The sequence below is a fragment of the Parasteatoda tepidariorum genome, chromosome 1 (assembly GCF_982258835.1).
Source record: "Parasteatoda tepidariorum strain Cologne lab strain chromosome 1, Ptep-v5.0, whole genome shotgun sequence".
NCBI lineage: Eukaryota > Metazoa > Arthropoda > Arachnida > Araneae > Theridiidae > Parasteatoda > Parasteatoda tepidariorum.
The window spans coordinates 110,518,216-110,581,171 of record NC_141755.1 but is presented as its reverse complement, the minus strand read 5'-3'; the positions used below and the strand labels follow the sequence as shown (position 1 = coordinate 110,581,171).

Genomic DNA, 62,956 nt, shown 5'->3' with positions numbered 1-62,956 from the left:
TAAAACAAAGATGTACAGTTGTCAGATTAATTAAAGTTTTTAAGCGTTATTTTCGTTAAAGTCACCATTTCATCAGAATTTCTTACTATTAGAAATGCAAAAGCACCAATGTAATTGATTAATCTGGTTTTATCTCTAATGAAATTAATGTCGCTTTTGTTATTTTATTGTCAGATCACGAGCATGAACAATTTGTATTATATATTGATGAACTTAAACACCACCTGGCAAAGACTTGTAGAAGTTTTTGACTCAGATGACGAGAACAAAACAAGTCAATTAATTCAATCGTTTACCTGTGGTCGAAACATGTCTACGCTCTTTGATCGAGACAGCGGTGGACCAGCTCGTCATTTTGAAGAATTACGTCAGCAGATGAAGAGTGACAGAAACATTTCTGCAAAGAATGATGATTTTAAATATGTTTACGACGAGTAAGTATATAGTTTGTTAATATAATAATAATAGTTTGTTATGTATAGTTTGTTAATATAATAATACTAATGTACTATAATAATTGCATCATTGAATTATTAATATTTTGTTATGATGGTAATTTTATGTTCAGCTACCAAGTGGCATGTTTTGTAATGATTGCAAATTTATTTTTAGCTGCCAAGTGTCATATTTAGTAATGATTGCAGTTTTATTTTTCAGCTGCCAAATGCCTTATTTTGTAATGATTGCAATTATATTTTAACTGCCAAATGCCATATTTTGTAATTATTTATTGCAATTTTATTTTCAGCTGCCAAATGCAACAGCCTGTTTCGAACTTTAGAACAAAATAGACTAACTCGTATGCTATAGAGTCAAATGAAACCGTTTGTGAGAGGGTTACAAAATTATTGTTATTTTTAAATTATTTACAATTTGTTGAAACAAAGCTTGCAAAAAATTTCTTGGCATTTTTTTCCAACAACATTACCTATTAAATAAGTTTGACTCTGGCGAGTTTCATAATAAATAGCTTACGTCTGAACACATTATTAAACTGTATCAACAATCAGTATCAATCATTACTTAAACAATCATGATCACAAAATAAATAACTTACCTCTTAACACATTATTAAACTGTATCAACAATCCGTATCAATCTCTTCTTAAAATTAAATAATCATTCATGATTTAATTTAATCTCAAATGCATGCTCATAACAATTTTCAAATCTACTTCTTTTTCTATGAATTATTGCAGCCTGGTACCTTGCCATTTCAAGATTTGTTGGAGGAGCTGTTGTCTAATGTGACTGTTACAGGAAAAACAAATGAGACCTTGTTGATTGTGATAGAAACCATGAATGAAATAGCCAAAGAAATTCTCTCAAATTCAACTGCATGGTTAAATAAAATAAACAGTGTGATTGAGGAGGTCAGGGATTACTTAGGGGTAGGTCGAAATTGTTTTCACAAATCATTATTACTTTTAAAAGTAAAAGCAAGTTAATCAAATGTAAAAAAAATATTTATTCTAAATATTACTAAAAATAAGTTTATTAAAACCAATTTCGTAAGAAAATAAAGTTTGACCTACTCCAACAATTTCCATATAAGAAGGCTACTGAAATATAGTGTTATAAATATTTTTTACAAGACCTACTACATTTCATTATGAGTTAGTGAAAATGAAGTAATAACAAAACAGATAAATATATTTCCAATATAGTTCCAATTTATTAATAATATATCACTGAAATAAATTAGTTTAATTTTATTGTTATTGAAATGTTTGGCGATCGTTGGGGTGCACTTTGTCACCTCCTCGAAGGTATGTTAGAAATCAAGGTAGTTGTTTGTTTGTCTTGGACGGGAGAGGGTCTCCCTTGGTTATGTAAGAGCTGGAGGCTCTGAGTCAAATATAATGCCTAGTTTCTTTTGTTTTTGTATAAAGTTAAATTTATTGTTTTAAGATCTGGTGTAGTTATTTGTATGGAAGCCAGGCGTTGCAGTTATTTTTCTACAACTTTTAGGAAAGCAAAAAAATAGGACTCTGAATGAAAAATAAAATTTACATAGTTCTTAATTCCCATACTCAATTCCTAACATTGAGCTATAGTTCAGGTATGAGAAGAATTGGAGTACTTTAATTACAATTAATTTGTTGTTTCTACTGATCTTTATTTTCTCCCTTAGAAGGGGAAAAAAAGCATAAACTTATGGGTTATTTTGCAAGAAAGGCTGAGCAATCTATTTGAATTAGCATCTCTGTAGTATGTAATTTTTTCCTCCAACACTAACTGATTAAAAATATTCTTTTCCCTTTGCAGTGTTTTGAATTGAATCGTTTTGTTGCGCTGAATACAGAGAAGGACTGTAACGTATCATAAGCTATATCAAGAACTATTCAGTTTTTCTTTTAAATAAAAACTTTTATTAACAAACACAAACATTAAGAAATATGCAATACCCGTAACGGGATAGTGAAAACATCATAAACAACTAGAAAACCCGTAACGGGATATAAGGAAACTCAAATTCCACAATAAAACTAATCTAAAAAGAATCAACAACTCTGTCGTTCTAAATATTGACTTCTAATTTAATCGTCTGCTTTTATTTTAAGTTTATCTCTTTATGCGTTTACTTTATTTTAATTATGATTTTGCAAACCCATTATTTCTTTAATATTTTTAGACTTTACAATCGTCTGCTTTTATAAATTCTTTAATATTTTTAAACTTTACAGGACATTGTGATGACTGAATTGGATCTTATTAAAGATAACAAACTTTGGGCTGATGTTGTGTTCAACGATATAGAAAATCGAGATCAACTGCCTCATTTCATACAGTATAAAATAAGAATGGCGGCCAGTAAAGTGGACAGGTTTGTCAAGTGTTTGGTTATGATCTAATTCCATTTACTATTTTTATTTAAATATGGTTGCATTTATTTCACTAAATTCACTTTTTATTCAATTCCTACAATTAGTTCACACTCTCCCAATAACTCGTTCAAATTATTAATCGTTCATAAAATACTTTTTTATTCATCCACTCAAGTTCAAATACATTTTTTTATACTTGTAATCGATGTTAATACAGTTTTTTCAAATATTTAATTCATTCATTAATTAAGGAATGAGCGAAAAACGAAATGGAATTTTCTGATGGGTTAGTCATTGTTTAAAATTTTACTATAAGCAATTCAGTTTTTCACATATTTTAAAAATAACATCTGTAATAATTTCTAACTTATAGCTCTATTTGAACAAAAAGATAGTTTATTGTACACATTTAAATATTTAATTATTTTAAATTCGTTGTGTCAGATAAATTCAATAAAGAACATGACGTGTGGTCCACGTCACCAAATGTATACTTTTTATAGTCGTCTGATAACACGCGCCTTTTTTTTTAAATTCCTTCTATTAGTTCATACTCTCCCTATATATATTTATATATCGTGTTCAAATTTTCAATTGTTAATAAAATACTTTTTATTCAACCATTAAACATACTTTGACTCATTCATTAATTTTAAACTTGTAGTGATTAACGCATGATGGTAATACAATTTTTTCAAATATTAATTCACTCATTAAATTTAATTAGTAAATTTTAATTTCATACAGGGGAAATTTTTTTTTATTATTTAATAAAAAGTAACTAAAATAAAACTTTTCTTTGTTGACCTCTAAGTAGGAATTGACTTTAATTTTTTTAATTTTTTTTTATTGTGTAGTGAAAATTTAATGTAGAAGAACTTATTATGAAATAGTGATAGATTAAAAAAGTTGTAGTGGTATGTAAAACTAAAAAGTAATGGAATTATAATTCAAAAAAATTAAATAAATCTCATATGTATTTTCATTAATGAGTATTTTAATATTTTTTTCTGACTTTGGATTGTATTCAAAACTGTAAAAAGGGATTGGGTTAAATAAACCACATTTCTAAATAGTTCATTAAAGCATTAAGCACCCTCACTTCCATGTAGCTAATAAAATATTTTTGTGTGTTATGCTGTTATATGGTTGACACTTCAGACACTCATTGAGTATCTGGAAACAATTCTAATGAACAGCCTGATGTGTATAAAAAAATTCACCTTTTGTTTTAAGTATGGTTATTGCTACAATGCCTCATGCTCTTTATGTGCATAAAAACTGAATTTATTAAAAATGTTATAATTTTCATTCTTTTCATTATAAATTAAATGCATGTTTTTTTGATGCAGTACATTTGTAAACTCAATTTTTTAAGCAAAATTAAAAAAGCAAACAAATGTAAATAGCTATTTTTATTTATTACTTTTAAGACTGCATTGGTGGTATATAAAGGAATTCTTTTTTTTGCATTTTTAATAGGTTCAATAAATTTTCATGCTTGAATTACTCAATTTTCATATTTATGAGACTAAAACCAACATAATTTAAAGAATTAATCATGTCTGTTAAGACTGTTTGCAGTCAATCAAGAAATAAGTATAATTACTTGATATTTTTATGATTGATAAATGACTATTCTTTTTTTATTTGAAAAAAATTGCATGGTATTGTATTTTTTCTTTGTTTAGAAACCTGTATAAAATTTAATTACAAATATTTTTTGCCTGCAGTTTCTGATATAATTTTTATTGTGACACAGGTTTCATACGCCTGGACCAAGAAGAAGACCAGGGATTGACATGAAGTATATCACATTTGGATTTGCTTATCTGCAAGACATGATTGAGCATGCAATCATCAGAGAACAGACAGAAAGAACACAGGAAACTGGAATTTACTTGCAGCAATTTCCACATCCATGCTACATATTTGATCAGTAAGGCTCCATTAGAAATGCATTTTCCTGATTTTCTAATTTTGTAATTTAGATATTCTATGTACACAGTCGAACCGAACCTCGTTAATGTGAAATCGGTGGTACTATAATAATTATTTGTGTTTACCAGATTTCATCTTATTCGATACATTATGAAAATAATTTATTACGTACTATTAATACATATTATGTGCTACATTTATATACCAAACAGATTAAAATGAGCTCACAAATGTTAATAATTTCATTTAACATGGTGGGTAGTGTTTTTTAAAAGAGATTTTCTTTCCTTCACCATGGCGATTTTCATCACGTATTAGGCAAAAGCGTGCTTTTTACATTGTTCTATTCAATGGGAACAAATTCATTCACTTTCAATTTCAAAAATGTGGTGACTGGGTGTGCCCTTTTGGGCCTCCCAGTCCCAACCGTTGAATATCTATCTCAACTGAAAATTCATTCTAACCAAAATCTCAGTGTAAGAGAATGTTTTATCCTTTTAAGGGATTTCTTTTCTTTATTAATTTTGAATTATGGCCATTTTCATATTTAATAAATCAGATTTTCTTAAAAGATTTCATTCATTTCACTGAGACAATTACCATTTTATTACATCCAAATTACGATGTATATGTAACGGCCAAAAATCAATGATGATATTTCAGCTACCACTAAAATATTAGTAATGGCGATCAACACCGTCATGCAGATCAACACCTCTATTTAACAAAGTTGCTAAATCATGATAATAAGTTCGTTATATTTAAAATTTGTTAAATAGGAAATAACTTTTTGAAATACTTAAACAACACAAAACAGGTTTTAAATTCATCAACACTAGACATAATTAAAACAGCAATTGATACACCGTTATCTTGGAAACTAGTATCTACTATTTATTTTATTAATCTTAACCATAAAAGAAATCAACATGGAGAAGCAAGAATAGAGCAACACATTATCAAGTGTTACGCTATCATGCTACTTACATTTTCAGTTAAAAATAAGCTAAATTATGTATTAAATTATAGATGCATTTATTATAAAAGTAATTTTAAACATACATTACCACATTCGTTCATAAGTTTAATGACTATAGATATTATCCCTCAATTTTGTGTGAGTTTTTCATTTGAAATGCAAACAAAAAAAAGGAAAGGATTTTACTGCTTTCTCTAAAAGTTAAGTGGTTTTGAAAATCAATTCAAGGTCATTTCCCTCATAAAATATGTTAACAAGTTTGAAATGTTCCAAAATATTTTGGGAATAGTGGATCTCAAATAAAGATTCGTTAAATTGAAAATTCACTTCATTATTTGGAAGTTATTTTACGAAGAAATTTCCAAAATGTTCTTGGTTCCTCGAAAATAATCACAAAATGGAAGTTCGTTAAATAGAAGTCCAACTGTATAGTTATTGCAATTTCTTTGTAAGATGTACTTTAAGATATATATTTATGTTAAAAAATGATTCTTCTCGTGATGTTCATTTTATGTATGTTTGTTTAATGGATTTACATTTTTTAAAAGCCTTTAAAGGGGCTTTTTTTGTTCTGGGTTTGAGAAAGTACTGAATTTTCTGTCTTTTAAAAAAAGATTATTATTTCTTTTCTTTGCCTTGTCAATTGTCGTTCTAAGTGACAAAAAATACATGATTTCGCAAGTTTCTGCAGTATTTATCAGAAACTAGTTATTTTATCAGGATTATGTAAAAGTTTTTGAATTTTATTGATTTTATGTTTATAAATTAAGAACTTTAAGCGATAGAAAAAAATAATTTTTGTGGCAGGAAGAGTTCTTACCGTAGACAAACTATAGCAAAAATGTGTTTTTGACTTCAAACTTACTATAGTGTTTTATTTTTTGGTTTGGAAAAGTGATGGAGAACAGTGATCCTGGTGTGATATTTGTGATTCTTTTGTGCTAGTCTGTATCCACAATTATGTTATCATTTCTATTTAGTACACTGTTCTCCAGAGCTAACCTGGCTGCAGCAGCAGGTGGCATGCTCTTCTTTATCATATACATTCCATATCCCTTTCTAGTCATGTGGGAGGATCAGATGTCGCTCGGCAAAAAACTAGCCAATGTAAGAACTCACTTTTTATGCACTACGAATCCTAATTGTTTTCATTATTTTTATATATTGGAAGTGATCATTTCAATTTTGTGATTTTAGAGTCTGTCTTCCAATGTTGCTTTTGGGTTCGGTTGCAGTTACATCAGCCATTATGAAGAAGAGGGTGTCGGGGCTCAGTGATCCAATATCCACGAAAGTCCCATTCCTGGTGATGATTACAGTATGTTACAGGTCATGATAATGCTACTCTTTGATGGTTTTATTTATGGAGTCCTCACATGGTATATAGAAGCTGTGTGGCCTGGTAATTTGATCCTTTTTAAATTAATACTGATCTACTTTAATTATTGTATTTAGCAGCATCTATGTCTATAGAAACCCAAATTTTCTAAAAATCCTGCTTTGCAATATAAAATAGAGGTGGTTACGATTTGAGAATAGACTTTAGCATACTATCTAAAGCATAGGTTCTCAACCTTTTTAACGCTTAAGGAGCGAAAAAGAGTTTAAACGCCCCCTTTGTGAAAATTCAGTTATTTGGAGCACAATTTGAGCTGAATTATAAGAGGTAACATTTTTAAGCAATATTCTTACGCGTTAACTTTGTTTGGTTTTTTAAAAAAAATAGTGTGAACGTTAACTCGATACTTTTCTCCCGGCAGGTAATCGCAATCTTTTTGTTATAATCAAAATAAATACGGTAATGCGAAAACAAACAAAGAAATCTATGCTAAAAAGAGTTATTTAAACTTAATTAGATAATTAAAAAAACATCAAAAATAATTTTTTACACTAAAACGTGGTATCAACGAAGCAATCAAGTAACTATGTCAGTGGGAGGATTGTGCTTGATGGTTCAGAGCTAGTTTCTTAACATTCGGTTCAATATTTTTAGTGAGGTGAAGACGCAAGTCCCCTCGTTGCACGATTTCGAGTCGATTTCTCTTTTTTGTGACTAGATCCGTCACAGCACTGAATCCTCGCTCGACAAGGTAGGAGGTAGAGAAGGCAATTAAAAATTTTTTGACGATAGCCCACAGTCCAGGGTAGAGGCGACTTATGTTATCTTGAAGCCAAAATTCTGTGAGACGATCACCATTCTGGAAGCAAGCTTTCAAAGTTTCATTAGTTGAAAGTTCAACCAATTCCTCCTGAATATGAATCTCTGCTGTTTCAATATTCACGTAAGGGTTCATAACCCCCTGAGGGACTTCCAGGGTCAACACATTTTTAAAACGATTAGAAAAGTCCATGTGCAAAGACTCAAGATGTTGACAATATTCTTGTGTATCATCACAGGAAATTTCACCATTCTTTTTAAGATCCGATAAGATCGGAAATTGGCTAAACTCATTCCTATCAAAATTCTGCTTCCACAAAATGAGTTTTTTTAGAAAGGCAGAAATAACTGATTTTGAAGTGATCAAATTGAGTTCATCGCCCTGAAGTTGTAAATTAACACCATTAAATTTTGCAAATAAATCCGACATGTAGGCAACGTCTATCTTAAATTCTAGCAATCTGTCTCTCAGAGCTACATCTTTGTCTTCCAGGAACTCAAGCACAGAGTCGAAAAGATTCCCAAACCTATTGAGACAGGCGCCTTTGGAAAGTCAGCGAATTTCAGTGTGTAGTAGCAAACGATTGAATTCTTCATCGTTTATCTTGCATAGCTGTCTGAATAATCGATCGTTGAAAGCATCACAGTGAATTTTGTTCACAGCAGAGATAACGTATTGCAATGACTGATGCAAGCGGTCACTGAGATTTTTTTCAACTAAATGCTGTCTGTGAATTACGCAGTGAACAGCTAAAATATCTGGTACCTCCCTCTTCAAAAATGCGATAAACCCACGATGCCGACCCACCATTGCAGGAGCTCCATCAGTGGCAACAGACATAATATTTGTAAGAGGTATGTTTTTCTCTTTAAAATAATCTTTGACAGTGTTAAATGGATTCTCCTTTGGTATCTATAATCAAGCTTCGAGCAAAAAGCATCTCTTGAACAATTTTTCCTTCCTTAACAAACCGGACGTACGCCAACAATAAAGCCTCATTACTTGGCAAGGTTCATTCATCAACTTGCAGGGAAAATTCATTCGATATCAAAAGTTTGCATAAGGACTCCTCAACATCTTCCGCCATCTCATCAATTCGTCGCCGAACTGTATCGTTGCTTAATGGGATATTTTTTATTACATTAGATGCTGCTGGATGGTGTAAAACAGTTTCTAAGACTTCCTTAACAGACGGCAGTATCAACTTTTCGCCGATGGTATGAGCTTTCCCAGATTCGGCAATTAATTTTGATATGTTATAAGAGGCTATCAAACCATCGTCGCATTTTTGGGACGAGGTTGCTAGTAAGCCTGAGACCGAAGGTGCCTTCAGAAACTTGTCCTTGATGTTCTTGAAAAATGACAAGTCTTTATTCTGTTTGTCAGGGTGAATTTTTTGCAAATGCTCCTGCAAACGAGAAGGTTTCTTGGCCTCATTCGATAAAACTTTGTTACAAAGTAAACACATAGGTAGTTGAGAGTTCGATGGTGATTGAACAAATCCAAACTTCAAGTAAGTGGCATTGTATTGACGACCCTTCTTTTTGTTAAACGACATTGTTGGCGGAAACAAAATGCAAAAGATGAAAGAAAATCAACTATTTCTTAAAATTAATAAATAATATACTATAAAAACACGTACCTGGACAAAGAAACAATGAAATCGAATCGAAACCTGGGAAAAAACTGAAAGGAGTGAATGAAAACTATCATAAGAAATACTGATCAAATCAAATATTCATACTAAAAGAGTTCAATTTTCGCCAAATGGCTTGAATGAGTCACAGCTATTGGAGACAGTCTTAGAAAATCCGATAACAGTAACGGCTGCTCCCTGCCAAAATCTTTATTGTGATTTAATAGCCCCCCTAATACTTTTGAGGATCCCTGAAAAGGAAAAATTGAATACACTCGAATTTTAAAAAAATAATAATAATTTCCTCTCGTTCTAATAATGATTTTACTCTAAAAAAAACTAAACAGCATAACACTTTCGATTTAAAATTAATGAGCGAATATGAATATCAAATTGACACCTATCCGTTCAATAGTTCAGAACACAGTAGTCACCCCGCCCTAAAATCTAAAAATTGATCTAATGAATATGTAACTCTCGAAGGTCTGCGCTGCTCTTCCAGTCTAAATTTGATGAAAATAAAACCGCAAATTTATTGCTCAATACTAAAGGAAAAAAAAGAACAGAAAAAGAAGTTTTATTCAAAATAAATAAGCCGTTCCCAGAAATAAGAAATTTATTAATCATCGGCTTAAATAATTTAGAACCATACGCCAAATGGTTTGAAAAAGTCAGAAGCAAAAATATGACTCATGCGCTGTGCAATACTGTTTCGAAACGGAGAAAAGGTGTCGTACAAGTTCGTCCTATTGCTGGCCCAAATGATGCATCGAATATTCTTATTTTTTCATTTAATATTAAATTATGATTTATTTTACATATTAAATTAATCTTAATTTAATAATTTTATTTGGGAGTTTTAAAACTAAATTTGAATGACTAACCATGCTCATCGCCCCCCTACCGCCCATAGCATATCCAACGCCCCCCTACAGCCCAAAACAAGTTCACTGCCCCTCAGCATACTCCCACCGTCCCCGTTGAGAAGCAATGATCTAAAGTCAATTCTGGCTGATAGCATTACACCTATCTAAAATGGATCTGGCTAGTGATTTTCATAGTTTTGTGGTTGGAAGTACGATCTTTGACATGTAAGTGAACTTTCTAGATAATGCATCTCTCAGAGAGCCATGGTTGCTCAAGGGATAGAGCGTTCGCCTTCCAATGAGGCTAACCGGGTTCGAATCCCAGTCGATACAAATTCCACATCCGGCTTGCACAGACCACAGTGTTGACGTGAAATATCCTCAGTGGTAGACGGATCATGGGTTAGAGTCTCCTTCCAGTCAGGCTAACAGGGAGATTTTCATTGTTTTCCGCTCCATATAATGCAAATATGGGTTAGTTCCATCATACAGTCCTCCAAGAAGGTCAAACTTCTCCCAATACTTGAGCCAGGAGTTCCCTTGTCTTCAGGATTGGGTTCAAAATTACAAGGCTACTGAGTTGGCTACAGTACTTAGATAGAGAAACAATGTGAGGATCCACAGAGTTGATAAGTAATTTTGGGTGATAATTGTAATAACTGGCAGGAGCTGTTACTATGCAAATCATTAAATAGATTCTATATTCATACCTTTTCATTTTAAGAGAATCAATTAGTAAATGAAATTTTAATTTTTCAGGTCAGTAGGGCGTTCCAAAACCATGGTATTTCTTTGTCACTAAATCTTATTGGTGTGGTACAGAATTGAAAGAAGCACCAGTGACAGATATAGAAGCAAGATCCAACTTTAGTAAGTTTACATAATAAATAGTCTTTGTTTTAGAAGAAAATATAGAAATGTTATTTTATTTACTAATTATTAAAAAAATATGATGCGTAGCGCTTTTTAAAAGGTGCTTATTTTCAGTTTTTAAAAGCCCTTAAGGGTGCTTTTTTCATTGGGTGTTTTTAAAAAGTGCTTCATTTTCCCTTTTTGAAAATGAGATTTTTTTTCTTTACTATGTCGATTTTCTTTACTATGTGTATTATGCAAAAACGTGCTTTTCACATTGTTCTACTTTAATGTTATTCACAATTCATTGAACCAAAATCTGTTTCGGCGTACCCTTTGTCCATATCATATAAAAACGCCAATCATTTTGCATGTTTGATGAAATACTTGTGACTCTGCGTGTGCATATACTGAACTGGGTTCCTAGAGATTATTGCACTCTCGCGTGCAACTCTGCTGCATTTTGCATGATAGTCTCATTTCTACCCCCTGATATCTAACCGAAAAATCTCTTGATCATTTTATGATGGCTAATATAATCAGAAAAAGATTTTACATGAAAGGACAAGATTTTACATGATCATTTCATCATGATCATGTAAAATCATGTTTGCATTTTGTTATTGTATATAGTGCTTAAAAATATTTTTTCCATGCTTAAAAAGTACATAAAGGTGCTTGTTTTTTGTTGAAAGATTTGGCTACACACCCTGAAAAAGAAGTCAATTTTCACTTTTTATAAATTAAAGGATCTACTCTTTCTTTAAGTCAAAACTTTAAAGTTTTAACTTTTAATAATTAACGTGTCCTTATTAAATTCTGATTTGTCTTCTTTACAGTAAATTTTGCAGTATAAATTCTGTTGATATTTTACACAGATAATTGCCCTTTGAAAGTGTAGAAAAAGTCATGAGCAGGGAAACCTGTCACGTTAACGACTTGTCTAAGTTGAACTCAAGAAATTTAAATACTCTGAGGATTACGAAATAATAAATTAATAATAATTAATAATTGTCAGAAATTGTATTTGGATGGAATTATCTTCAGTTGAACAAGTTTTATAATTGCTTGTAAAAAGGTTTCTGTGTATTTCTAGAAATATGCAAAATCATGCCAAAATCTAAATATTTACCTCAATCGGTTCATCTGACTAAACTTTCCTGAACATGACTGCTTTCACTATGTTAGGCTAATCGTGAGAGTTTTTTCTTACCATGTAATGCAAATGTGGGCTAGTTCAATGAAAAAGTCCTCCATGAAGGCAAATTTCTTCCAATACTTGAACTAGTAGTTCCCTTGTCTTCTGGATTGGATTAAAATTGACAAACTGCAGCATTGAACATTAGTAGTCGTAAACGCGAAAATTGGGTCGCCTGTTCAACGTCGGTTATAAAATAAAATAAAATATGTGAAAGTCAAATATCAAAATTTCTAAAAAAACAGGATGTTTGATTTTACTATTGTCAAAGCAACACTAATTATTTATTACGTTTAAAATATATGCGTTGGACTATTAAGATTGTATCTTAGTGCATGGACATTTTATCATTAATAGCTATCTAGTACTTCTTTTATGGATTTTTTATTTAGTTATAAAAATTTACATAAAACATACAGGACGCCATACTTTATTTCGCCATACTTTATTTATTTACATACTTTATGGCAGGACGCCATACTACCATATTTTATTTTTTTAAACTATAATAACTAGTAATTTCTTTTTCTTCTAGGTGGGAATGTAGATTTTGAACAAGAACCGAATGACCTGAAACTGGGTGTGTCCATCCATCATTTGACCAAAATATATTCCAACAAGAAGCTGGCAGTGGATGACCTTAGTGTGAATTTCTACGAAGGTCAGATCACATCATTTTTGGGACACAATGGAGAAGGAAAGACAACAACCATGTAAGTTGTAGCTAGTTGATATAGTAAGTTGTAGTCACTTTTTCACTAATCCCTTTATATTGTAATATATTAATTTGAAAATTTCATACTAAAGGCTTTAAAATCTTTAATTCATTCACTACTGAATGTTTGATTTGTATTTATATTCAGAGATGATTGCGCTCCAGAAAAAATCCGGATTTCGAGATTTTTCATTAATTGCGATCCAGAAGTTTCTGGAAATCCACTGTTCAGAAGTTTCAAGAAATCGTCGATCACATTTATGTATAAATATTCTCGTATATTTTATTTAAAAAAAATATTAGAACGAGAATTTGTACTTGGCATCTCTTACATTTGTAAATATTTTTTTTCTGGTGGGATAATAAATGTGATTAGAGGTAAAAGTAAACTAATACATAATTGTTCACTGAAATTATGCTGCATATAATTTATTTAGAGCTTCTTGTTTTGAAAATATCAATGATTTAAATTTAAAAAAAGCATTAATTTTTTGAAATGGGTCATTAATGATTTTACTCAAAAAAATCTATAATTCACTCACAACTGAGTGTTTAATTTGTATTTATATTGCAATATATTTATTTAAAAACTTCATACTGAAGGCTTTTAACTATCTAATTCATTTACATCTGAGTGCTTAATTTGTTTGATGGCTGATGAAATGATGTTCAATTTGTTTGATAATTGATGAAAGAAATAGTGATGTTGGAATAATCATGCTGATGTGTGTATTTTAAAGTTATCCATTATAAAAAATATGATCAACAGTTGAAAGTAAAGTGTTATAAAATAACTAGAAAGATATATAATAGTTTCTAAAGATTAAAAAAATTGCTTTCTTTAAATTATGAATTTTATTTAATTGAGGCTATTTTTTACTTTAAGATTAATATTGACTGGGATGTTTCCTGCTACGACTGCAACTGCTGAGATTTATGGCCATGATATTCGCACAGACATGGATTGTATTCGACGAAGTTTAGGAACATGCCCTCAGCTTAATGTTCTATTTGAGGAGTAAGACATTTTTCTTTATTTTTATGCAAACTTAACTGTTTTATGAGGGTTGACTCTATCTATTTTGTAACTGAGGGGATATCAAGTGAAAACTCTGGATTTTCAGATCAGATTTTTCTCAGGTTCTGCAGAATTTTCTCTGCTGCCAGATTTTAGTCAAAATCTTGATTAATAATTCTTTACTCCAAAAGTGTTTAACATTTGAACTAATGAACGGAAAAAAGTATTGTTCTACCCTATTTGTTGCTTTAGAATGTTTTGGAAACTTGAATAATAATAAAAATAATTGCTGGATAAAACTTTGTTATGAAATTTCCTAAGGGCAAATAATATCACTTTATCCAAGTGCGGTCTACTTACTTGCTATTTTTGTAAGCATAATTAAAATCTATTATATGATAGTTTTGAGTCAATCTCTTTCGACCAGTTATTTAAAACTATTTTTAATCCAATTAGCAATTTATAATCAGAAAAACTTATTCAAATTGTGTAGTTTAATCTAAAATAATTTTAACACTTTAATTAAAAATATTCAGTTTTAATTGTTAAATAATAAACCAAATTAGGCAATAGTTATGAATTTATAGAAGTCTTCATAAAACAGCTAAAAATTTTGCTTTAAAATTGTATTTGAATATTTTTTTCTAAAAAGTATTGTGCCTCTAATATAATTGAGAGTACTGGAATTTAGGCTTGGTCATATTATAATTTTTATCTGACATAAATGTTTTGATTAAAACGTATGATTGTATTAATTTTCATCGGGCTTTCTGTACACATTTAAAATATTCTTTCTCTGATTTTAAATTTTATCATTCTTCTTTGAACTTAAATTTTGCTGAATTGTAAATGATTGTATATAGTTAATACAAAATGTATCAGGAGAAATTTCTAACTCAAAGAAATTTTTATTTTCATAATGCAATTTTATTTCTTGCACTTTTTCTTAATACCAAGAGAAAATGTATTAATTTTTATTTTCGTGCCCTCCAATATTTTCATATAACTAGATCCCAGATTTTGATTATCTAAAAAATCCCTATAAATGTTCTTAAAAATACAAAAAATGACTTGAAAAATGTTAAAAATTACCCTATTATTACTTTAAAAATATTAAACTGAAACAATGTTTTCCTCTTTAAAATCACTTCATGCAAAATATGTAAAACAATGCAATACGTTTTTTTTTCGCTTTTGCTTTTACTTATAAACTAGAAATTGCTCTAATTTAATTAATGGGGCTTGTAATAAGAAAAACAGATTTAGTCAAAATGTAATTTTTTTTTTCAATTTGTGTATATTTAGTAAAAAAAGAGAGATATTATATGTTAGTAGATGATAAAGAAAAAATAGAAAAAAACTACTTCATGTTAAAATAAAATTTACAACTTTTAATATTCATTACCTCTGTAGTTTTCTTATTTTACTTTAGATATGTTTAATTTTACTACATTTCTTCTATGCGTAAATATTTAAATTATACTTTAAATTTTGTGTTGTAAGTGAAAAGGTAGGAAAAGTGTGCTTTTAAAGTTAAATTTTTTTTTACTGTTTTTTACTCGACTAACTAGTATATCTAAGAAATTATCAGTTAAGAAAATATGAAATTTGGTAGATTTGCATATAAATCTGGAAAACATGGAAAAGGCATTAAATTTCCATGCAGAACTTTACCAGATATTCTGATTTGATATCCTATGTTACGTGCAAACAATTTAACTCAGGATTCAAAACAAAATTTCTACTTTCTCTTGTTTTGTTTCTCATAATATATCTTCTTGACTTCAAATTATTATTTTTCTTGTTCATACCAATAATTCTGTTTTAATTTTGAATGAAAACATCCAATATTTTTCTTCAAACTTACGTTTAATTCTTTTTGTAGTTAAATGAGGTTTCTTCTTGAAAAATAATACAGTATTATTTGCATTAGCCAGATTTTGTATTAGAAACTTGTGTGTCTGTTCTCGTATGAATAATATGCTTGAAATAAAATTTAAATATAATTGTCATGTGAATCAAAATTAAAATATGATATTTCTTTACAATTCACTAGTTTGACTGTTCTTGAGCATTTGTGGTTCGGTTGAAAGGAGACGACGAAGTTTCGGAGGAAGAAATGATTAAGGACATGAATCTGAAACCAAAAACGAATGAAATACTCAAAAAATCTCTCTGGTATGCATGTATCTATTTTTTTTTTAATTTTTTATTTCTGTATTACTATGTATTCATGAAATTTGCATTTTATTTTGTAAAATCTACTGGATTTTTTCCATGTTTTTGCAGCAATGCAAACGTAAGAACTTTTATGTGAGACCAATTATTAAACCAATCAAACTTTTCTAACTTATTATTTTTCTTGGTGTCAATTATTTGAGTAATAGTTATAATGTGCATAACTGAAACTGCGGTATTTTATCTTAATTTTCAGGTGGAGTGCAAAGAAAATTGTCTATTGGTATAGCGTTTGTGGGTGGATCTCAAACCTTTATTTTAGATGAGCCTACAGCTGGTGTAGATCCTTATGCCAGGAGATCTATTTGGGAATTGCTTTTGAAATAAAACTCAGGTAATGCATTGTATGATTTTTTAGCTTAATGTATTTTTTTTATTAATCTCTAACTATTTATTTAGGAAGTTTGTTTTATTAATGATAATAACATATTTTTTAAACAAGACAAAGCATTTTAAAGCACCATTATCTGTTGTTGTCGTAAGCCATTAAGTCAAGGGGTGTGACAATTACTGAAATTACATTTTTACGTTTTTCTGAAACTAAAAAAAAAAATAAGTGACTGATAAAAAAAATGGCTATATCTGTATAAAATTAAAAATGCAGTTCAAATTCTAATTTTTAAAAAATAAATAGTGCCCATACTTAGCTTATGGTGTTATACATTAACTATAGTTAAAAGTAGTTTAGTGTTTAAAATTTTTCCCTATTCATCACTTTTAAGACCTGACCTAGAGAACTATTATACAATGGAAACCCAGAAAAATTAATTTCAGAATTTAAAATTTCAAATGAACCCAAAAATTTTGATGAAGAGTTCATTTCAGATGCTAAGGAAAGTGAACTCAACTGGCATTCTGATCATAATCATCATAGTTGACCAGACAGCCCAATGTGGGCCAATGCCTTCCTCTGAAGATTTCTCCATAACAACTTCCAACAGGCATTCTATGCCAAGTTAAACATTAGCTTCTATAACCGAGTGTGGCACTATAATTGTCAGTCATGAACCTGGAAAAGCTGTGAAGCAAAGTTATTTTAAAAAATATTACCTCAACCATTGTTAACAGTTTATCCAGAGTTTTCTTTAATCCTGTTAGCTCTTATTTATCTGGATAGTCAGTGCTTTACTGTGTGGCATAACTACCACTATGATTATTAAACATAAATTCACTAGTATATAAAGACGTCTTAACTCAATTCAATCACGCTTCTGAAGCTTGGACAATGACAAAATTGGAAGAAAATTGTATCGCAATATTTGAGAGAGAGATTTTGCGGGGTATACTTGGTGGTGTAAATGAAAACAATAACTGGAGAAGGAAATTTAACTTTGAACTGTGCAAGATTTATAAACAACCTGATATTATTAAATACATTAAAATAAATAGAATGAATTAGATCGCCCACGTGATTCGAATGAGTGACGACAACACAATAAAAAAGATACTGCTTTTTAGACCAACTGGAAAAAGAAAGCGGGGAAGGCCGCGGTTGAGATGGGCTGACTCTGATTTTCTCGCAATTAATGAAAAAAATTGGAGATCAAAGATAAATCGGAAGTCGTCATGGAGAAATATTCAGAGGAAGGCATTGGCTCACCTTGGGCTGTCTGGCCAACTATGATGATGAACTCAATTCAATCTTGAGGTACCTTTTGATGGATGAAGGTTGACATAGTCGAAATCTCTAACTGTGTATGGATAAAAATTTTAAATGGAAAACAATTTAACGTTTTTTACATTTCATTCTTTTTAAAAAATTTAATTTTTACACCTTATTAACTTTCTCTGTCGATAATTTAATTATTGTAATGTTATTACTGTATATGAATAACTTGCATTTTTAATTTTTTAATGAATCATTAAAACTTTTTCTTATGTTTTTGGAGAAATAAAATTTTCCATAAAAAAAATCAGAATGCTGAAAGATTTTTATCGAGACACTTTAAATTAATGCCTCTACATTGTGGATGCTGCAAATTACTTTTTTCCAAGTTCCCTGAAATTAGTTTGAAAAACAGAAATAAAATTTTTATGTGATATGTCATTTTTTCTAAAGAATTTTAAGTTTTTTGCGTGTTTCTACAATTATTTTTTTTGATCAAAAGTTATTCAGTGATCTTCCGATCATTAGATCAAAAGTTATTCAGTGTGGTCCATTTTTTATTTTGCTCACTATACAAATGTTTTTCTTCATAAATAAGTTTACTGCTGTTTTTTTCTCCTTATTAGAATATTTTAAAATACATATAAACGCAGTTAATTATTTTGAACAAATCCTTAAATTTGCTAATTCTCTTATACAGGTTGTACAGTCATATTAACTACTCACCACATGGATGAAGCCGATTTACTGGGTGATCGAATAGTGGTTATAAACAACGGGAAGTTGCGGTGTTGTGGATCCTCTTTGTTTTTGAAAACCCGGTTTGGCAACGGATACTACCTGACTCTGGTGAAGTCTTGCGATTACAATCTCCCTCAGAGAAACAGCAGGGGATCTACGAGTACAGTGAAAGATAACTCCACCACCAAAAGCACTAGTGTAAGTAGAACTCCGTGGAAAAATATGTACGATATTTTTTTCAACCATTGAACACCGTTTAACACGTTCACTGACGTGTCACCCATATTTGGGAGAGAGCAAAAATTCTGATTGTGCCGCGTCCCTCGTATTGATAAAAAAACTATAAGGGCAAGAAATTACTTACATACAGGTGATTATCAAAATAATGGAAACACTTGTGAATAAAAGGGTCATTTAAGAATTCGCTTCATAAGCATTAAAATATAATCTTAGCTACCAGTTTTTTTTAATATAAAAAGTACATATATTAGGTGGTATGAGAGAGCTTTAGCGGAGTTACCTACGTTTTGATTTTTTGTCAGAAGCGTAAAATGTCAGACCTCACAGATTTTCAGAGAGGCCAAATTGTAGGAGCCCGACTAGTTGGAGCAACACTGACCGAAACATCCCAGCTTTTAGGCGTTTCTAGAGGTACGGTGTCTAAATTCATTACAGCATACACACAGCTCGGAAAGACAAGTTTAACAAAGCAAAATAGTGAACGGAAGTAGAAGCTGAGTGAAAGAGACCGACGGGTATTGAAGCGGATTGTAATGTCTAAAAAGAAGACAGCTGCAGCCACAGTGACCACAGAGCTCAATCAGCATCTGGATTCTCCAGTGTCAACAATTACAGTTAGGAGATACCTTCATAAAGAGAACATTTACGGCAGAACAGCAATTCCCAAGCCTTCAAAATCTAGGGTGTTTCCATTATTTTGATAACCACCTGTATATAAATTCTATACTAGTGCTGTAATTCTACAGAAATTTCAAACTTGTTTGGAAAATTTGGAGGATACATTAAGCATTACACCAATAGCAGTAACCTCTGTATTGATCAGCAATACAATGGAAAAATTCTAAGTCTGTGATATTTTTATTATAATATTTTTATTTACAAATTTTTGTTTCCAAGGCAAAGCTAAATATGCTGCACACACTGCTGTGGCATAGTAGTTCTATTACCCAAAACACCATAAACTATTAAGCAGCTTTAAAATTATTCAGATTAGAGTTGAATTAAATCAGGGTATTTTACAATATTAGTTATTTAACAAAAAAAAATACTCCAGCTGTATTTTACAAAATATATTATTGTGTTTAATAGATACTTTCAATTGCAAAATTTCATTTCAGAAATTAGTTAAAATTCATTTGGAATTCATTTTTCGCAAGAAAATGAAAACATAACATTTCAGGTTTTTTCCAGACCTTGTCAATGCATTTCATATTAATCCTATGGGAAAATTTTTGTTTAGTTCCTTTTTGTAAATTTTAGCTTTTAGCTAATCACAAATTGTTACCAGCATGCAGCCAGTTTCCATGCAATAACCACGAACTCTGCAATTGTAAGGAGGCTTATAGCCTTATTTCATTGTATTGGCATTTGTATTAAATCAGACTTCAATATTTTCCATAAAACAGATCTACTTTTGTAGGAAATATAATTTAAAAAATAATTTACACTAACAGATTACTTAGTTTCCAGTTCATTGTAACCCTTACCAATGTGGCATGACTTGGACATGCATCTTCTTTTCTAGGAAATGACGGAGGAGGGTGTAGCAGATATGTCTACAGTTGATTCAAAATCAGATTTATCTGAAAACAATGTTCTATCTGACAATGGATTTAATTCCACGTTCAGTTCTCCTTGGGGTAAGCATCTAATTTCTTATCAATTCATGTTTTAGTTCAGTGTTTCTTTTATTTATTATTTTTCAAGCAATTCAAAAGTGTTTAAACACTCTTTAAAGCTCCCTTTTATTTTTATTTCGATCTTTTGCTCAGTACTTAATCATTCATTTTAACCCAACCAAGTATTATTCAATTTTATCATTCGCGGTTAGAGTTAGTTCAGTTGGTTTGATCGTAAGAGTTTGATCGTAATCGTGAGTAGTTGGTTTGATCGTAAAATAGCACTAAAAAATCTTTTGAAGTAAATACTACTCTCCCAGACAATAAATAAATAAAGTAAAAAAAATTATGCGTGAAAAGAACAAATAAATAGCATCAATTAGTCATTCGTTCATTGAATTCTATCACTGATAAAATTCTGGAAGGGGAGTAATGTGGCATGTATACCACTAAAATTATTAAATACCAATTCACTAGTATATTAGACTTGTTAACTTGTTTATGTCTTGAGGTACCTTTTGATTGATGAAGATTGGCAAAGTCAATAATTATATCTCCTTAAAGTCAAAGTTTTTTGATGATTTTATAAAATTTGATTATTGTGAATTTGTAAACCTAATTAATAAAAAATATTGTTTTTACCTCCAGATGTAAATCTTACTAAAATATATCTGTAAAATATTTTCATATACCATTTTCTTATGGCTGGTACAAATTATGAATCAGAATTACAGGTGTTACAGGTGCCACAAGCAAAAGTTTAAGCATTTCATATGTACTGAAAAAAATCTAGATAGTGATTAACTATTGCCCTAAAATGTGTAAAATGCAGCATTGTGTTATTTTTTTAAATTTTCTTAGGTGGCTCTTGTACCATATCACAAGTGATACGGTTCATTCATAACCACGTACCAGATGTAAATTTGGTGGAAGATGTTGGCTCTGAAGTGTTTTATCTCATACCTCCCTCTGCGCAGAGATCTGGAGAGTTGCAGAGACTTTTCAAAGCAATGGACGGTAATCTGGACGAATTACATATCAGCAGTTACGGCATATCCGACACTTCACTCGAAGAGGTAGACTTTCATTACGTCATTCAAATAAATCTCTTTTTTTATGCAGTTTAAAATTATTCGTCTAGCTCACTTCTTTTTAGTTTAATAAAAATAGCTTACGAAGTAGGTACCCTTCAGTTGAGCTTTACTTCATTAAATTTGCAAGATGTTCAATCTGTTCTTTAATTTATTTACATTTGAATTTCTTTTGAAACTTGCTGTGGTTGTGTAGCGTAACTACGGTTATTAAGCATCAATTCACTAGTATATAAAACACATTAACTCGATTCTATCTTGGGGTACTTTTTAATAGATGAAGGTTGACATTATCGATAACACCATCCCCACATTGGTGACCCGGATGTGATATTTTCATGCCTACTTCAATGTATGGTTCACATTGAACTGTTGACTTGCTATTTGTGACTGTGTCATGGTCGTCCTCACATTGTGCCTTCTCATCTCATGTACACACAACGAGATGCTGTACAAACTCGACTGCTAGTAGCAGCACAGGAGAGACCACACACACACAACCGTGAACTTAATACAGCTCTCACGGCAAACGCTCGAAATTCGGTGAACTTAATAAGAGTTCCGGTCTTTCACAAATACGGTATCTTGGGGTACTTTTTAATAGATGAAGGTTGACATTATCGATAACACCATCCCCACATTGGTGACCCGGGTGTGATATTTTCATGCCTACTTCAATGTATGGTTCACATTGAATTGTTGACTTGCTATTTGTGACTGTGTCATGGCCGTCCTCACATTGTGGCTTCTCATCTCATGTACACACAACGAGATGCTGTACAAACTCGACTGCTAGTAGCAGCACAGGAGAGACCACACGCACACAACCGTGAACTTAATACAGCTCTCACGGCAAACGCTCGAAATTCGGTGAACTTAATAAGAGTTCCGGTCTTTCGCAAATACGGTATCTTGGGGTACTTTTTAATAGATGAAGGTTGACATTATCGATAACACCATCCCCACATTGGTGACCCGGATGTGATATTTTCATGCCTACTTCAATGCATGGTTCACATTGAACTGTTGACTTGCTATTTGTGACTGTGTCATGGTCGTCCTCACATTGTGGCTTCTCATCTCATGTACACACAACGAAATGCTGTACAAACTCGACTGCTAGTAGCAGCACAGGAGAGACCACACACAATCAACTGTGAACTTAATACAGCTCTCACGGCAAACACTCGAAATTCGGTGAACTTAATAAGAGTTCCGGTCTTTCGTAAATACGGTAACTAGTGGTATTCATTCATCTAATTTAATCCCTGATAAAATTCTGGTGGGGAAGTATCGTAGGGTAACTATCACTACAATTATTAAACATCAGTTTACTAGTATATAAGACGTGTTGACTCAATTCTGTCTCGAGTTACCTTTTTAATTGGTGACCCGGACCACAGCTGCTTCAATATTTCTCAGTCAGTGAGTGAGTGATGATTAGTGAATGTGGATGGGTATTCAATAATTTTTCTGCTTTGATTTCATTAAACAGAAATCGAGTTTTTATTAAAGGATGATTTTTACATGTTTTATACATTTAAAAAAGTGGCTGATTTTATTAGTGGCAGTCTTTGAATTCACAATCTCTTTTTCATTAAATAGGTTTTCTTGAAAGTTACTGGAGAAGCTGGAATTGTTGAACCCGCAGATGAAGCTACGCCTGAGAGTAAATTGAAGAAAATTTTCATTAATCATTTGTCAGAATTTTCATTTAAAAATCAGTACTATCATTTTAAGAAAATGATTAGAACAAAAATATATTTGAAGCAGCTAACTGATGTGTTTTAACTTCATATTTTTTTTAGTTTTTTTTTAATATTTTAAATTTTTTTAACCCTTTTATCACCTTATTTAACGTCAATCTTTTCATTTAAAATTTTACATAAAATGTTAATGTCTTGAATCATTTGTCAGAACTATCATTTTGAGAAAATGATCAAAATCAAAATATATTTGAAGCAGCTAACTGTTTTGTTTTTAACTTCATGTTTTTTAGTTTTCTTTCATCTTTTTAATTTTTTTTTTACCCTTTCATCACTTTTTTTAACCCCAAACTTTTCAATTCAAATTTTACATAACATGTTATTGTCATTAATAATTTGTCTGAACTATCATTTAAAATCAAAACTATCATTTTGAAAAAAATTATTAAAATCAAAATATATTTGAAGTAGCTAACTGATATGTTTTTAGCTACTTGTTTTCTAATTTTTTTAAACCCTTTTATCACTCTTTTAACCCTAAACTTTTCAATTTAAATTTTACAAAACATGTTATTGTCATAATTGTCAGTAATTATTTGTTCGAACTATCATTTTGAGAAAATTATTGAAATCAAAATATATTTGAAGTAGTAAACTAATTTGTTTTTAACTACCTGTTTTCTGTTTTTTTTTTTAAATCTTTTTTTCAACCCTTTTACCACTTTTTTTTACTCTAATACTTCTCAATTTTACTTTTCAATTACAATTTCACATAACAAGTTCAACCAATGAAACAGCTTTGGGCTAATAGAAATCATTATTTGCAGATGAACTTGCTCAAAACATGGATAAGAAAAGGAGCAAGTGGTTCTGTTTCAGAAGCACATTATTACACCTAAAACTTCACAGTATAGCTAGGTTAAGAAATCAGTGATAATAAAAAAGCCATGACTTCTGAAGAAACAGGTAAGGGATAAAACATTTTATGCTTAAATGATTTATATTAGAACTTTTGCTAAGTAGTAATTCATACTGTTTTGCTTTAGATGCTGTAATATTATTAGCTTATTTGCTTAAGTGGTTCCTACGTCAAAAAAGTTTTAGACCTCACTGGGTTTTCTATTGATTAGAAGCTTGAGCATAGATGTAAATTCTAATAGAATCGCTAGTTTTTTATCGGCTTTTGATTTAATCAAAAACTTTTTTTTTTAATTTTGGAAAAATAAAAATAAAATCCTTAAAATTGGAAAGCTTATGTAAAAATACTGTAAAATTTTTTATTAATATAGCTGATAACTCAACTTGGTTTTGCCACTTTTTCTAAGCTTTTGATTTCATCAAGAATTCTTGAAAAGTTTATAAGAAATTTGTATGAAATTTTAGATTCCTGAAAACTATTATATTGTGAACTATTATATTTTTTACTATTTAATTTGCTTTTAAAGTTTTAACCTATATGTTATTCATAAAGATTTTTTTAATTTGGGAAGTTTTAGAAAATCTTAAAAGTTATTATTATTATTAAAAGTTATTATTATTATTTTAAAAGTTAGCTATTGTTAATGCTTTCTAATATATTGAGAATTTGTAAGAGAAAACCAACATATTTTAAAATCTATTCTTAATTCATTATTAAAACCATCTTAAAAGGTTACTACTGATAACTAAATTTAAAATGATCAACCAAAATTATGATTTAGTAATTCTTTTTTTTCCAGTAAAATCATTTGTTTTATTTTAAGCAAACGAATTTTCAAAATATGTTTTAGAAGAAAGAAGTTGGAAAAAAAACGTATTTTCTTTTTTTAAGCAAAATCATATTTGATTTGTTGATTTAGGTCGTTTTGTTTAACTGATTGAACATTTCATATTAATATAGTTTTTAGAGAAATTTCTCTTTACTAAAATCGTCTTTTTATTAAATGTAAAGTATTAATTTTCTTAAGAAAGTGAAAATAAATATTCATTTTTTTATATGTATTTTCCTATTCCACCATAGTAACATTTGTTTATAACAGTTATTTATTTGAAAGAAAAGTAAGATTATTGTGGTAGCTTTGTAAACCTGACACGTAAAATATTTGTTGGTTTTACTTCAAAAATTTTATTAATTGAACTACTAATTAATTTAACCAATTGAATCCAAATGTCATGCAATTAAATATTTATTTGAATGTAATTAAAACGATTTAGAAAATTATTGAGTATGCAAAATTTAAATTTACTCAATGGAGTTTTTAGTATTTTATATTTTTAATTATAAATAATTTATCTGTAATCAATTTTAAAATAATTATTGCTTCATTAAATTGATATATTATATATGGAAATAAATATTATCCTATCTAATGTATTAATTAAAAGTAGTCCCTCAGGGAGTTAATCTTTGGCTTAGGTTATTAATATTAACAAAAATGATAATGTTTTATTTTAAAACATTTAAAAAAAAATTCAATCTATGAAAAAGCATTATTTGCATACAATTATGTCATAGTCTAATATGTTTAATTTTTAGAAATTCTAAAATTTTTTGATCGTCTTAAGAGTCATAATCTTTTAGTTACAAAGTTTAAAACAGGAGAATTTCCTTTACGTAAACAATCAGATAACCGTATCCCAATAAAAAAGAAACCTCCTAAACTTCAAATTAATCATTGTCTTCTCATTAATTTTGAAAATAATATGCATTTGCATATGAATTGCGTAAAATTTTTCCTGTGCTTTATTTTCTGTTTATCCTTGAGAGGGTACTTTTCTAGAGCTATTTAGCAGGGTTGCCACTCCACAAAAAGAATAAACAAAACCTGGAAAATAGAGGGAATTTAAAAATCACCTAAAATAACAGGGAAAATGCGGGGAATTATATTTCTTATTTTCTAAGTGGTGACTACTCAAAGCTCTATCTATGAGGATATTTAAGGATGATATTTCAGCTATGATAAACTATTTCATTTATTATGGCATTATTTGATTTCAATATGTTAAGCTGTTCCTTATTTCCTTAACTTTTTCTAGCAATTAAAACTAGTATAGCTAGACTAGTATAGTCAAACAGTGATTGTGTGTTTCCTCTTAATATATTGTCTATACTACAGTGTGTGTGCGTAGCGTTTTTAAAAAGTGCTTAAAGGTGCTTATTTTCAATTTTCGTTTTTTAAAAGCCCTTAAAGGTGCTCTTTTCATTGGAGGTTTTTAGAAAGTGCTTAATTTTCCCCTTTTCAAAATGAGATTTTTCCTTTACTATGGTGATTTTCGCTTCGAATTATGCAAATTTACACAATTCACATTGTTTTACGTTTTTACAATTCATTCAATCCCAATCTATTTCGGCGTATTGTCAGTCCGTAGCGTTTGAAAACGCCATTCGTTTTACGTGATTCAAAATTTCATTGATTTTTGACAGTTGTCAAGAACAATGCCAAAAGGTTTTTTTTGTTGACACGATGGTTAAAACAAGATAAAATCGTCAATTGTCAAAAACTTTCCAATTCTGCCTAGTTATGGTATTTTTTAAAGTGCTTAAAAATATTTTTTGAGTGCTTGAAAAGTGCTTAAAATAGCTTTTGTTGAATAATTTGGCTACGCACCCTGTATTAAGTGATGCAAATTTGAATTAAACATTTCAATTGAGGAAAATTTATAAGGTTTAAACAAAAGCCTAAAATAAAAGCATAACTTTTATAGTTCAAAATAAAATTCAATACTTATTGTACTTTATTTTTTTTTTATTGAATATTAGATTTTTTTTATATAGTAAACGTTTTCTTTCTTTTACCAGAAAAGATCACAAAAAGGAACAAGAAATTAAAATCAAAATTACAAACAGTGAGCAGTTCCCATTTTCCACCACTTTGTGAATTTCTCAGGCTGCAATAAATTAGTGCATTTAAAGTAATGAGTATTTGGCCCTTTTGTCAAACTTTCAGTTGGTCAAATGATCGGCAAAATATTCAACACAGTATTTTTCAGAAAAGTATTTTTCTAGCTTCTTTTTTTTGAATTTGTATAGATATGATAAAGAATAATATAAAATCTTATTTTTAACTATATACTACGTAAGTGTATTGTTTATTATTCGAAATAATTTTTATACAAGTTTGTTAAATTTTAATATCCATGTTTCTGAACATGGCTTGTAAATTTATCTTCTAGAAGACAAGTGGAAAAACAAAATTTGGAGAATTGAAACTAGATTACTTTATAGTGAACTCAAGTTTTTGCACTTCTGCTTTTTCTTTAAAAAAATATATTCAGATAGGTCAATTTCGTCATTTTTATCGATACTTTTAGTTCTGAAAATTGATTTCAAAAATTTTCACTTGAAAAATTTTATGTTTTTCGACATTTGAACACTTTATGTTTTTGTTCCTATCTAGCATTTGTTTTTCTCTTTTTGAAGAAAAATCTTTTTATGGACGTTTTTATCAAAACGTGGCAATTTTTAACAGCATTTCTGTTAGACTTAGTCTTTTTTCTGTACTTTTTCTGGTAACTGGAAAACTGAGATGTTCAGCCTTAAAATTTTTCTTCGAAAATTAAGATCAATTTTTATTTTCTTTGCTTCCCTTTTGTATACAGTTTTTATGATGAGTGCGGCATTCTCAAAAGCGTTTTTGATAGGCCTTATTTTTTAGCTTTGTTTTCTGAATACGTTTTTCCAGAAAATATTATACTTAGAAATGGAATTTTGGTTTCGATGTTGCTATACTGCTAAAAAATGTCGCTATTTGGCTTAGAATATACAGTATTCGGCCGATTTTTTTTCCCGCCGAATATTCGGTATTCGACCAAATCACCATTCATTACGACATTCGACTAAATCAAATTCGTTGCCGAAGAAACGAGAGAAAAATAATTAGGATTTACGATAAAACTGTACCGAAATAAAGTATCGCCCGATTAGAAATTCGCGTGTCGTAATAACATCGTAATTAAATCACGGGATAGTCAAAATCACGTGGAAAAGTATAAAATAATTTTCAAAAAAATCACTTAAATTTATGCTGAATAAAGCTAGTCAAATGTGCGATTGAAAATTCGCATGTCGTATAAAAATCATCGGAATTTTTTATACTATGTGGAAATGCATAGTAATAGCTGCCGAAAAAAAGAAAGATAAAAAGTCACTTTACAACGAAATTGACAAAAGTACAGTGAGCCAAAAGAGTTTATTTAAATGGACGATCTGAAACTCGCGTGTCGTAATAATGTAGTAATGTCGTAATAATAACGGGATTTTCGAAATTACGTTGAAAAGCGTTAATACTGCTTAAATAATCATCTAGATTTACGATAAAATCGGCTTAAAGCAAGCGTTCTATAGCATTTACTATAGAATCTGTAAAAATTGAGTGTGTCAAAACGTGATGACTCAAAAGTGCGATTAAAAATTTTCGAAATTTTTTGATTATTTTTGAAATTTTTGTTTATTTTTTATTGTGTTTAGAAGCTCTCGCGGACCGCACTTCCTTAGTCGGAGGGGCACATTTGCCCCGCGGGCCGCAGGCTGTGCTCCCCTACCTTAATGTTAATTTTACTTTTTTGCGTATTTCGCCACTTTTCGGTTACAGCTCGTTCGGTTACAGCTCGTACCGGTTTCGGTTTCGCAGTTACTGCTCGTATACAGTTCTATCCATTAAGAAAATAACTTTTTGTAAATATTTAGCATTTTATATTAATTTATTTAACATAAGTCTGAAACGTTTTGAATTGTAAAGTGTATAATTTTTTACACTTCTTTAAAGGATGTAATTTTACTTGCAAAATACAAATTTTGAGCAAAAGTGGCCGAATAGTTCTTGAAAAATCGAATTTTAAAAATATGACCTTTTCAAAATTCGATTTCTCAGTAATCATTAAATGATTGTTAGATTACCCCTCAAAAAGAGTTATGGTCAAATTAAGTTTTAACTAACTTATCCTCTTCAAATCTGAAACACCATAAACCATCCAACCAACAACATTGTCTGCCGTCAAATTTAAGTTTACTGTAAGAAATCCCCTTAAACCACCAAAAAAATCCGTGAAACCTATCTTCCAAATAATATTCAGTAAAATATATTTTTTGCTTAACTGCGAAATAGACAAATGCAAAATTGAATTTCGCCTTAAAACGTAACCCGTTATAGGAACTCGTTTAACGTATAAAACAATGCATAACTAAGAAATTCTACTGTTATTCCTAAAATTTCTGCATGTTCTTCAAAAGAAGGCACCTTTTGTTTACCACACATCTATCATGCACCCTTAAGGGATCGCGAGGATTTTTCCTTACCAAAGTTTCGATTTTCTGAGAAGAAATATACGTGTTATAACCTGTTTTATCCTGAGCAATTTAACCCAAGTATAAAAAAATATCTTAAGTTACAGCAAAACTACTGTAACCCATTTAAATCTAAAGAAAATTAATTTATAAAAAATCGATGTATCACGAAAATCTTTGCACTTAAATCATTTTTGTACTTTTGTTTAACTATCGTGAAAAATTTAGAATTCTACGATGAATTGTACTTTTGTTTAACAATCGTGAAAAATTCAGAATTCTAAGATAAATTATTTTTAAAAAAAAATAATTTATCTTAAATAATTTATCTTAAAAAAATAATTTATCTTTTAAAAAAAGCATACCACCATGAATAACTTTTAATCTAATAATCAAATCTTCACTTTCTAAAACTCAATCTTAATGGTTCAAGGGAGTGACCTGAAATACGGTATTAAATTAGCTCAAAATATACCTTAAGTTACGAAATCAGTCAACAAAATATACTTTCACTGAGAAAACATGTTCCTTTTTTTCGACGGATTTGTATTTCTGTCCCCCTATATATAGGGGGTAGTCATTATCTAGGATATATGGTTCATATAGTTTGCTCAGGGAAGTTCTCAAAATCTTGAGCCCCTTAATATTAATTTTATTTGTTGATTCTTATTCTATATCTCGAGAATTTTTTTAACGAATTTCAATATTTCAAACAGAAAAAGCTAGCTAAGTTTTTAATATATTTTTGTTATTTAGTTTCAAAATTTCACGCAACGTTTTATTATCACTAATAATCTTAATTTTTTTAATTGTCTAAACCCAGGGGCTCCAAAGTTGTACCATTTCTTATACAAATTATCATTAACAGTTATAATTTTTTAATTTTACTCACCAGTCATGCAACAGTTTTTTTAATAACTTATTGGAGATTCTAACTTTCTTAAGATCTCCAAAAAGAATGCTAAGCGCACTCCTTAAAAGCATCATGCGCAAATTAGCCTTAGCGCAAAAGGATTTTCACCCCCCCCTCGTCTTCTTTTCCAAGAAGAAATTATTTTTTAAAATGATCACAAATCAGAATTTGTGAACTCCATATAAATTCTATTAGTAATTTATTAGTAATTTCTATAACGATTACTTCTTATATATTTTTTACTATAATTCTTCTTAAACTTTAAGCAAAATAGTATGCAGCATTCACTAATATTTCAGAGAAGAGAAAAAAATCTATCAAAATTGACGATGGCACTAACTCAAAAATCAAAACATGTTTGAATGCCGTAGGAAAGAAATGAGTAGTTTGAATGTTTGAGTTCAACTTTCTTGAAAATGAGATGATTATTTGAGTGTAAAACATATAATTAATTTATAGGTATATGTATGTATAAAAAAGTACATTAGCTAAAAGCTTGTAAAAGTATAATTTACTTACGACTAATAATCAGAAATAAATTGCTTGATTGATTTACTTATAATTTCCTTTCAATCAGATCTATAGTGTGGTTAGATTACTTCTTAAACTTGACCCTTTGGAAGGAATTGGGTACAAAAATAATTCACATTAGTGATACAAACCTGTAATAACAGTATCTATTATAAAATTGCACAGAATTGATGCAGTTTTAATAGGTACCAAATAGACTAATAAAATACACTGCGTCATTAGTAATTTTGCTACCTATTAAAACTACACCAATTTAAACTATCATAATACCAGCAGTGCTTATTACCAAATTTAATGAAACATTGACGTTAATAAAAGTACCCTCTTGTGATAAACTATTTCTGCTGTTTTCTAATTTCCATAGCAGTAGACGGTTTTAGACTTTGTCCTAAGGGGAGTTCTTTAAATAGACAAACTATAAAATACTGTCTCGTTTTTCCCTGCTCTTATGATCTTTTGCACCGTGCACACATGCATTTTGTAAAATATGAGCATCATTAATTTTTTAATGAATTTTTTATTGAATTTTATGGTTTGAAATGCCTATTACCATATTTATACATTATGTTATTTGCAATTTTTACAGAACAAGTTGCAGCCTGCTTTTCTGATAATGTGATACTCCCTAATTCAGGTAAGAATTTCATTCTCATGTTTTATAAATTTTAAGATCTGAGCCTGTTTCCATTATAAATTCAATTTTAACTTCTAAATTAAGATTCAAAAGCAATTTTAGCTTTTATTCCAGTTAGAGTAATACTATTTATACTTCTATTTAAAACCCTTAGTAACGTTGCTACCGGTTCCTTTTGCAAGCTTTCTTTTTCCGCTCAAAACAGCAGATTTCAGAACACAAGATGCATAATTTCTTAAACTTTGATTCCAATAAACTTCAATTTTTATGTACACAATCTTTTTCATTTTCCTTAACTTAAGAAGAGCTTTTTTTATCCAAATAGTTAGTGGAAAAATACCATCAAGAAAATTTTTCGCGTTTATGCATGCATGGCAATTTTCTTACTTCCGTTACTTTTAACGAAAGTAAAAAGTACGTATTTTTACACGCTGGTCATTAGATGTCCCCCTGTCCAATGTCCATCAAAGAACAAAGTATATGTTAATTAACTACCATTTAATCAGTTGTGAAAATCTCTTTGAAAAAGTTTTTTCCGAATCTGTAGAATTGATTTAACTCCTACCCCTTTGTAAATTTCATTTTATAACCGTCGTTGGACATTCGACCCAATTTTAGGGGTTTACGACTACTAATGTTCAACTCCGTAGTCCTGTAATTTTGAACCCAATCCAGAAGACAAGGGAACTCCTGGATCAAGTATTGGGAGAAATTTTCTTCGTGAAGTACTTTTTGATTTAACTAACCCGCATTTCGTTTCATAGAGAGGAAAAGACGAAAACCTCCCACTGTTAGACTGTCGGCAAGGGTCTAACCCATGATCCATCTACCACTGAGGATATTTTGCGTCAGCACTGTGATCGGTGCGAGCCGGATGCGAAATTCGTATTGATCAGCCATCGCTAGGGTTCGAACCTTATCTTACGCTTTCTTTTTCTATAACCAAAATTTGGCTGATACTGGTTTAATTATGCAGGCAGACGAATATTCATGATGCAAATTAACGGCACTAAATTTATTAATACTTTTTTCATCTAAAGAACCTTTTTAAATAATAATTTCCTTTGAAATCTAATTGTTTCCTTTGCATTTTACGAAATATATTGCTTTTATGATGAGATTAAGTAACGTCATAGATCTGATCGGTCTTTTGTTATACAATACATCATAGTCAACTTCATGCTACATGAAATTTCGGGTTTTTGAAAATATAACGAAATCTCCTAAGCTTATTTTTTCTGGCAAAAGGGGAGGAAGGTAATAAGATATGCTTATGAAAGATACTAAATTTCCCTTCATTTATACGGACTAACGACTTACAACAATGTGTTAATGTTGTACTCCTGCTGCCGGGCTGACCCTTTGAGGTTTTCGCGGTTTTCTTCTCCATCTAACACAAATGTGGGTTAGTTCCATCAAAAAGTCTTTCACCAAAGCTAGTTTGTCCCAATGCTTGAAAGGATATTGGAGCTGACATTGGCTACGGTATCAATGTTCTACGACGGGAATAAAATAAAATGAGCTGTTGTTTAAAGGTAAAATATTACCTTCTATAAATTTTGACCAATAAAACATAAAGCTTATTTTGATAATAACCATTTTAGCAATTAACCCCTCCCCGGCCTTTCATTCGAAAGAAAAATATAAATTTGTTGTTTTTGGATCTTAAATGGTATAGGTTCTATAGCTTTGACTTATTTAACTATTCGATTTGTACTTTGAATACCGAAACCTATCCCAACAATTTTTATATTCTTCTTAGAAAAAAATATTGCATAGTTGCCATTATTTAAAAAATTGAAATATTAAGCTTAAGATTGAAATTATTTGTAAAAATTTTAACAAATTGAGAATTTTATGTAAAAGTAAAACTATTTTTAAAACTCCATAACATTGGTATACATTACAAATGAGAAAATTAAACTTCATACCTTAAATATTTGTTTATTATAGTAATAGATTTACAGAACTGTTAATAGAATGTCATTATATTTTCGACCAGAGGTTTGAAGAATTTATTAAATTGCCGTTTATATGTTTAGCATTTTATAAGGAAAGGGTTTTGCACAATATAGTAATAAGTAACTTTTTGTACCAAATGTGATATTTTTGCTATTCCTCTTAACTGTTTCGAAAGATATTTTCTACATGTTTCCCGCAATTCCATTAAATGACAATAAATGTCAAATATATCTTTTCACTTAGACAGAAAACGGCATCGAGAGAAAAATCACGAAAACCTTACATGATTAGCCCAACGGTAAAGGGAGTTTAATCTGCGACCCATTTGCAGTAATGATCTTTCGCTTAACTTCCTGGTCCATGCCAGCTGGGAGTAGAACCCATATAGACCAGTTATCGAACCCAGGACACCTCATTGGTAAGGGAATTCTTTTTCCGCTGAGCCAACGTTATGTCTCCTTATAACCGTCATTGAACAGCTGACCCAATTTTTGATTTACGTCTACCAATGTTCAACTACAAAGCCTCGTAATTTTGAACCCTATCTAGAAGACAAGGGAACTCCTGTATTGCGAAAAAATTTGCCTTAATATAGGACTTTTTTTATAGAACTAATCCGCACTACACGGAGAGGAAAACCTCCCACTGTTAATCTGATGGGGACTCTATCCCATGATCCGTCTGCCACTGAGGACGCCAGCACTAGTGTAGATGCGAGCCGGTTGCGGAATCGACCAGTCATTGCAGGAATTCGAACCTGGTTCGCCTCATGAAAGCTATGCTTTACATATTGCATACCAATTGTGCAATTTCCTTTTCATTTTTTTAATAGTAACATATTAACACACGTCATGAATAACTGGAACTGTGAGTGATAATTAAGTATAAAACTGCACTTTGCTAGTGCTTAGAGTTGGAAAAGTGCAAAAGCCAACAGGAGAGAAAAAAAATGCTCAATAGATAAGATCTTAGTAATTCAGATCTTTGGTTCCCTTCCAGTCACTTAGCAAAGCAAAAAATAAACTCCCTCTTAATAAACGTATTTGAGTTCTTTTTTGTAAATTGTTTACTAGTTTTGATATAAATGTTTTCATACTGCAAAGTGTTATTAACTAATAATCCCACATAAGAGTTACTAATTAGTTTCGTGATTACTATAAGGTTATAAAATTTTAACAAAGAAGAGCACAAGAATTTGTTCTTCAAAAAATGATAAAGGTCTTCTAATTCAGAAATGATCTTTATCGGTTTTCAAAAAAGAAAAAAAAATGCCGTGTTCCAAAATATTTAAGAAGTATCTAAGACGTTTTCGTTTTTTATATTTTCCTTTTAGGCCATATTGAGAAAATGAACAAATTTTAGTTTGAACTTTAAATAATGTAAATGAAAATTAATTATTTTCATAATTCAAGAAAATATTTAGCTATTTTAAATAATAATTAAGAGTAAGCTTTAAATGATATGCTAAAGTCATGAATTCAGCAAATAAGATGAAATGCATTAGTTTTAAACTTTTTAATTGTTTTAAATAATTCCTTCCTTGAAATGTTTGACACATTTGTTTAGATATAAATAGTTTGAATAAACATAGTACAGAAGCAACGAAAAATTATAAAAAAGAACAGCATTTTATTAAAAACAAATGTTAATACAATATGAGCTTGCTAAGTGAAATTTAATATTTTTAACGTTAAAAATTTTTAATAGGTTTTTTGCATTATTAGTATCATCCATCTATTAAAATTCTACTCTCCTCTTTTACGAATGAACTAAAATTAGTTCCTATCCTTAGAAAAAGTTATCTTTAGAAAAATTTTAAAAAATGCTTCGATTTATATGGAGACGTACAAATAAAGTATGTATTTTTTCTTAACTTTGGACACCCTCTCTTTCCTCCTCGCCAAAAATAAAAAACTCTTATGATTACGTAATAAAGTAACAACGCACCACCTGGTTCTAATTTTGACTTTTCCTGAAGTAATCTAATTTTGGGCTTAAATAAACAATGTAACTTTGCTAAAACTAAAATAACTAGGCATTTCAATAGATTTTACACAGCTTAAGAAAAATATTCCTAAGGAATTTTTGCTGATTTTCAGAAATGTTTAAAAATGGTGACATGAAAGTAATTTTTGTCAAACTTTTCCCTTATTCATACTTAACTTTAGTTTTTAGTGTTGTTATTATTATTTGCTTCATACTTTTAAATTTACATCATTATTTTATAAAAATCATTTGTGAAAGTATTATACACAGAGTTCTCCCTAGGAATAACAAAGGTCAGGGTGCATTCACACAGAAAAGTGCTTAGAGTTTTGAAAAGGCACTCACTTAGCACTGTAAAAATGTGTAATATTATGTAGGAACTGAATTTGATCCTCAACAATTTTTCTCTTTTACTATTTAAAAAATTTACCCTCTTATACTATTTTGTGTGTATGCATTTTTAAAAAGTAATTCTCACTCCTTATCAAAATGAGAAAAACATTTGTAGTTTATAAAGAAAATCATTAATTAAAGGCATGCTAAAAAAAATCACTGTGCATTTTTTTTTAAAACAAACTAAAAACTAAATGATTATTTATAAACAACTTGAAAAAAACTTTTGATTAACAACTTTTTTCTATAATTCAAGCTGAAAATTACGAGGAAATAAATATTTAACGAAACCTTTTTCTGTTTCAAAATTTTTTCAATACCTTTTTTTTGAAAAAAAGGTATTGAAAAAATAACTTTAAAATTCGTTTAAAAATTCATCAATTATGCTCGCCAAAAAAAGAGAAACTTATAAAAATGTAACCAGTTACAAATTATCCTGACAAAAGTAATCAGAATTAAACCTATGTATACAGATAATTTCACCTGTGTAAAATTATGGTTTAAACTGTGGACAGTGTTTTTAAGCGATGGTGGCTTATTATTATAAAAGGTGAAAGAGGGCACATGAAAGGATAGGTAGGCCAGGGTGCCCTTCTAAAAAAAGGCTTAGAGGCGAACACTGTATACATAAAAGAAAACTTTATGGACTAATAAATGGCTTCCTCATCCTTAAGATTTTGATGATCATTTGATTTTTATGCTTATTTATTTTTGAAACACAAATTTTACTGACTATGCTGAAGTGTTTTAGTTTAAATAGAATTATTTATATTTAGCATTTATGCTTGTAAACGTGAACCATTAAAAAATATTTGAATATTTCTAAGTTTTCAAATGTTTAAATTTATTGATATTGTAATTAAAAAAACTATTTTATTTCTAGTTTAAATTTAAAGTTTTTGTATTCTTGTGATAATACCGTATTTCCAATGCATTCTAACTTGCAAGCTGGATTTTCTTAATTTTCTTCATTTATCTTTTTTCAAAGATTAATGACGAAGAATACGGAGAAGCATTGGCTCTTGCTCAGGCCTATAATTTAGATACTGATCTTGTGTACCAGCGTCAGTGGAGAAAAATGGCAGCTACTGTTGAGACTATTAATAATTATTTGGTAAGACTGGTATTATTTACCTTCAAATTGTTTCACTATTTAACACGTTATAAAGTATTTATCATTATGTTTTACAGGAATCGTCGTTGAACAATAAGTTTTTTAATCTAGAATGTATAAATCTAACATTTCAGTACTAGGTACTCTTCTAAGGATGTATATCAGCTTTCTCTCTTTCAGAAAACTTGATCGGTTAAAAAGTTTTAAAGAGCGCAGAAGAAAGTTTTTCATTGGATCATAACAGCTTGAGGTTATGCTAGAAAATAGAATTAGTGAAGACATTAATGTTATATGCTAAAATTGCGCATTTTAACTGACTGTTGACGAGTCGAACAGTTGCAGCACAAAATCTATGCAACTTTTATACTGTTTCCCCTGCTCAGTGACTCTATCAGGGTTAGCTGTTTTTCAAACCACAGTTTGAACCCAACTTTTTTTAAATGAAACCAAGATAATTTTTTTTATAGAAATAATTTAAAATAAGTGATAATATAAGTAACTTAATTTTCTATTACTTATGAAAATACTTTAATTTAAATTTCATCTAATGAAAAAGTAGTAAGTATTCCAAAAATAAATTTTATAATGAGCTTATTGCTAATATAAGTTTAATGAACAATTGTGATTTCTTAATTCTTCCTTTTATTGCTCTACTACAAAAATATATTTATAAAATAAATGTTTGTGTGTAAATTTAAAACTAAGTCACAATGCTTCTAAAAATACTTAAAATAATACAGACCATGAACAACTGCATGTTCTGATAGTTTTTAAAATTATTTAGGAAATGTAATTATAGAATGAGTTAAATTTTGTTTCACTTTTGTTAATAACTCATTTGTATTCTACAATCCAAGGGAAAGAGGTCCTTTTCCGAATTTTATGTTTTTTATTTTACAGATTTTTTAAAAATTTTTCTGTTACCAGTGTAAACAAATTTTTATTGTATGTATACTGTATTATTTTATTTATGATTCTAATGTTTTCAAAATACAATGCTTATATAAAAAAGTTAATTCTGGAAGATTGAAAAATATTTCAAATCAATTTATATTACCAGCATATATTTTTTAATATTAGCACTAATGCATAATATTAGCATTATTTATAAGCATTGTTATGGTTAAAGCTTGATTGTGTTAAAAATAATTTTCAAAAAAGTAGTTTATTCTTTATTTATTATTAAATCATCAGTGCTAAAACTTATTTATTGCTTCAGTATTTAATATTTATGCTAATAAGACGTTAATAATAATTAATTATGCTTATTGAGCAATAAATCGTTAAAATGCACTTAATAATTAATTAATAATGCTTAATTAGTAATGTTCAAGAGTGACATTTTCATCAAACTGACTCACATGAAGAACTCATTCTTTTATATACATTATTAATATAATACTTTGATATCAAATTTTTATATGTTAAGTTGAACTGTAATGTCATTAAAATTTTGATTGAGCTATAATAATTAAAAAATTTGGTATTATTGTTCTTCGTTCTCCTGACTTTTCTTGAAGCTTGCAATTTATAATGCATGATTAAATTTTAGATAGTTAAAGAGAGGTTAATAAATGCTTTATCTTTATCATATTTCAAAATTTGTTAGTTTTCTAAGTTTTTAATGAACAAAAACAGTGTATTGATAAGCATATATTATTTAATATTATATGCTTTGGCAAGTAAATTATTTACTTTGAATTTGAAAAATGTTTTCAAATACTGTTACTGTTAATAAATTTAGGTTAAAATCTTTTGCATTTTAACTGTTCTAAAAATAAATTTTTGTTAAGAATGTTAGATAATTTTATAAAAAAAAAATATTGTTACATCTCCTACAACAGTTTTTAAATAAAAAAAGATTTCTTTAAACACAGAGTTTTGGCATCATTGTTTTATTTATCATTGTTTATTCATCATTGTTATCATTGTTTTATTAATTTTTTAGAGTAAAATCAAAAAGCGATCCTGGGTTCTCCATGAATGCCTAGAAAAAGTGTCGGAGAATTTTGAAGCTGCCAAAGAACTTATTGACTATGGTATGAGAGGAGGCACAGATGTAAAACCACTCGTTGCCGTTGGTAGAGGCGAGGATCAAGGAAGGTATTAATTCTACTTTAAATCACATAGCATGTGACTTTTCTTTAGGGATTGCAAAATCTCAAAATATTTATTACCTTTCTATGAATTACATAATATGTCACTTTTATCTGGGGTTTGTAAAATCCTTAAAATATTTACTTACCTTCCCATAAATTACTATATAGTATGTCACTTTTCTATGGGGTTTGTAAAACCTCAAAATATTTACTTACCTTTCTATAAATCACAGAGTATGTCACTTTTCTATGAGGTTTGTAACATCTCAAAATATTTCCTTTCCTTTGTATAAATCGCATAGTATGTCACTTTTCTTTGGGGTTTGTAAAACCTCAAAATATTTACTTACCCTTCTATAGATCACAGGGTATATCAATTTTCTCTGGGGTTTGTAAAATCTCAAAATATTTACTTACCTTTCTAAGTTTGTTAGTGTACAAAATACATACCCAAAAGAAATTTTTACTTGTCTCAAGATGCATATGCTTCCTTTCACATTTCAATTTTAACTTGTATATTTATTATTTTTTTATGCACAGTGATTGACTGTTGTAATAAAAATAAGCACGACTAGCAGAATAAAAAGAGAAACTTTATAATTTCTCATTTATATAATTAAGTTGTTAAGTAACTTTTAGGTTTTATTATATGCAATAGATTTCACTCCTTCTCTTTGGTACAGTTTATTCAGCATCTTTGCAATTTTTTGTCAAATTGGAAGGGGTAGTAATTCGGTATTAAAGTTTGCGCAATTCCAGAATAAATTTTTTCTTTCCTGGTCGGCATATAAGTATAAAAAATATTGCCATGTTCGGAACTTTTAACTCATTAACTTGGGCAAGTCAGGCATTAAAATTTTTTAGACAATTTTTAGGAAAAGCATATATTTTATATTTTGTATTTGACATTAAATAACAAATCTATAGCGGATCTAATAGACTTTTAATTTTGAAGAAAACTCAGAAGACAAGAGAAGACTTGATTCAAGCAGTTAGGCAAACTCCCCTTCATAAATCACTTATTGAGAAGGACACATGCCACATTAGTTTATATCTATTGTATATATAGCTTATTGTTATGAGTTAGTTGAAAAAATTTCCCTTGCTCTTTGCTTTGTTGAATATATTAAGTACATTTAAATAGTTCTAGGTTTATCTTATCATTTTATGATGAGTTTGATAATGAATACATGGTCAATTTTGCTTATGACATCAATTAAGATGCTGGTGAGATTTATGAGACGAGAAGGATAAAATAGCAGAAAAAGAGAGCTGAGTTATTGAAAGAGGTTATTTTTACAAAGTAATTATAGCTCTTAACTCCGCATACCTTTCTTATAGCAATTGATATATGATAATTCATATTTGGATTGATTAAAATGATGTATGCTAGAATTGATAGTAAGATTGATATTTAGATTATAGCTTAATGTAAATTATGTTTATAGTAAAATTAGTGCGAAAAATAGGTTGTATAAATATATACTATTGTATTGGCATAGTCAAGGAATTTGTTTTTAATTCACAAGATTGTTGAAGTTTTCTTTTTTGTGTAACATTAGTTAATATCTACTAAAATTTTCATTATGAGGAAATTTGCATGTTTTAGTTAAAAATAGTATTCATTAAAATTTTAAACAATTGTATTGTAATTAATGGTTTATAATATTCTGCTTTACTTAAAAGCAAACCATTAAAATTTATTATGCCCAATTTTAAATAAATAAAAAAAAATTTAAATCCTTACTATTTTGTAACCATTTTAACTAAAACAATATAAAAAATTATCGAAGCTATATTTTTCAAAAGGTGTAGAAGTAATCATGGTAAAACTTTGCTTGCTCACATTTTTCAAAATTACTATAAAATAACATAAATTGATTAGATGAAGACCTCATAGGTTAAAAAGTGATTAATCCATTTTGCTCAAGTAATGTTCTGCAATTTCTAAGCAATTAAGTTTTCCTTGCAGAAATATGTTATAATAAATATATATTTTAGGAAAATCTGCTTTATATCTAAACTATTATGACTTTTTACAACAGGGTCCACACATAATCAGTGTGTAGCAAAATATCTATTATTAATTTTCATACTTAATCTGGAGGAGAAGCTTCTAAATTATGTTGACAGGCTAACTACATATGAGGTAGCATTAGTTTTCTTTTATTTCTACATTTATTCTTAAATTTTTTCTCATAATGTTTTGTCTCTTAAATTATGTATTTCTAAAGAAGTAAAGAGTTTCATAAATTTTAAAGTTTCATTTAATGTTTGATTAAAATAAAATTTTATTGTTTTCATTTAGCATTTTTTCTATCTTTTTCTTTGTAGTTTAAAGGCAATTAAACACATGTTTACATTACTCAAAGCATATTATTTCTGCTTTTTTAAACTAATATTTATACTCATACATGTTATGCCTAGAGCCTAATGCAAGAATAATCAATGTCAATATTTTAAAATAAATAAACTAAGGATTTAAAATTCTTGAAAAAATCTTTTAATTAGCACTACAAAGTTGAATGATATAACTTTTCTAGTTTGACTTTTAAATTTGAATTGTTTGATTGCTCTGATCAATAAAATTGAGCCCTTTTCTACTGAAAGACATTACATTTTATCAAAATTTAATATTGAAATATACTTTTGAATGCAATTGTTAATTAAGTGTTATTGTTAGTTATACGACTGCTATGAAAATAGCGTAAGAAGTAAATAAAAAGAATTTGTACTCTTCACTTGCCAATCCCTTATAGGATTTAGCTATATTTACAGTAGCTGAGTTATGTATATTTATTCCTTTCGAGAATAGAGGAATCAAGTTAAATTTTTTTTATTTACTGCAAAAATGTAAATGACTAAAAATGTTTCAGCAAATTTTGTATAAAATATTCCTCTATTATCCTTTGTTTTACTGGTCATTTTCATTTTGAGCCTCTAAGCTTCAATATTCCAATCAAAGCCATACATATTGTTTCCTGCTTTACTTTGATAAATAATGTACAGACAATTTAGTTCTTGAGAGAATCTAGGCAACTTAAAGTTTAAGAAAGGGCAAAATTAGTTCTCTGAAATAAAATAAAGCTCAAGTACGGAGCACAAAAACTAATCACCTTGAATATCTTATGATATAATGATGATACAAAGATGGCATCATTGTATGTCATAGAGAAATGTTTAATCTTGGTTTGTAACCCTTTAGTGTTTGATATTGCAATTTAAAATATTTTCAGCACTTATTGTTTAGAATATTGCCCCTCAAGATAGCCACAGTGACTCAGGGAATAGAGAGCTCACTTTCCAATGAGGTGAACCCGGTTTGAATTCCAGTAATGGCTGGTCAATGCAAATTCTGCACCCTGCTCACGCCGACCACAGTGCTTATGTAAAATATCCTCAGTGATAGATGGATCATGGGTTATAGTCCCTTTGCTGTCAGGCTAACCGTGGGAGATTTTGTGGTTTTTCTCCTCGTGTAATGCAAATTCAGGTTAATTCAATCAAAAAAAGTTCTCCGGGCAAATTTCTCCCAATACTTGATCCCGGAGTTCCCTTGTCTTCTGGATTGTGATCAAAATTACAGGGCTACGGAACATTGGTAATTGTAAACCCAAAATTGGGTCCGCTGTTCAACGCTGTTATAATGCAAGATAAAATATTCACTATGTTCTCAATCGATGTCTCATTCAAATTTTTTCATTAATCAAAATTTAACAACTATTAAGCCAATAATATTTTATCTTTGATTATGAGTTAGGACTTACGTCAAAATTAAGGATCGCCACAGGGTGGCTAACTATTACAAATAGTGATTAAAAACTTGTTTGTCAGTCGCCACCTTTCATTAAAAATATGAAACATGTGCACTTTATTATTGGTTTTCTTGTTAAATAAATATGGAATTAATATGAATATGTCATAACACTTAGGAAATTATTTTATTTCACAGTTGTTCTTTAAAATTTTTCTTCATTTTACAATTGTAGCATTTACCCTATTTTGAGAGAAGCTTCAAAAGAAATGCCTCATATTATTATTTTTTGACAATTTTTAACCATTTAAAATTTTCTGTTTTTGAAAAAGTTTCTACTGTTAAAAGAAAAATTCTACAACTGGCTGTTGCCAAAGTTTCCTAATTTTGCCCTATACCATCCAACAACTCCTGAATATCTTATGAGCATGGGCCTCAAGAATTAAAAATTATATTGCCCTGGATATTCTAGATTTCAAAAAAAAATTTATTATTTAATAAAATTTTAATTTTGAATTTTTTTTTCATTTAAGTAGAAAATATATGTCTAGGTATGTAAATATATTAGACTAAGAATACCATAAACCTAGGATTTACCTGACCGAGGAATACCACCTAGGAATCAATCAGAATACAATAAAATATCAATTAAGGGTGCTTCAAATTTTTAGCTAAAATTTGCAAGATGCTGCTGTGGTTTATTATTTTAATTAATGTATGTGAGCATCGTCAAGCTTTTAACTTTGTTTAAGTAATTTTTTTCGCTCTAGATAATTCTAGGTGGTACTGTGACAGCACAATAGCGTTTTGATCCCAAGTTTTTCAAACAATTCCGAGCCCAGTGTGACCTGGAAGCGACCATTCAGTTTGCTTTTCACTCTAATTGGGAAGCGGTAGCAACGCTTTTCACTTATATGGGAGCAGAAACACTGTCCCACCGCCTGGGAATACGCAGTTATTTTCCTGAGACCACTTCACCTTCCGATTACCAGTCTCTGTTACCTCTTTACAAGTAAGTACCTATTGTGAATCCCTCATAAATTTATAGATTAAATGTTTGTTAATACAGTGTGCTGTGTAATTTGTGCAATACAAAGAAGCAAGTACCTTTATAACATTTGATCTAACAGCTGGATTTTCATGCTCTAAGTAGCAATCATAATCAAGTCATTAAGATAATCTCTAAGAGGCTATCGAATTAAGATAGCATCTTAGTAAATGAAGATCCAATCTTTAAGTCAAAAAATATTGAAGTGTTTGGTTTCTTAATATTGTTTTTTTAGGAATGAGGCTGCAAGCATTAGTCTAAGTTCCTTAAAAAAAAGTAAAAATTACAAGTGAGTTCCTATTGTGGATCCTTCATAAATTTATAGATTAAATATTTATTAATTTGTTTTTCAATAGTGTGTTATACACAATATGCAAAATAAGGAAGCGAGCACCTTTATAATCTTTCATGCACTAAGATAGGAGTGCACAACCTTTTTGAGTGAAGAGCCACTTTGCACAGCAGGTTGGATAAGGAAGGGCCGCACATGTATTTAGACATGTTAATGACAAATGTAGTGATGTTTATTTAAACAGTAGCTTTCTATTTTTTTATCAATGAGCTTAGTAATATATTTGTAAAAGATTAAACGTGTTCCATTATTAGAATTCATTCAAAAATAATAAAAACGTATACTTTTTTTTACAAAAAAAAAATTGCTGATTTTATCATATGAACAATAGATTTATCAAAATAAATAAACATTGAAGAAAATAAATGTTTTTTTTTTACATATCATGCAATACGAAAATTCATTTTAGAATTAAATTCTAATAAAAAAAATTGCAATGGCCACAGAATGAAAGTAGGAAAAAATTTAGTCATAATTAAGTAATATAAATTCAAATTAAATATTTTAATTGAGGAAAATTTATAGGTTTTAAACAAAAGCCTAAAATAAACACAAAACTGTGATAGTTCAAAATAAAATTCAATGCTTATTTTGTAATGTATTTTATTATTTCATTTTATAAATCATTCGACTTTTTTTATATCGTAAGCATTTTCCTTCTTTTTTAACGAAAAAGATCACTTAAGCAGCAAAAAATTTAAATCTAAACTACAAACAGTGAGCAGTATAAAAATTCTCGTTTTCCGCCATTTTATGAATTCTCAAGTTGCAATAACATTGCATTTAAATTAAGGATGCAACGAGTATTTGGCCCTTCTGTAAAAAATTCAGTTGGTTGAATGATCAGTCAAATATTCGGCAGAATATTTTTTAGAAATGCATTTTTCAGTTTTTTTTTTATTTTTCAATTTTTATAGATATTACTTTGTTTTTTAAATTATAATCAGACAAGTCAATTTTGTCATTTTTTCGATACTTTGAGAATTGAGAAGGATTTTTTCCCATTTTTTTGCTGTTTTTACTATAATCCAGCATTTTAACAGAACGTCTCATACTATTGATTTATTATCACTCTTTCCCGGTACTGTAATATAAACAACCAGTAACATAGAAAAGTGTGATTTTCAGTATTAAAGTTTTGTTTCAGGAACTAAGAAAAATTTGTTTTTTCTTTTTTTAGTTATTTTTATTATGACTCAGCATTTTTTTTAAAAATAAAGTTACTAATAAAATTTCTTTTATAGCAATTTTTTTTCTTCGAAAATTATGGCAATGAGACAAATTGAAATTGAGATTTTCAGCATAAGATTTTCATTTAAAAAATTAAGAACGTTTTTTCTAACGTTTTATTTTCTTTAAATAAAAAAAAACTTTATTTAGACGTTTTTATTATTACGCAGTAATTTCTAATAGCATTTCTGTTGACTTAATTCTTTTTTCTTGGCTTTTTCTGGTAATAGGAAAACTGAGATGTTCAGCTTCAAAATTTTCTTTCAAAAATTAAGATTGATTTTTATGTTCTCTGTTTCGCTTTTCGGCATTTTCAAAATCGTTCTTGATTGGCCTTATTTTTTAGAGTTAATTTATGCATACGTTTTTCCAGGAAATATTATTCTGAGCATTGAAATTTTAGTTTTAGTGTTGCTATGCTGCTAAAAGATTTTGCTATTTGGCCCCAAGTGTACGGTGTTCAGTTGATTTTTTTTCTTTTTTTTTGCCGAATATTTGGTTTTTGACCAAATCACAATTCATTACCACATTCGACCAAATCATGTTCGTTGCGGAAAAAAAACGAAGAGAAAATAACTAGGATTTACGATAAAACTGAACCGAAATACCGTATCAAAAAGTGATTATTTAATTACGCGATTAACAATCACGTGTCGTAATAACATCATAATAAATGGAAATAATGGGAGAAAACAATTACTTATATTTATGCTGATCTCAACATGAATAAAGCGTGTCAAATGCACGATTTAAAATTTGCATGTCGTAATAGAATAATTGGAATTTTTTATAATACCTGGGAACTCATAGCAATAACTGCCGATAAAAATTGTTGAAAAACAGAAAGAATTGATTGAAAAAAAAGGATTAAAAATCACTTAGATTTAAGATGAAATCGTCACAAATAAAGTGCACCAAAAAGTGATTAATTAAATGGGTGATCTGAAACTTGCGTCGTAATTAAAATTCAGGATTTTTGAAATCACGTAGAAAAGTGGAAATAACTGTTTTAAAAAAATAATTTATATTTTAAATAAAATCGGCTTAAAGTAAGCGCGTTAAACGTACATTTACTAAAGAATCTGTTAAAATTGATTGTGTCAAAACGTGATGACTTAAAAGTGCGACTAAAAATTGCCATTTTTTAAATTTTTTTTTATTGTGTTTGGAAGCTCTCGCGGGCCGCACTTCAGTAGTCGAAGGGCCGCAGGTTGTGCACCACTACACTAAGATGTTATCTTAATAATTCTATTAATTTAGCATCTTAGCACATGAAGATAAAATAATTAGGCCAAAAGATATTGAGGTGCTCATTCTTTTATTTTGCACACTATACTGTAGCTTTTTATATAAAGCTACTAATATTAGTCTAAATTCTTTAGAAGAAGAAAAATTAAGAGTATTTAGTTACTGATTTAAAGGACCATTGACTAAAAGATTGCACTTGACTACATGTCTATGAGGCTCTACCAGCCTGCAGGCCAGGGGCCAAGTTAGCGTCACTGCCTTAACAAGTGGCAATCATTTTGTGCTTTCAGGACAAAAAATGCTTCTAATGACAGTTAGTTATTGTTTTACATACTGTATACAAATGCATCAACTTTTATATTGCAGAAGGCATGATAGATGTTATGAACTTAATATTTCTTTTTTAAAAATTTATAATCTTTAATAATTTTTTACATTACCATCAATTCTATAAAAAGAAAACTTTGTACCAGAGTAGTGCAACTTGTAGTCCTTAAAAAGTTATTGAATTTAATTTTTAAATTTCTTTTTTTGTATTTTGTATTATAAGATATTTTAGTCTTTTCACAGCATTTGGAAACATTTGTCTTATGAGCTAAATTATTTCTTCAAAGTAATGATAAATGAAATGAATTTTTTTATTCTCTTTTTTTTTTCTTGGCAGGGATTTAGATGTGGTTTTTTATCCGTAGCATGAACAAAAACTTAGAGAGCCTGACTGGTGTGAAAATGAATTTGACAAGTAAGTGTTCTCTTTATTAGTTGTTATTTTAAATTCAACTTTTTTAAATCGAAATTAAATAAACCAGGTTTGTAATTTGTAACAATTTTCTTTTAATTGTTTGTCAGCTTTGCAAGAGATGAAGTTATTTACTTAATTTTTTTTTATATTACTTGTTTATAAAATCAATTCATTTTAAAGCTTAAACTTTCCTTTTTATCCCTTTCAGAAAGTTTAAATATCTTTTTTGAAGTTGAAATAATATTTTTATTTTATAATATCTAAACTTATTAAGAGTTTTTGATTGTTTGTAAAGAATACCATTTTTAAAAGGTGGTACTTCATTGTAATATTTAAAACCTTATATTTATTGGAATTTTTTTTTCCGGGTTAAATGCCTGAAGTTTTAAAAACTTAAGAGTATAAACAGCCATTACTTACAAATTATATTTCTTCTCTAATAATGAAATTCAATAAATTTTTTATAGCCTTTTGATACCAGCTCAACAAAAAATAGCAATCTTGGATATATAGAGCTAATGACTGAAAATGAAGCTGCTAAGTTATTAAGTAGCAGGTAAAGCCTTGTTTTTTTCTAAAAAAGTCAATTAACTGCTTATTATATCTAATTTTAGCTTAATTTTAAGCTGTATATTTTAATCTAGTTTTTGTAGTTAAGTATGTAAATTTATTTTTTGTTGTTACTGACTAAAGATGGAGCTGCTGAGTTATTAAGTAGCAAATAAAACACTGTTTTTACGTAAAAAAGTCAATTAACAGCTTTTTGTATATCTAATTTTAACTTACTTTTAATAATGTATATGTTAATCTAGTCTTTGCACTTTTTATCCCATCTTGATAAATTTTCATTTTTGTTTTCTTTAAGATATCTTTAACTGTCTTTTTTTTTATCTAGGGAACATCCGGCATTGTTAAGTGATGAGGAGGCAAGAGAAAAAGTATTACTTTTATCTAGATCTGATGAAAGTCATTAAGATGTGGCTTAAGAAACATTAAATGATAATTGCAAGAAGGAGGTATTGAATGCCACATTCACTCAAGGCGAATTTCATTATACGCTCATACATGATGGTACAGAATATCATTTTCTTGAAGATGGCCACTACTATTTCGAATGTCCTGGTTTATCTCCTCCAGAGATCGAAGATAATTGCCAACTAGAACCTGTGAATGACGTACCTGATCCTGAACACCCAATTCGTCGAACTACAAAAATATCATTTAACACGAATCCAATTAAAGTAATTTCCTTTTTTCTTCTGTTAATTGGTTACTTTTATCTGTTATGTAGGGAATTTTCGAACTTCTTTGGAAACTTTTGTTCATATTAAAAAAGAGGGCGCAATGCAAAATTGGTTAAAGATTTAAAGTAGATGTTAAGTTGAGAGTTCTTATAATGATATCATTCCTATTTTTGCTCTCACATAAATTCTTATTTATAATAAAACTTTTAGGGACCCATAATCACTGTCTTAGCAAATTATTGATAAAATATTTACATGCCCGGCTTGTAAAAAAAAGGATATATGCCCAATCAGAATGCCTGAGATATGCCATGCTATGTAATTTTCAAGCCCTGGTACCTACCCATTTTTACTATAGCTATTGCTATGTGTAGTGAATATATATATTTATAAAATTTTCTTATTTAAAAATTCATCTTTGTTTGAGTCACAGTTTAATAGGTTTTAATATAGCAAGAATAATATTGATAAAATAAATTTTAAAAAGAAGCTATAAATTTTTATGGAAAAAAATTATATGGCAAAAGATAACTTACGATTAATTTCTAACTTATGAGTTTTATTTAAAACTTTCTGTGTAAAAATTGTCTAATCATTTTTCTAATGCTTTTTAAGTATTCTGAGTTCATTTAAATAGCTTAGATGTAAAGTTTGCTAATTACTGTTTAAATGAAACATGCGAAATGGAAGAAATGTTGTAATAAACCATATAACAAAGCATAACTAGAATTTCCTTTTAAAATTTGAAATATTAGGCAAGGCTCCAAAAGTGCACTGTATTGTTCTGCATATTATGCAACTAACTTTAAGCTGGTAATGGTACCTGTTATTAGTTGAAATACTTTAGTATAATTGCAAATCACACCTTTAATTTAATATAGAATGGGTTTTTTCAACCTTCTTTCAAACTAACTTAAGGTTTCTGATGTTTTCTATCCAATATATACATCATTTTTAACTTTCTAAAATAAAATTGGTTAGGATTAAGTTTTAATTCTGTCAGAACATGCTCATTTTTCACATTATTGTCTGAACTAAATTGCTTATTTGTTAGATTAGGGATTCAGTTTGGAAAGCAATATAGAATTTGGTTTGTCTAGCTGAAAATTAATTATTATTTTGCACTTTTGACGAATATTTTTAAAAAAAATATAAGATTAACATGCTAAATAATAAATATAATGAATATAAAATTTTAATTAAAGTGAAACATTTAACACTTTGTTTTATAACTAGTTTTAAATTTTAATGAATCAATAAAAAAGTATGAAAGATTTATGGAATTGATCAAGATAGAGAACTGAGAAGTTATAAAATGGCATCCTCAAACACGATATCAAAAACTAAATAATACCATGTTGATGTTCAACTTCTAATAATCATGTGTTTGCAACTAATAATGTTAAATGAAAAGTCATATTACAGGTACAGACGAGTTTTAATGCAATATTTTGTTCTGTTGCATTGTTGTAAGAGAACATTATTAGTGGGACTTAAAAGTCCTGTCAGTACATAAAGGGTTAATTAATTATGGCTTGACCAGTTAACCTATGGACTTGGTCAATTAACTGACTTTCCTTTTTTGAATAGTATCCATCTCCAAGTGGTGATTATTAAATGATATAAATGATGTAAAATATTCAGTTAGGTTTTAGATTATGTGTAATGAATGTAGCAATTGTTCACAGAAAAATTACATATTATACATTTTAAACTCTTAATAGACTTTTCTTGATGTCATAACTATTGCCCTTAACATTGTATATTCCCATATCAGTTTTAATTTTAAAGGTATTGTTATTTCTAGGTTTATAGCACTCATTCTATGGAAGACTATGATAGACGGAATGAAGACGTTGATCCGATATCTGCATCTGCTGAATATGAGTTAGAGAAAAGAATTGAAAAAATTGATGTTTTTCCTGTTGATCTTATTAAAGGTAATTTTTCAATTAATGTCTTTTTGTGAAACAAATAGTTTTAAATGATATTTTTTTATTTTATGAATTTTTTATTTATTTTGTTAATGCAAAGTTTTTTAGTTTAAACTTAAATTGTAATCTTGTATTTGTCTTACTGTTTGATTGTCAGAGGGAAATGGAAATAAATGGTGTCTTTTAGAAACATCTCTAAGTTTTATTTAGCAATCAAATTTATTTTTATATTTTTTTCTCTACTTTTCTTATTAGTTATTAGGCAGATTTTGATTGGTTTTTTGCTTTTTTTCCATTTTAATACCACTTTGGAGTCTCCAAAGTCTACGTAAATTTTTTTTGACAATGATTCTAAAAAGACAGGGAAACATCTAGTTACCTTTCACTGTTGTGTGCAAAATTGGTCATTAAGATAACAGATCATTTCTAGAATTTTCACCTCTTGATAAAAGTTTAGCCAAATAATGTATTCAAATTAATAGTTAAACTTTGCAATAATAATAAGCACTAAAATTAGTGTTTATCTTATTTTCATCAGACTCTTGTACCGTAATTGTTATTTATTGCCCCAGTAATAATATTGTCTTCTTCTTGCACCAGTTATGATTGCTTTATGTGCCACTAGGTATGAAGAAGGTAAGTAAACATTTTAAACTAGCTGTAGTTAAAGGTCAGTTGCTGAAAATGTGAATAAAAGCTCCTCTAAGTGAGTTAGAATTTGTCTTTGTTTACTTTACTGTTTCGAAAGACAATACAATTTCTAGAAGACTAAACTCGCTCCTCTAAGTGAGTTGGAATTTGTCTTTGTTTACTTTACTGTTTCGAAAGACAATACAATTTCTAGAAGACTAAACTCTTAATTCTTCTAGAAGACTTTTAAACATTAAATTGATAGTTTAAAAAATCAGTGTCATAATGAAGAAGATGTATAAAGACGATTTCTTATAGAAGTTTTGTTATATCTGTTTAGGGTTGTCAATATGAAATACCCTATATAAAAATCACTCTGTTAATTCAAGATATGGTTATCTATGCTTATAGCAGAAAAGTAGTATTACTTAAAATTCTAATTAGTTTAAATATTTTTATTCATATATAGTAAAATGGTATTTATTTCAAAGTTTAGGTATGTTGTCATTTTTCCTAAAATCAGATTCTTGCATTTCTTCTAATTATTATTTTAATCAGATTCTTATTGCTCTTCGTTTATTGTTAATACTAATCAGTTTATTATTCAAACCAACCAGTTGCTAATCAGTTTATTATTTGAAAGTTACGCCCGTCACATAACTTTAAAATAATATAAATACTGGTTCAACTTGTGCAGGGTGTTTATATCGTTTATTTACTAAATTGTTTTGAAATAAAACTATTTCATTTGAAACTAAAATTTTGATTCTTAAATTTTATATTAGGTCCAGAAGGTTTAGGGTTAACTATTATTGGAATAGGTGTTGGAGCTGATGCCGGAGTGGAAAAACTTGGTATATTTGTGAAAACAGTTACTCCAAATGCTGATAGAGATGGAAGGTACTTCTTTCCATAGAGATGTTCTTACAATAGTTTCTATTAAAAATACTTTGGTTCGAGCATAGAAATAAAGCACTTCATTTTGTTCAGTTACCCTAAGTTCACCTTGCAGCTCTAATTTCAGAATAAAATCTCAAAGATGTGAAAGGTTATGTCCTTGAAATAAGTTTTGTAAAGTGTATTAAAATTTTTCAGTCTTGCTGCAATGTCTGTTAAAAAGAGATTTAGTTTTAAAAATATGAATTCTATTGATTTTGATAATTGTGGGTCAAATTTCTTCTTAAATGATGCTAAATAATACCAGATATTTATCATTAAGTTGAAAGTGAGATAAAAAATTGTTAATTTTCATCCAAATAGGTTTTTTTTTAATCTTTATTGATAGTCCTTTTAATTATAACAAATTACAACATATATTTAAATAGACATTCCTGATTAACACGTGTAAGGCTTTTAACACAGTCAAGGCCGGATTACCTATTAGGCCAGACTAGGCTATGGCCTGAGGCCCCCTTAAAAAAATTTTCTTTAAAAAAATCAATTTCAATTATACATTAATAAAATACGATAATTTTTTTACTTCTAATGTAGCGAAATGAAGTAAAACCTAATTTATTATTATTTATTTTAATTTTAAATATGCTTTCTTAATTGAAGAGATATATAGATACATTTATATTTGAATAAAAAAAATATACGAGAAAAAAAAATGTAATCTAAGAATGGCCCCGCATGCTCTTAATCCGGCCCTGAGCACAGTCAAGTTAAGCTGATGTAAAATATGATTTGCTTGTTATTTTATATTGATTGTTTTGGCACTTTTTTTTTCTATTTTATTTAGCATGTATTGTCAGTTTTAATTAGAAATGTGCTTCATTTAATGAAGCTATCAACTGGATACCAATTCACATAAGAATGTTTGATAACAACATAATGAAATTTCATATGAATTGATTTATGTGTTAATTACATGTGTTAGTCAAATTTAAAAAAATGTGGTTTCTGGAAAATCGCCCGAGATAATCAAAAGAGTTTTTTCCAATATCTTACTATAACTTTCTAATAAAATGTGCTTTGGTTTTTAAAAAATGCAGATAGGGAGTATTACAATAAAACTACTTTTGAAGTTTAAAAATCCCTTGTTGGTGTAACTCAAGCTTATGCAGCCACTGTATTAAGAAATACTTCAGGACCAGTGAGGTACATTTTGTTTTGTGTTATTCAGTGGTTGATATTTTTTATTTATTTCTATTTCTATTGTTATTTTTTGACCTTAGAATGTTTTCTCCAAAGTAAGGATATAAGGAATAGTAATTTGGCAGAATACCAAATATTTGACCAAAAAAAATCGGCCTACTGAATATTAAGCGGCAAAATAGCAACATTTTGTTTTTAAAAAAATTTATTAATAAATATTTTTTTATCTATAAATAACTTTAAAATTAATCAAACTTAGCTATATTACTGGTTTGGGGTTAAAAAAAAGCTATAATAGTTATTAATTAAAAATATTTAGGATAAATAAAAAACTGAATAACAGCTATGAAAAACATGAAGTTGAAAAAAGAAAAAGAGAAATAGAAACAAAAATCCTTTTAATTAAGACAAAACTTGAATGTTAAAAATATTTTTTTTCCGGAAAACAAAGTATCCATGGAACGTTGAAAGAAATATAGTATATTAGAAACGTTTTTAGAAATGCTACGCTATAATAAAAATGCCCAAAGAAAAAGTTTATATAAACAGTGAAAGAAAAAATAAAAATCAAATCTTAAATCTAATGAAAATTTTAAAGTTGGACATCTGTTTTCTAATTATTGTATTCTCAAGAAAAAGTGAAAAAAAAGAAAGAAAAGAATTAAGTCTAATAGAAACCCTTTTTAATTACTGCGTCTTAATAAAAGCGTTGATTTTTGAAAAAAGAAAAAGCAAGATAAGAACCAAAACAAAATTCATTCTTAGTTTTTGAACAGACAATTTAATATTAAAACTCTCAAGTTAACTTTTTCATATTGTCATATTTTTTGAAGAAGTGACAATAAAAGAATAACATACATTAGAAACGCTCTTTAGAAACGCTCTTTAAAAACTGCTGTCACAATAAAAACGCTGCTAAAAAAAGTTAATAAAAAGCAAAAGAGAAACAAATAAAAAAATTTCTTATTTTTTAAAATATAACTTTAACGTTGAAAATCACGGCTTTTTTTTACCTGCTATCTGTCTTTCAAAACAGGAAAGAGTAACAAGAAATGAATAAAATCTTTCAGAAATGTTCTGATTAAATGCTGAGCTATAAAAAAAACAGAAAAACAGCAAAAAAGTCATAAAACTAAAGGTCTTGAAAAAACAATAAAATTGACCTGCTTGAATATAATTTTTTAAAAAATCAGCCATACAAAACATGTGGTTCAGTATAAAGTAATCTAGTTTCATTTTTTGAAATTTTCCTTTTCCATTTGTCTTCTAGAATATAAATTTGCAAGCTCATAAATTTTAAAACTCAATAAATTTGTGTAAAAACTATTTCTGATTATGTAAAGTAAAAAGACTATTTTATATAATTTTTTAATCTTTCTTATTTCTAAAAGAACTGTCAAAAAATTCTTTTCCTAGAAATAATTTACTGAATATTTGGCCAAACATTCGGTCAGCCGAATATTCAGCAAACGGGCCGAATAAGTCGAATACCGAATAGTGGTCAAATATTCTTTACGTTCCTACTTCAAAGAAGGATTATACTCTTCTTACTAGTCTAGAATTTAATTATCATGGACTGTGAATAGGCTCATGCCTAATCGCTTCCTTTTAAAAATTTTGGGTCGACGGTTGACATTCCTTGAGGAAAGCGGTGCTATTTTGGGTAAATTGATAAATTCTATATTTTAAGGCAAAATATAATAGAAAGCAAACTGTAGTTCAAATTTAATCGCGCAGTGGATTGTCCTGTATCATTAGTCATCCGGTCTATGGCAAGTCCTGGCAATGGATTTTTCCTTATAAAAGATATAAAAAGCTCACATCATGCATCATTTAATAAAATGTGTCAGTGAAATAAAAAATAGCGAAATTCAGTTTTAATATTTTGTTTAGTTATTGGTTAAAATTAGATTTCATCATCTAAAGAATAAATAAAAGCCATTGATTAAAATAAAGAGGTGAAACGCAAGCAGAATTTTAAGTTGAAGCTTCCTTTTTTCTGGAATAAAAACATTTCATATGAAGAATTCGAAGCAAAGATATTCTGATAAAAATATTAGAAAACAATTAAATTAAGTTATCCTATTTAATGAAAAACACATTGAATAAGCAATAGAATTAAATAAAGTTTTTTTTTAAAATGGTTTTCATTTTTAATAATTAAAAAAAACAAAAAAAAATAAAGCCTATTGCCTTTATTGAAGGTAAACATTAATACTATTTTAAAATTAGTATTAATGTTTACCTTCATTAATATTCATAGTTTATATCTCTCACTGACGTTTTGCTTTTTCCTTCTACTCTTTAGTTTTCAAAAACCTATAAGTGTGCCTATTACAGCTGCATAAATGTTTAGCTGTCCTAAACACAGCAAGAAAATTGTTTTTTTTTTCTTACTCTTGCATATTAAATATTTACAGATGGTAAATAAAAAAAAATTGGAATTTTTTGGTGTGGGGAGTGAGCAGAAAAACATTTATTTTGATTCCTAAAAATTATACAAAAATGGGAACTTTCTATAGACACTTCCAGGACGTATGGTGAGAATTATTTAACAAACTATAGCATCCAACAGCATTTAAAAAGATAGCTGAGTTATGTAGCCTCCTTATGCAACCCCAATAAATGATCTTTTATTTACCTAAACACTTTTCTTGTGTATTTCATTTATTTTGACATGTTTTCACATATCATTGATTTATTCTGGAAAAAAAGGCATTCTTGCAAGCTATTTTATTTCTTTCTGAAGTTATTGCTTGTTAGCTTTTTTTTTTTTTTTAGTTCACTTATGGTCCAAACGTTTATTAAATATTAGTAAACACTGCTTTTGGATGTTTTATCAATTTCCTCAGGCTCTTTGTTAATGAATGAAAAATATTTGTGTATAAACTTATCTATAATTATTTAGTGAAAGGTTTAAATAAGAGCAATTGCAATATTAAAATTCTATTGTTATATTCCAAGAAAAAAAAGAGATAATTTCTTTTAAAATTTATAGTTTAACCTTTTATCCTTTTTGCCTCTTTTTATTAAAAATTATTGCAATTGATGTCTCTTTTTAATTTTATTTAGTTTAAATTTCCCTTTTAGTTTAAATTTGTTATTGGACGTGAAAAAGATGGAATTCAAAGTGAAATTACACAGTTAATTTCTCAATCTCTGGTAGCTGACCGTGAAGGAGAAACTGAACGGCCCAGTAGTGACTTTGCTTTTGATAATAGAGTGAGTATAGTTTTTAGTTTCACTGCGCAATTTATTATTCAGAATTTAATATACATTTATTGATTTTAGTGAGGAGTTATTTTTGTTTCTTCGATTTTTAATAATCGCAAGTCTTTAATTTAATGTTACTGCCTCGATTTTTAAAAAAAATTTTCTTCTAAAAAACAGTGCTTTATTTCAATGAAAAAAAAAAGTTTTGTGTTTATATTTATATTTAGTTAAATATAAAGAAAAATTATCAACAAGATAAAATGTAGTATGCAAGGTAAGATGCACATGTAGCAATTATTTTAACGCTCAACTTTCATTTCCCTCTCTATGTTAGTTTTATCATATTTTACTGAAAATTCTTCATTATTCTAAATCTTAATTAAAAGAAGGAAAAAAATTCTGTTCTTGCCTTATTTTGATAGAAAGAAACATATCTTTTCTATTTATGAAATTGATATATTTTTTATCATGTTCAATTAATATACTTTTTTTATTGTATACAAATTTATATATTGATCTTGTTCATTTAATTTTTAATTTTTTAAAAATTCTTATTTTAATTTTATACTCACTCTTTCATATCTTATTTTTAATGAATTTTATAATGTATGTTCTCTGAATGACATATTAGAATAATATTGTATAAATTTTGTTTTCAGTTTATCAATGCTATTTCCTCATATTTCATTTGATATCAGGTAGACTGCATTTCTTTTCTTTAAGCAAATTTTTTTCTTATCTCCTTGTCTGTTGTTATCTAGGGATCCCATTTTCGGCTAATGATTTTATTTCAAGTTTAAAATACTTCCTATTTAATTCACAAGCTCGAATTAGATGAAAGAGGTAGTACTAAATAACATTATTTTACTTAATTTTCAAGGTGATTGGGAATCCCACTAAATATCATTTTAAAGATACTTTTTAGTATTCATTGAATGAAACAATTTAATTCTCTCTGATATTTTTCATAGATATATATGATTTAACTCTTGTCTTAACGATGAAATGGAAAAAAAGGATATTCTATGTGAATTTGTGCCTGCTTTGGTGACTTAAGTTTAAAGAGGCACAAAAAAAAAAAAAAAAAAAAAGAAGAAGAAGAAAGAAGCAGAAACAATTCTACTGCAGTTAATTAACAAATTTATTTAATGGACAAAATATATTTAATTAAAACTTAAACAAAAAAAAATAAGTTAGTTGGAATATTTATAAAAAGGAAAACAAATTTTAGAGAGAAATTAAAAGATTTGAGAAAAACTTAACATCCCATTCTGACTGTATCATTCCGCGAACTGAAGAGTTCATGGGGTGGCTCAAACAGTTTCGGTTAAAGTTACAAAGTCGGTTAAAGTTACGCTCGTTACAAATTAATTTTATTATTTTATACAGAATACTTATTTTCAGTTTATATTCATATTTTATCTAACTATTTACAATTTTGTCGTATTTAACCTTTATATAACTATTAGCTACTTATGACAAACCCATCATCACATTTATTTTTTAGACTATATAAGTTTAGTACTTATAAGAAGTTTAGACTTTATAAGTTTAGTTCTAAAACTTGGTAAATTTAGTGAGTTCAGTGCTTTATATTCTAAATTTAGTAATTCATTTAGTACTCTCTTTATTGAATTATTAAGAAAAACAAAATGGCCCATTAAATATATTGATTTTATAAAAAAAAATTTGTATGCAAAATAAATTTTTTATGATTCGTTTAAAATGGATTTTGTTAAAAAAAAATATTATCTACTCACTAGTGCTTATTAGCTACTTTGTTATTAGCTTATTAGTTATACAACTATTTGCTACTTATAGAACTTATGAGGAACCCCTCATCGTACTTATTTTTCAGACTGTATAAGTTTAATTCTTATAAGTTAGACTTTATAAGTTTAGTATTAAAACTCGGTAAGTTCCGTAAGTTCAGTGCTTTAGAATGTAATTTTAGTTATTAATTTAGTACTCTCTTTATTGTGTAGTTAGGAAAAACAAAATGTCCCTCCTTAAATGCATTGATTTTTTATGTGCGAAATAAAATTTTTACGTTCATTTCAAAACTGACTTTGTTAAAAAATAGTTTCTGTCTTTATAATTTAATATCAGTTATATTATTTTATCAAACTGATTCAGTACTTCTTAGGCCCATTTTATTAGTGTGATTACATAAAATGAACTGAAAAAAGCAAATGAAAAGGTAAGATTGAACTACATAAACTGCATTACAAAAAGGCAAATCTATTGGATATATTTTTCAACACATTTGAGTTACAAATCTACATTTTTGTTTCTGATTATCAAAGTTCTATTCAAGATTCGTAAAAATTTAACCAGACAAAAAAAAAAAAAAAAAAAAAAAAAAAACTATTTAAAAAAAAATGCTACAGCTACATTTTTAAGTTAAAATTATATTTTACATCTAGTAATTATTTCTTTGCAAATAACTACTGTATAATACAATTTTCAGGTTTGTCAGTTTTATGCTTTTGCAATATATTTTTCTTGATATAGTAACAATGTTAGTCACATGGCTAGGTTTTTAAGTGGTGGGTAACTCAAGCAAATTTGTTAGTTGCTTAAATCTTTGTTAACGAACACTCACATTGAAAGGTGATTATATGATATGTGACTTATAGGTTTGTAGTGATTTGGGGTTTTAAAGAAAATCTGAGAATTTTGAGTAATAAAAATTTCAAGAATATTTTTTAGTCTTTTGGAGAACTATGTTTTAAAAATGAACTAACACATAAATAAATAAAAATGATATTGTATTATCTGAAAGTTTTCATTGTTTTGAATTAAATTGCTGTTCATCACTTTTAAGTAATTTTTTCATTTGTTTTCTTGCAATGAATTTCGCTATGATCTGAGAAACTTCTAGGGTATTCCTTGCCATTAAAGTTTTTGAAATTTAATATTCTTAAATACTTTTTTGTTAAAGCTACAAGCAATGGAGCACATGGAGTGTGACTACATAAAATGGTTAGACATGGCTCAATGTCAAGTTGAAGAACTAAGTCTTAATTTACAGAATGTTGAACAAGAGTTGTTGCAAAGCAAAAGTGACTTAGATGCATTACAATGCAAATATTCAACACTTGAAAAGAAATACAGCAGAGCCAAGAAATATATAAAAGAGTTTCAAAAAAGGTAAAGTTTACAGAATTTTTTAAAATTATTCTTTTTTAAAATTTTAAATTTATATTTGTTAATTTTTTTATGATTAAACATATAGCATTCACTATTAACATTTATAAAAATATACTTTTTATGCTAAATTCAATAAAGGTTTTTCTTTTCTTTTTTAAAGAAATTTGTGACCATCTTGTTAAATATCCATTTTAGCTGTGTTTTTTTTATGGATTTTTTTAAAATAAGTAATGGTTTAGCTTTTTTTAATTAAACTCTAATTTTGACTATAGTTTTTATTAATGTATTAATTATTTTACTATTTTATGTAGAGTGAATTATTTAGTTCTGATAATTTTTTCAGAAAGAATTGGTAAAAAAACATTATTTTTTTCCTTGCATTTAGTGCTTAAGTCTTAGAATAAAAATAGTTTTCTTCTTTATTTTGAAATGTCCTAGTTGTTAAGGTCTATTCTCCTCAGAAAATAAAAGTCTATTTTAAAGGCATTATTAATAATTTTTATACACGACGTGCTCAGTGCTTATTAATTATTTTTACAGAGAAAAAGAGCTTATTCAGTGGCAAGAGTATCATGTTCAACAACTGCAAGAGAAAAATCAAGAATATAATGCTTTGGTAAAAGCTCTAAAGGACAGGGTATGATTTACATTGCTTAAAACTATAATCAATAATATATAAATTTTTATAATGACACTTAATTCAATTTAAAATTATTTACTTATTTATCACGTAGATAGCTTATTTTACTTTTAAAATATTTAAAGTGATAAATTAGTTGTATTTTATTGTTATAAAGCTTACTTTAGTTATTTACTTCTGTCGTACTAGAATTTTGATTTATTATAATTTTTTATGGAATAAGATCTTACTGCTTTGTTTCTGTATTTAGGTATTAAAAAATCTTTTTTTTATTATAAATTTGTTGTTAAATTTTAAAAGAAATTTAAAATATTTTTCAGGTAATATTGCTTGAACAGACTCTTGTGGGGACTCAAAAGCAAGCAGGTTTTCCAACTGGTCTTCCTTATAATACACCTTTAAAGCAGATCACTCCACAATGTAGAAATCTTGTCAGCCCACCTAAATTTTTAAGCAAATTTTTCAGTTTTCTCTTTTCACTTTATAATTAATCTTTCATTCCTCGTACTGCTGTATTTTTCTCCCCACCATAGTATTTTCACTGTAGTGCAAGTAATATGATCTTGTAGTATTGCGTAATCATAAAGCTATGATAGGAATTTCGACATCAAAAGATATTTTTAATGTATAGTAAAAGTCTGTTCTATGAACAATTCAGAAAAGTAGCTGAAATCCTTGTTATAACCAAATACATATATTTAATTTTAAAATAGCAATTAAAATGAATTAGACATATTAACCTCTTTTTTTTTGTTTTGAACAATGTAGATTTAAAATATGTATCTAGAGTAGACTGTTTTTGCATATAGACTGTATTCTGAATGACACTGCTTTGCATTTTGGAAAGGGCAGGAATGTATACCACAGGATTGTTTGAACAACAAAATCTAAATTTTAGTAATATAATTGTACCTTTTGAAAACTGCCTCAAGTTTTTGCAAAGTGAAAATAAAATGAAATACACAAACAGTTTTAATGTTAGTGATATAAGTAAATGTTGATTTTAATAGTAAGCTGGCAAGAAGAGAAAAAAGGGGCATTATAGATATGTGATAAAAGAAGTAACTTTCCTTTCTAGTGCATGGTTGCCTTATGAAAATAAGGGGTTAAGATTGTAAGAAAGAAGCTTTTCACTTTTCTCTATCAATACTGGAAATAATTAAGTTTTCTTCTATTTAAACTTTTTGGTATTATATTTCTCGTTTAAACATAAAAATAGATTTCCCTAAAAAATTTGTCATGGGAAGGCTAGTAATTTTTAATTTCTTAAAAACTTTCCAATTTTGTATTTTTAATATTATAATTTTGACAATGACTTGAAAATTTGTCTTAATAGTAGACTTCGTTTAATGTGTTTTTCTTGTTATATTAAACTTTTATTTAATTTTAATAGATTATATTTTACATCAAAATAGGGAAAAAACTATGCAAGGCAACCCAATTATCCTGTGGAAAATTTAGTAAAATGTTCAAATGAATTAGAATTGTAGTCTCTAGTATATTTAATGATTATTCTAAAGCACTTATTATATGTATTATTTTGAGGTTATTTGCTCATCACAGTTAGACATTTTTAGTTAGAAAAGACTAATTTTTTCCCTTTGATTTTGAAATAATTCGATAATAACTATAGCATGACATGTTCTTCAAAAAATAAAATATCGTCCATCTTTTTTCAATTTTTTATTTTTGCAATCAATTTTATTCTATTTTTATTACTGGAAATAGTGAGAAATTTTTTTTATATATGTTAAAATAATTTTTTGCAATAAAATTTTTGAAATTAATGTACTTAGCTAATGTTTTATAATGTGTTTTAGAATGTTATAGTTCTGTTAGAATGTTATAGCTAAAAGTTCAGCTCAGTTATGATTCACTCTGTAACATAGTTGCAGTTATATAACAATGTGTTTCTTTTGATGTAGGAGGTTAAATTTTGAATTCTAAAAATTATTATTTAAGGAATGAAGGAAAAAAAACATTAAATAACTTATTTCAGTATACTAGTTTAGAATAACGAACTATTATGAATCATATTAAAAATATGGCATAATTGAGAATTATACAAGAATTATTCTATGGTAATTGAAATTATACTTAATCAGAATAGAGGTACAATATAGTATTAACTTTTGTGTAATTAGTGTGAAATAAATGTTGCAACTGCCTTTTAATACTAACATGAAGAGATGCAGTCTGAGGTAGGCTAAATAATACCGCCGTATTTAGCAAACTATTTAAACGTTATTGAAAAAAATATCCAGTTTAAAGAAGCAATACTTTATATGTATATTTTTCTTGTGAATGATTTTAATAATTACTAAAATGAAATTTACATCTGATT

General features: G+C 28.4%; 1 pseudogene across 1 annotated transcript; it reads left to right on the top strand.

Moving 5' to 3' along the window:
* The first annotated feature begins 2,691 nt into the window (after positions 1–2,691).
* On the top strand, positions 2,692–48,938 carry LOC122273825 (phospholipid-transporting ATPase ABCA1-like; annotated as a pseudogene). Its single transcript, XR_015431354.1, has 21 exons — positions 2,692–2,827; positions 4,591–4,767; positions 6,729–6,855; positions 6,946–7,150; positions 11,169–11,279; positions 12,995–13,172; positions 14,061–14,192; positions 16,249–16,370; positions 16,627–16,764; positions 18,737–18,975; positions 20,543–20,657; positions 21,498–21,712; positions 23,333–23,396; positions 24,261–24,399; positions 31,726–31,773; positions 37,103–37,228; positions 39,177–39,331; positions 43,852–44,093; positions 47,624–47,701; positions 48,169–48,257; positions 48,597–48,938. The product of XR_015431354.1 is annotated as a phospholipid-transporting ATPase ABCA1-like (transcript).
* The last annotated feature ends 14,018 nt before the right edge of the window (positions 48,939–62,956 follow it).